This window comes from Abramis brama (genome assembly GCF_963993115.1).
Source record: "Abramis brama genome assembly, chromosome: 24".
Classification (NCBI taxonomy): domain Eukaryota; kingdom Metazoa; phylum Chordata; class Actinopteri; order Cypriniformes; family Leuciscidae; genus Abramis; species Abramis brama.
In genome coordinates this window covers 22,444,658-22,516,746 of record NC_139986.1, presented here as the reverse complement: position 1 = coordinate 22,516,746, position 72,089 = coordinate 22,444,658, and the positions used below count along the sequence as shown (strand labels likewise).

General features: G+C 37.2%; 3 protein-coding genes and 1 long non-coding RNA gene across 6 annotated transcripts in view; 3 read left to right on the top strand and 1 right to left on the bottom strand.

Annotated features, from left to right (window-relative positions):
• plppr4b (phospholipid phosphatase related 4b) overlaps positions 1 to 8,069 on the top strand; it is a 20,090-nt gene extending 12,021 nt beyond the window's left edge. For both annotated transcript variants that reach the window (XM_084102108.1, XM_084102109.1), the window contains exons 5-7: positions 2,396 to 2,453; positions 4,181 to 4,354; positions 4,780 to 8,069. In XM_084102108.1, coding sequence (XP_083958234.1) covers positions 2,396 to 2,453; positions 4,181 to 4,354; positions 4,780 to 6,213 — 1,666 coding nt within the window. In that variant the 3' untranslated portion in view covers positions 6,214 to 8,069. The remainder of the gene's footprint in view (positions 1 to 2,395; positions 2,454 to 4,180; positions 4,355 to 4,779) is intronic.
• A 15,274-nt stretch (positions 8,070 to 23,343) lies between these two features.
• Positions 23,344 to 38,505, bottom strand: LOC311075502 (asparagine synthetase [glutamine-hydrolyzing]-like). 2 transcript variants are annotated; one of them, XM_084102990.1, is made up of 12 exons: positions 38,380 to 38,505; positions 32,154 to 32,409; positions 31,517 to 31,754; positions 29,900 to 30,085; positions 29,183 to 29,284; positions 28,959 to 29,086; positions 27,592 to 27,718; positions 26,142 to 26,248; positions 25,768 to 25,868; positions 25,598 to 25,679; positions 25,212 to 25,367; positions 23,344 to 25,125 (listed from the first exon to the last, which is right to left on the bottom strand). In XM_084102990.1, exons 2-12 carry the CDS (start codon positions 32,400 to 32,402, stop codon positions 24,916 to 24,918), a joined length of 1,686 nt encoding a protein of 561 aa, XP_083959116.1. In that variant the 5' UTR covers positions 32,403 to 32,409; positions 38,380 to 38,505; the 3' UTR covers positions 23,344 to 24,915. The 2 variants fall into 2 exon arrangements, with proteins under 2 accessions (XP_083959116.1, XP_083959117.1); XM_084102991.1 differs by lacking the exon at positions 38,380 to 38,505 and adding an exon at positions 36,592 to 36,676.
• Positions 38,506 to 44,921: 6,416 nt separating this feature from the next.
• Positions 44,922 to 57,184, top strand: LOC311075287 (asparagine synthetase [glutamine-hydrolyzing]-like). Its single transcript, XM_084102569.1, has 12 exons — positions 44,922 to 45,047; positions 47,888 to 48,137; positions 49,483 to 49,720; positions 51,593 to 51,778; positions 52,221 to 52,322; positions 52,419 to 52,546; positions 53,426 to 53,552; positions 54,582 to 54,688; positions 54,958 to 55,058; positions 55,146 to 55,227; positions 55,458 to 55,613; positions 55,700 to 57,184. The coding sequence occupies exons 2-12, from the start codon at positions 47,889 to 47,891 to the stop codon at positions 55,907 to 55,909; spliced, it is 1,686 nt and encodes a 561-aa protein (XP_083958695.1). The 5' UTR covers positions 44,922 to 45,047; position 47,888; the 3' UTR covers positions 55,910 to 57,184.
• Positions 57,185 to 63,658: 6,474 nt separating this feature from the next.
• LOC311075691 lies at positions 63,659 to 64,570 on the top strand. The gene is made up of 3 exons (XR_014604563.1): positions 63,659 to 63,788; positions 64,243 to 64,364; positions 64,445 to 64,570. It is a non-coding gene; the product is annotated as an uncharacterized lncRNA (long non-coding RNA).
• Positions 64,571 to 72,089: the final 7,519 nt, after the last annotated feature.

The following is a 72,089-nucleotide window of genomic DNA, read 5'->3' as shown; positions in this document are numbered from 1 at the left end:
TCTCGTCTAGACTATTGCAATTTAATTTATATAGGTATTAGGCAATCCTATATGAACGTTTGCAAATAGTCCAAAATACAGATGCTAGACTCCTCACTGGCACACGTAAATATAAGCACATGAACCATCTTGCTCTCTCTGCATTGGTTGCTGGTGTGTTTTAGAATAGAGTTTAAGATTTTACTCTTTGTTTTTAAGGTCTTAAATGGGCCGGCATCATCTTATTTATCTGAACTTGTGACTGTTAACATATCTGCTAGATGTTTAAGGTCATCAAATCTGTTCCCAGAAGGTTCCCAGATCACGGTTAAAAAGAATGGGAGACCGGGCTTTTGCCATAGTCGGGCCCAAATTGTGGAATAGCCTACCGTTATCTATTAGGGTAATCGCTACAGAATCTTTGTTTAAAGCTAAACTTAAAACCTACCTTTAAGAGAAGGCTTATATGAGAGTCTTTCTGAGCTTGTTTCTCTGTATTTTATTGTTTTGATTGGTGTTTTTATATTACATTTCCAATTTTTGTACAGCACAATGGTCAGCGACTGCTGTTTTATTGTGATATATAAATAAATAAACTAAACACACACTCGTACACACAAAAAGCCGCTTCAGACAGCGCTTGAACGGACAAAAACACAAAATTATGCCAAAATGCCCTTTTTGTCAAGTATCCTCGCAAGCACAGTCTCAAATGAATTAAACGAAGTCTTAAATGAACGTAAAGAGTTGTGAGAAAATGGGATGCGTGTCAGATCCACGTGATGTGCGTCAGGTTTTAAAGTGACCGCAGCCTAATAAACCTGCTGCTGTCTGTCATTAAAGATAATCAAAGAACAAAAGAAAAAGAGAAAACCACTCACTGCACTTGACTGAATAACCTTTGTAGTTTTAATAAGGATTCATCTATATTTAATTTATAATTTATGCAGTGAAGACTGTGAAGTGTTTGATAACTTTATTCAATTTCTCTATTTATCCTAAAGCACTGTTTAGAAGGTTACATGGGTCAAAAACAACAAAAACAATAACTTTTTGTACATTTTGACAGGGCAAGTAAAAATCTGACTGGGCCAATAGAAAAAAATGAGCCCCGATATTTATTTATTTATAATTACACTGTAATGCTGAATGGCTATAATGGCTAAAATTAAGGGGAAAAAATCTATTTCATAGAGACATCAGTAGCAGTATTGGTATATAGAACACCAATTACATAAATGAGAAGAGAATTGTTGTTAGATTTTCACCTCTTGAAAAAACAAAACATAGATTTACAGGTGCTGGTCATAAAATTAGAATATCATCAAAAAGTTGATTTATTTCAAGAATTCAACTTAACAGGTGAAACTAATATATTATATAGACTCATTACATGCAAAGTGAGATATTTCAAGCCTTTATTTGTTATAATTTTGATGATTATGGCTTACAGCTTATGAAACCCACGAAATCAAAATCCCAGAAAATTAGAATATTACATGAAATCACACAGTAATTACACAGTGATACCATGGTCATTGAACCAGGTTTTGGTTCTTTTGGCAGTGTGGGCAGGTGCAAATCCTGCTGGAAAATGAAGGAAGCATGAAGTGCTCTGAAAATGTCCTGGTAGACGGCTGCGTTGACTCTGGATTTAATAAAGCACAGTGGACCAAAGTCCTCTTTTCTGATGAGAGCAAATTTTGCATCTCATTTGGAAACCAAGGTCCCAGAGTCTGGAGGAAGAATGGAGAGGCACACAATCCAAGATGCTTGAAGTCCAGTGTGAAGTTTCCACAGTCTGTGTTGGTTTGGGGAGCCATGTCATCGGCTGGTGTTGGTCCACTGTGCTGTCCACTCAACGCAGCCGTCTACCAGGACATTTTCAGAGCACTTCATGCTTCCTTCAGCAGACAAGCTTTATGGAGATGCTGACTTCATTTTCCAGCAGGATTTGCACCTGCCCACACTGCCAAAAGAACCAAAACCTGGTTCAATGACCATGGTGTTACTGTGTAATTACTGTGTGATTTCATGTAATATTCTAATTTTCTGGGATTTTGATTTTGTGGGTTTCATAAGCTGTAAGCCATAATCATCAAAATTATAACAAATAAAGGCTTGAAATATCTCACTTTGCATGTAATGAGTCTATATAATATATTAGTTTCACCTGTTAAGTTGAATTCTTGAAATAAATCAACTTTTTGATGATATTCTAATTTTATGACCAGCACCTGTACTTTGGGAAAGAGGATGCACTTAAAATCAATCAAACGCCCAAGCAACTGCATAGCAATACACTAAAAACCACCTCTAACGCAATGTGTAGAAATGTTTCAAATGTGTCTGCTGTATTCTTGTTTCAAACTCTTTTGATGCCAGAACTGATCTGAATTGCTTTCATTTATTTTAGAAAATCCTTCCCGTCACAGCATGCAACACTGGCATCCTTTGCTGCCGTGTATGTCTCGGTGAGTAAAAGTCAGTCATTTAGAAGTATTCAGGCACTTTCAATTCACCGTGCTGCTAGAGACTAACAGATAAAAAAGCTGCACTCATGTCACCTTCTGTGAAAAACTGAACCTGATGTGTGGATAAAAGGACTACAGCTCTCTACTGTAATTTGTGCTGCAACATCCAGAAGCCTTCACGCAGTTTAGTGGACCTTGTCAAAGTAGCAAAATGGAGTGTTGACCCCCTTGAGTCATGTGTTTTTATGTGTTTGTATGTAATTGTCCATTCGAGGGTAGGAATACAACAATTTGCGTCTTTACATGTTCAACAAAATGCTGTTAAATAGCATTCTCATTTTTTTCTGCTCTTGAAAGAAAAAAACAAACCAACATGAACCATGTGCACATAATATGTTGACAGAATGGCAATAAAGGCATTTACATTTGCAAAAAAAAAAAAATTGGCTAATTTAGATGTCAAAGAATGTGTTTACATGCACAATCTTACCCAAATTTGCATAAAGAGCTTAAAATGTGTTTGGCCATGTAAATAGTGTACTTGTCAGTTAAAGGTCATAAAGGTTTTTTGCCCATTGCTATGCATGCAAACACCTTTACTGGTGTTCTGGCAGGTCATTCAGTGTGTTATTCAATTATTCATTATCTCTTTTTAAGTTTTAACATCAAAACCAGAGAAAAACATGATGATTTCAAAGTGTGGTTTTGAAAATAATCCATATAGCTCTCTCAAGCTCAAGGTCATTTGTGACCCTGGACCACAAAACCAGTCTTATGGGTAATTGAGATTTTAAATTGAGATTTATACATCTGAAAGCTGAATAAATAAGCTTTCAATTGATGTATGGTTTGTTAGGATAGGACAATATTTGGTGGAGATGCAACTATTTGAAAATCTGGAATCTGAGGGTGCAAAACAATCTAAATATTGAGAAAATCGCCTTTAAAGTTGTCCATTTCTGTTGCCGATTTTGTTGCATCCACTCACAGAAATACATTTTTGATATATTTAAGGTAGGAAATTTACAAAATATCTTCATGGATCATGATATTTACTGCCATAAAAGAAAAATCGATAATTTTTACCCATACAATGTTTTGTTGCTATTGCCACAAATATACCCGTGCGACTTGTGACTGGTTTTGTGGTCCAGGGTCACATTTGATTCATTACATAAAACAAAAAATCAATTGTTATTTATACTGAGCAGTTTTGCATAAACCCTTATGAATTTCCGTGACAAGAGCACAGTTTAAGCTGTTTGAATTAACTTACACATTGTCGTCTTACATGGATAGTTCACCCAAAAATGAAGGTTCGGAACAACTTGAGGTTGAGTAAATGATGACAGAATTTGTATTTTTGGGTGAACTATCCCTTTAAGGACAGTCAGTCTATTAATCTTGAGTCAGTGGATGCTGACTCGTTTCTCTGGGAATTTGTACCAACCAACCCACAACTCTAGGGTCTTCCCAGTCACAAAATACTCAAATGATTAAAATGCGCTTCATTGGTGTAGCGATAATGTGCTCTATGATACACTCAAATCAGCTGATTCATGTTCCCTGTGGTTAATTAATTTTTTTCTTAAGTGTTTGAAGATTATTATAATTATCAAAGTGTCTTTGAACATTTTCAATGAAAAGCGTATGGTTCTGTCTCACTTCCTGATTCTGCTTCAACTTGGAAACATCACAGCAATTGTGATCATCTCTTTCTTGTGCAGATGTACTTCAACAGCACGTTGACGGACTCATCCAAACTGCTGAAGCCTCTTCTGGTCTTCTCCTTTATTATCAGTGCCATCATATGTGGCCTAACCCGTATTATTCAGCACAAGAACCACGCCATTGACGTTTACCTGGGCTTCCTGCTTGGAGGGGGCATCGCTGTTTACCTAGTGAGATGAATATAGGCATTTTATTATATCTCTCATAGCATTTTAAAGCATCTTCATCTGATAAAAGGTCTTGGTAATCTATTTACTTGCATATACACAACATTAAAACATAAAAACCATGATTTAGCCAACTAGGACTTGTTCCTGGATCAGATCTGTGATGGTTTTGGAACAACATTCCCATCAAACAATCATAAGCCAAGCTCTATAATGTAACTCTTTCTTTCCCCTAAAATTAGTAGGAATCAGATTTGTTTAATTCTCCAAACTCCAGCCTGAGCCTAACCATAAAATCAGACCAGTTAACAGCAAAGTTGTTCCAGGACCAAAAAGGATGTTGATCCAGGAATATGTCCCACTTGGCAAACCCTTATTATTAAGTATGTTGGGAAATTCCAATGAAAAATTGTGTTTTGTCTGTCCAGGGTTTGTTTGCGGTAGGGAACTTTCAACCGAGCAAGGAGAAAAGGACAAGTCAGTTTCACATTCGGGATTCTCATCGAACTATGGCTGACCTGTGCCATCAAGGTCACCACCTCCCTGCCAAGAGCTGCAGTGGCAGTGACGGCCTCTCATCTTCATGCTCCGAGGGCATCCTGCACCGCAATGCCCAACACCACCAGGCAGGACCTCCAAGCAGCCTGAAAAAAACTAGCAGAGATGTGGAGGTCATCAATACTCGCAGCCCTCCACACAAGGAGAACATGGTGACCTTCAACACCTTGCCCAGAGTGCATACGCCCGCCATGGACGAGTCTGCCTTCCGGAACGCCACCATCCACACGTCCTCGGTAGATTCGAGTCGATCCAAGCAGCTGCTGTTGCAATGGAAGAGTAAGAATGAGAACCATAAACATTCCCTGTATGCCATGGAAGGTGGACCAGGACAGTCTCCTCCAAACAGCATGGATGTCCGCTGCAATTCTGAACCCTCAGCTGTGGGGATCAACGGTGAACATCAGGGGCCTGGAACCCCATATCTAAAAATGGCCACTGGAAGTACAACACTTCCAAGCAACCCCAGCGGAATTGCTGGCGGTGCTCGGATATCCATCCAGTCTCGACCTGGTTCCTCGCAGTTGGTCCACATCCCAGAGGAGACACAGGAGAACATGGGCGGCTTGCCAAACAACTCACGTGACAAATGGCTGAAAAGCATGGAGAGGACTGTGGAGAAGGGTGGTGAGGTACCGGTGGTTAGGACTAACTCTAATGGCCAGCCGCGCATCATGCAAGTCATTGCGATGTCCAAGCAGCAAGGTCTCCTGCAGGGAAGCTCTCCCAGTTCTGACAGCAGCAGCCACACCAGCTCCACAGCACCGCTCCAGCGCTACAAGAGCCTAACTGAGGAGTCTGGAGGTCAAGGCAGCACTGGAGCCATCATTCGGGTGGAAGCCCATCCGGAGAACGGCCGACCCCTGGTGCATGCGCACTCCACGGATGGAAGTGGCTCCTGGACGTGGAAGTCCCAAAGCAGCTTAAGACAGTCGTTTGATCTTAACGACTTGAATCGGGACTCGGAGAGCTCTGAATCCGTGAGAGATGGGAACAGTTCTACAGACAAAAAGAGCTCTACGGACAGAAAGAAGAATGGCTCTAATGCACCTAAAGTCGTCGCTGTGCCAACTGTCCCAACTGTCCCTATTGTATCTACAGCAGGCAGTAACCACCATCCCATCCAGACCATTTCCACCATCCGGGTCACTCCCATGGAAATGAATGAATCTGGTTCTGAGAGCCACGACTCCAGCTTGCGTAGAAAAACCAGGATCCTCATCCCTGAAAGAGGAAACAGTCCGGATAATACCAGGAACATTTTTTACAAGGGAACCTCCACCACCCCTGTTTTTAAAGAGTAATCAGTCATTATCTTGACAAAACAAACAAATGAAGAAACCAGAAGAGGTTGGGTGTTTTTACGTAGACACATTTGCTATGTTTTACACAGTTATGCATGAGATGATTCACTGACTATATATACTTATAAATATATACATGACAGAAAGAAAAGCACAACATCCAGGTTTTGGTCGTAATTCTGTTTACTTTTGTGGTAATAACATTGTAAACATATGACAGTTTATCACATGGAAATGGTCTTACCTTTTATGACACTGTGAAGATGAAACTGTGCCAAGTTTGAACTGCAACACTGTATTCAAGTATTTAACATCACATATATCTTAAAAGATTTTTCATATAGTCATACTTTCATATACATCATTCACTTATTCATACAATAACTATGCTAGCTGAAACTCTTATTTTTGTATTCTGTAAATAACTTTTAAACTTGGTGCTGCCCAATTCTAAGAACATTATGTAAAAAAAAAAATTGACAAATTAGAAAAAACATATCTTGAAATAGAAAAAAAAATACTGTTTTCCAATCTGTGCAGTGCACTCTGAAAACTGTCATTCAAACTTTCTAATGACCATAAGTGCTTAGAATATTCTCTGTAGCAAATGATAGTCATAAAATGACATGCACTTCACGTTTACTACTTGCAATACAAATGCTTTACATACTCTACGTATCTGTAGGAATTTGTATGTAAAAAGTACGTTCATGTATATTTCAATAGACACGAAGGATAGTGTCCATGCAAGGATAGTGTATGTAACCGTCAAAGCAAACATAAAAATGAACTGATAAAAAAGAACTACACTTTACGTACAAATACCAAGGAATACTACTGAGATTCATTTATTCCAACTAATGTCCATCTTCCACTCTTTTCTCAACTGTATATTTGCATAACAGAATTAACTGTACTTTTTTTCCAAAAGATCATTCTGATTGTATGTCAGTTATTTTAAGGTTAGCTGCATTAGTAGCAAGACAATATTCCACAATGATTACTTAACTGTGGTTATACCACTGTGAGTTTCAGCTTTTTAGGCCAAACAGTCATATTAATGTTTTATACACTTGAGTAGCCCACTAAGAAAAAAAAATGGCTTTACTATTCACAAAGTGATTTGCAATGAGCAAATGAGCTCATTAAATCTAGTGTCATCTTAGCTGTTAAAAACTACAGCAGAGACATTTAATTCCATGTTAACTGACTGTGTAACTTTTTATAAACTGTAAATTAATGTGCCAAATGGTATTTTAAAGAGAAGATTCTGTTTTGAAACATTTCTATAGAAGTCTGTATTCTTATAAACCACAAAACTCTTCCTGCACAGCTGTAGCCAATGCATGGTAGTTTGATATTTCACATTTATTTTTTGGTTTCCTTTTTGTAAATGATGCATATGTGTAGCAGCTGCAAGTGTGATTATTTATACTGAATATAAACTACTTGTTGACAATCTTTATAGATAAAGTTATTTTAAATTACACCAGAATACACTGTATGTTATATCTAATTTGTCAAGAGATTGTTTGGATACCTGTTAATGTGCACTAATGATTTTAGAAATGCATTAAGCATGCTGGTAGCAGTGTGTGTGTTTTCCGAGAAACGTACTCTGTAGCACTCTGTGTAACTATCATCGACACAGTGACGTGAGATTCAGTTTGGATAGGAATGAATCCAGTCGAACCTGTTACAGTGATGTTACATGTTAATGTTGCGGCGGCCTGACAGAAAAATAATGTCAAATTCTGTTAATACACAAACAGTTTGTTTCTAACGTCCAGTAACATGGTAGATGAATAAAAACTGTGCTGTATCAGTGTTTGAATAAACATTTGCCATTTAAAACTGCTGAGTCTCTTCAATCATGAATTGGCTCCACATTTGCAATGGCACTTTCCACAAATAGGGTAAGAAAAAAAGTGAACAAAAAGATTAACCTTCATTTAAATATTACATGAGGAGTTTTATTTTCTATTTATTTTATTTCAGGTATGCCATTATTTTTTAATTTTATGAATATAATTTAAAACCCAATTTGTGTTTTATGCCAACATTGTTTATGACACTTAATTGCTGGATACAGTCCAAAACATCAAGACTACTGAAGTAGGACAGGACAAAGTCTAAAATTATTTAATGGGACATCAATTTGAACCTTATTCTTGGAAAGTGCCTAATACTTTGTTTCTTTGTCACTACTGTCATAAACATTAATAATGATCCGTCAGTGAAGAACAGTCAACAGACATACACGAATATGTATGTATTGTGTTTGAAAAAAAAGTAACATTTTCAAACGCAAAATTAAGGCATAACAACTGCCTTTGGTCTTTTGTCGATCCTGGAAAATACACTCTGTCAGAAAATTAGCGTGGTCAGATAACTCTCATCCTTTCCCCTACACCATGCTACGTCGATTGCATTAAGCAAACCAAAGCTGGCATGCAACGCTTTATCCATGGCTAGCATTTAATGAGGATGTTTTAAAAGAAATATTAATTTCACACTGGATCAAGAACGTTCCACGCCACACAAACACACACAAAGCTGCCTTAGTGATGTGGAAACGCTGGTCTCGTTGAGACTGCCATGTGTAATTATCATCGTACAGTAAAAAAGTAGGTCAGTGAATTGACCTAAATTGAATGTGAGCGCTGCCAGATACAACTCGTCTCTTATGAACCCTTGAAGTAAACCAAAGGAAAATAAAACTATATAAACAACAACGGCAGCTCTGTCACAGAAACACATTCTGCCACATTCTAGACCAGGGATGTCCAATCCTGCTCCTGGAGGGCCACTGTCCTGCAGAGTTTAACTCCAACCCCAATTAAACACACCTGAACCAGATAATCAAGGTCTTACTAAGCATTCTAGAAACTTCCAGGTAGGGGTGTTGAGGCAGGCTAGAGCTAAACTCTGCAGGACAGTGGCTCTCCAGGACTGAGTTTGGACACCCCTGGTCTAGTCCAAACATTAGTGAAGTAGTAGGCTACTTGTGGTTTTCAGTTCTCAGTTCAACATCACAACAAACAGAATCGCTGATATGTAATATACTTACAGACACTTTCTTTTAGCTTAAAAGATTCCCTAGTGTGAACATGTTTTACTTAAGTCTCTACAGTCTCCATTTGAAAACCCTAGTTTTTTGTAGCAACCGTAATTTAAGTGTACAGGTAGTAATTAGATAGTAACCAGAAAAACTGGATAGCCTTTCATTATTGTGGTTCGGTCAATGTAACTGTAAAACAAACAAACAAAACATAGCTACAACTGCTATAGTTGTAATAAAAAGGCATTAAATCCCCTCATTCCCCTAATAGGCTATTTCATATAAATACCAAAACACTGGGCTAGTTATATGATAAGGAAAATCCATAACATGTTTATTTTCATAAACTCCATAACTTACTTCAATACAGACAAGCTTCTTCAAAAGCAGCCAATATCCTTGGCTAAAATACTAGTCTGTACTACTTGTGTTCAGTTAACATGGGAGTGCTAACCAAAAACCTATTAGGCTGCCAACAAGATCTTGAAATCTGTAAAGCTAACATGCTAATGCTAACGCTGTGGGTTCCCAATGAAATTACAGCTTCTGAATGCAAGCAGCTATTGCCTTTGAATTATTTGGCATTCCTTGTGTCTGAAAGATGAGGAATTTTGTTTTGGATATGTATTGTTGAATAATGTATTAGATATCAATTGATGATTAACGTGAGACATTCAAACTATACAAAAACAGTGGGATAAAATATGCATAACTGATACAGTAGATGGAAATAAGAATGATTGTTCAGGTGATGGCAAAACTTTAGCTAACCTAACAGTGCTTGAAAGAACTCATATAAAATCAGAGGGCATGAAATTCATAAATAGAGATAGCTAAAGTGGTATCATGGATATTTAACACCTTTGCTTACATGTGCACTTTTTTCACAAATCAAAGCTCACACAATTTTGAAGCAATTAAAAACATTATAATTGGTTATCTGTGCATACACAACTATAATATAATATAAAGTATTATTTATAAATAAATAAGATATCAAATGTTTAATATATATTATAAAATATTACTTATAGATAAAATATAATATTATTTATATAGAAATAATATAAATAAATATAAGGCAAATATCAGAATGAGTAACAGAGTTGCAGATTTAGCCTAAATTAAGGTATCATTTAGTAGGGGACATGATTGAAGGTCTAAAATACCTGCAGAAAGCTAGCTGTTAGCCATTAGCACTCGCATTCATCTCAATGGCAACTGGTCGGCTGGTGCAGAACATCGAGAAGATTTGTAACCTGCCATCTGTGCTCATGAATTATCTGTTTGTACACAACAGCATTTTTTTCAGTCATTGTAAATGGAAAACAGATCAATATTCTTCAAAATTTCTCATGAATGACATGATGGTGCTAAATAATGAAAGAGTTTTCATATATTGGTGAATTACTCTTGTTAGGTCAATTGTGAAAGTCACATGGCAACTTGCTGCAACCTTCCAATGCCATTAGAAATTAAAATGCTAATGAATGCCCTTTAAGTGCAGCAGTGACCTTAATGGAACAACCATTTGTCAGCACCACAGTTTATTTATATATCACTGATTTCATATTTAACTCACAGCATATGAGCAGTGAAAGGTCAAAACTTCAAGTCATGTTGTATAGGATATGGACAACAGTGACACAGGAGAAATAAAAAAATAAAACAAAGCCCTGATTGTAAGAGCAAGAAATGCATTGGGGGCTCAGGCCAGGCACTTACACATGATTTCTTCACACTTTGGGTGATAAATGACCTGAAGCCATTTACTGTATGGATCAGTACACAATGTGAAATGCAACTGATTCCAGCATTAAAGATGTTCCCAATATTTACTGCAGTTAGTTGTAGGCATAGAGCAGTGCACAAATATGCAAATTGGGATGCACCTTCAGTTTAAAATGGTAATGAAATCAAAGAAAGTCAGTGATGTCTCAAATTCTGGGCCCAGTGCACACTGTGACGAGTCGGTGTCTCTGGTGCAAACAACAACAACAAAAAAAGCTTGAATGGAAGTTAAAAGGCTTAAAGGGATACTCCACTTTTTTTGGAAATAGGCTCATTTTACAACTCCCCCAGAGTTAAACGCATGCCGCCTGATAATAGGCTACTGAGCTGGGGACTATTTTCAGGCGCTGCGTCATATCATTACGCCTGCTGGACTCATGGTACGGCAGCAAAGTTTCTTGATTATTACGCAGGAATGAGAGTATAGTTCCTAGCCATATCAGCCTAGAAAATCGCAACTTTTCATTTTCCGTTGGTCTTAGCACACGATGTAACTACAGAAGAGTCAAGTTTTAAATAGGAAAAATATCAAAACTCTTTGTTCATTTTTTTGAGAGAGATGCTAATGGTCTTGTCCGGTTCAATTCATTATGCTAAGCTATGCTAAAAGTGGTACCGCCAGACCCGGAGATCGGCTGAATGGATTCGAAAACGGTAAAACTCAACTGTTTAACTCTGGGGAAGTTGTAAAATGAGCCTATTTCCAAAAAAAGTGGAGTATCCTTTTAAATCAGTTTAATTTGCAGTTTCTTCATCCCTAAAGACCATGTGCAATTCTTACTCTAGTTAATGGACTATATTTAGTATGCAGGATAGTGAAGATGCTTTTTTATTTTCATCCTCAGGGAAGTAAACCATTTCAACACATTCAGCTATTATGAGCTGCATTCTCCACAACAAACAAATTCAGCTTTAAAGAGATAAAAGAATTTCATTTCATGGAGTGCCAGCTCTTCAGATGGCCTTCACCTTTACCAGCTCACATTAAAAACATCTCTGGATCTCTTATGCATACCACAGTTCCTTACTGAACTCAAAACACTTGTGACATATTTAGAATTTATAGCATAAGAAAAACATATTGTGATTTAGAAAAACTGACCTTTAGATAATAAAGTATAATGGTAAAATAATTACTATACAATTGAAATTAATATTAAAAACATTATAAAAGTACATTACAATCATTTAATTTAAATTTTTAATAATACTTTTTATGTCTGTATTTTTATCAGATGTAATTGATCATTGTATATAAATTCTGACATTATTAAGATACTGTATACAATACAATCTTTAATGTTATATTTTACAATTATTATTTGAATAATACATACGTTGTGTCTGTACATTTTAATCAGATGTAGTTCTTACATTATAAATTAAATTATTGTAAACAAAATATAAAAAAAAAATATATTTTTATATATTTGATTATTTAACTAAGATATACTTTGTGCATATTTGTGTCCAGATGTATTTGATCACTGAATATTCATTCTGATTCTCTCAGTTCTGTCAAGTGTGCACTGGAAAAAATCATATGATCAATAATTTATGACATGTTTTACATTACTTTAACTCATCAAAATAAGTTTCAAAATAAGCAGTTTTCATCTTTTTTGTATAAGTTATACAAGATTCAACTCATTTTTCAAGTCAGTTTAATGTTCAAGTCAGTTTCATGTAATTTAAGTTGAAATGACAGTTTTTTCTAACTTTAAGGGCTGCTGGCAGATTCATGAGATTTGTGCTGAGGATCATGTCATCCTAAACACCCCTGAATTTTTCATGAACGGCCCTGATGCTCCAGGCAAGCTGGAATTTTATTAATAAAATGCTCACTGGCTTGATGCAGAGGAGGCGGCGACAGGGACATGGTTCAGTTTTGTAATGTATAAGCCATTGGAAATGAGTCAGGTAAAAGTGGAAAATTCAAGAGCCTAAATGATTTGTGTAACTTAAATGATTTCAGAGTTAAAGTCAACATAAAATAGCTTTAGAATTTGGCACAACCCATTTTCAAAATATTTAATGAGATTTTTTTTTCTTTGAGTTACATTCACATTTTGATTTAACATAATCAAATTTGATTTGAAATAATTCGATAATTAATATTTTTACTGCAGAACTGGCACGCATTGTGGAAGAAAATACTGCAAAGTGAGTCTATTCTGATCTACATACAAACAATAATAAAATGTTTCTCAAAAATACACCATTGTCATTTAAAATAAGTTTTAGGACCAAGAAAGGACCTTGTTCAGATGTTGTTTAATACAATATATAATCACTGCAGATCACAAACTGGGTCATGTATGGTGAGAAATGAAATGTGAATTATTTCTGTGAGTGATATTTTACCAGTTTTACCTTCACTGACATTGAATCAAACAGTAACTCGGTGGGTCATTATTGTTGTCATGACAGCGAACTTCCAGAAGAGCCTTCATTGTTCCAGGATCCTGGAAGACATACATAAAACAGCATGAAAGCAGCTTGTGGAAGGATATCAAAAATTAGAACATGTTAAATATTCAAATCGATCAGATTCTTTCGTGTTCTTTCTGTTCTAACAAAAGCTTAAATGTCAGAAACATTAGTAAATCCTGACCTGCATTTGTATTTGGTTGATTATAGATGGATTTCGTTGTATCAAATCTGCATTATTGCTGCTTTCATGCAACCTTGAACTGACTTTGAATTTAATTAATTATGCAATTAAGTATAATTATGCAAAAAAAAAAAGTGTTGCTTTATTTCAATAAACTCCACAAGACCCGTCTATCCTTCTGCTCATCTATGGGTAGATTTGCTTTCAGAGCAGAAACCGAAGGTTTTAGGTGTGATTCAATCGAATCTTTAGAAACAGATGCATTTGTTCACCCTCATCTCTGTGGGTGTTCTGTGACTGTCTGAAACACAAATTGATATCTGAAGAGCTGAGATATGGACTTGTACAATGGAGGAATGTTTCAATGTTTACTCTAGGGGTTCTGAAGAGAACTTGATCTTTCATGTGAACACAGTTATCAAGTTATCAGTTTAGTTATCTAAAGGCACGGCATTCACACCAAGAATGATACATACAAAGTTCTGTCATGAAACTCTAGATGGCGCAGGCTGATAGGTTCTTAAAGGAGAACTCCGGTCAATTTTAACATTGAGCTAATTTTTTTAGTAAATTTGGAGTGCTGTCAATACAGAGAACAACGACAAAAATCGGTGTTGCCTACACCATGTTATCCTCTTTTTAAAATTTGCACCCTGTTGACTTCAATAGGGCAAGTTTTAAACCTGCTTTTAGCCTCTTAACATCCTTGATGTGTCATTACAAGTGCACAGCCATGTGAGTGATTCCTTCAGAGTGAACACGGGTGAATCTGACTGCAGTAGATGTGAAAGATATGAATAAAAGTGATGTTAATTCAGCCAGCGCTCATACCTGTATTTACATTCTGTTTTCGGTCGAAGTCCATAGTAGTTGATTGTCGAGTTCACGCGCGTGATCATAGGTAACTAAACCTATGCGCGTGAACTCGACACATCTTTCACATCTACTGCAGTCAGATTCACCCGTGTTCACTCTAATGTTAAATGTTTAATGTCAATGTTAAAATTGACCGGAGTTCTCCTTTAACTCAATCCTCTGCAATCACATCGTTCTCAATAGGGCACAGCTGATTGGTTCCTGCTGTATCAGTAGCCAATGAGCTTGCATGCTCAACCTTCAAATACTTGGTCAGTGCGCATTCAGAAACCCTTCACCTTCCCCAGCTCCACCTGTAGAGATCTGCTATGGATAATTCCTGTATGCTATATTGTACAGGAGCAGCATGTCTTGCTTGCTCACAGTGTATGTATTTGCAGTAGAAAGTCCTGTACTTGCTCTGCAGAAGCAATAACAGCAGCAGCGGTGTAGCAAGACCAAGACCAAACATATCAACATTGTCATATCCATTACCATGCCAAACACTCCGAGAGTTGTCCTGACAGAACTATGTTAGCGTCCAAAACGCACATTAACAATATGTATATTATAAGCACGAACTGCAGTTATATCGTCTGTCGCATTAAATGCTCAGGCTCATTAAACTCAGAAAAAAAATTCTGAAAGTGATTTCAGTTCTGTGCTGTTATTGCTATAGTTGTGGCGTGGGCCTAAAACTGTGTTTTTTTCCCCCCAAGATTGTCAGCATCAGTTAGCCTACATTTATTTTTTGTCACACTTGCTGTTTAGATCTAGGAAACTGTTAAGCCCTAAAACTGTGCTGTACAAACTAGAGAAAGACTCCAGTAATATCACGTGTCTCCTTTAGAGTTAAGAACAGATCTCAAACATAGAAAAAAAAAATGTACGACATGTCTCCACTTCCACTGTAGAAAAATAAAGCCCAAATAGTGGCAAAATATAGAGAGTGCGGGGTTTATGACCTATATTGCAGCCAGCCTCCAGGGGGCGATCAAAATATTTTGGCTTCACTTTTTAGGACGTGTGCGGCACACTTGGGCTGTGTTAGAAATCTCCCCCTATGCCCTTATTCAATATTCCCTACTTTAGTCCACTAATATAGTCCACTTGAAGGAGTGAAAGAAAACGAGTGAGTGAATTCGGACCATGAGTGTGTCGGAAGGGCTGCCGCTTTCGCATGGTCTGTGCTTACTGTTTAAGAGTCATTTGAAAGTTGCAAACTCGAAAACTGGCAGCTCCAGTAGTAAGATAACTCTGTAGTATATACACTATCTATAAACCTTAATGAAACAATTTAATAATCAAGTAAAAATGAATTTATACCTGTATGATATTATGCTGTAGCCACATTGGACCAGCAGTTGGATGAAAATGGATGGATGGATGATTCAGCTGCGAGCGCCATCTTCTGGTAGGTTGCGATAATTCATTCGCCGCGACCGTCACAGTGCATTATGGGTATTCTCTAGCCATTGAGCAAAAATCGGCTGTACACTCGTTATTGCAGTGCATTGTGGGACTGAATTAGCGTACTAGATAAAGTCCACAATGGTTTCAGACACCACTACAAATGGCTGTCCCCTCAAATAGTGCCTTATTTAAGGGCATAGAGGGTGATTTCAGACACAGCCTTGGTCTCAATTAAGTCACAAACTGTGTATACTTAGACGCCCATGTAACAACTGTATGAGAAATAAAAGAGTAACATCTGAACAATAAAAAATTAATCTGGGAACGGATGGCTCACCTGGGACTCTGCATAAAAGGAGGTTGAATCCTCACACTAGCATAAAAGAAGGGTGTTTTTCCCCCCCAAGATTGTCAACATCAGTTAGCCTACATTTATTTTTGTCACACTTGCTGTTTAGATCTAGGAAAATGTTAAGCCCTAGAGTAGACTCACCTTTACACCTGAATACTCACATATACTGTATACACAGACACATCATAAAGAGTTGGCCTCATTTATGATAAATGACATATGGCGCTTTTTCACACGCAGCGTCGCACGATTAGCAGCGCGGTGAGCCGTGAAGCTAATTGCCACAATGGTGTTCTCTCACGGACTGTGCTGACATTTAGCAAGCGAGGCCAGACATATATTTCAATCCAGTTTATGAGGATGAAAGTGGATTCTGATTTAAAGTAGCACACTAGCTTGAACAATCTTTCTGTCACAGGTTATTAACTACAAACATTTATTATTACAGCATTAAATCTGCAAGTGTTTTGTTTCATAAAAATAACAACAACAAAAAAATATATATGGCACCACAACCTTCACAAGAGACTATCCTGAGCTTTTGAAGGCAGATATATCAATTTTAAAACTTTTAAAGCTACACTGTGTAGGATTTTCTCCCATCTAGCGGTGAAATTGTTTATGACTACCAACTGAATATTACTTTCTAGCCCCTCCCATTCCGAGGGCGTTTTAACTCCTACGGTGGTCGTATTAATTCAAATCTGCCAGCAGTCGCGAGTAATCTCCCCCTCGCATTCGTCACGGTGCCACAGTGTAAAACCGCGAAAGGCGAAGCTTGAATTTCCAGGTATGTCCCTCTTTGGCTAATGTATTTTTAAGATGAGGGCGCAACATGGCTGCCGCCATTCGAGCGACTTGCTCGTATGTATTCTAAATGGCAGATTCTACGCTTACGAGAATACTTGATTAGTTGATTACACATTAATGAGCACATATCATTTTGAAAGAACAAAGTGTTTTTTGCTAAGAATCAACTTAAAAAATTACACAGTGTAGCTTTAAGGAAAAAATAAACAGGCCTACTACAATTAAAAGGTTTGGGGTCAGTAAGATTTTTTTTTATTTTTGCATGAAAGTATGCAATCAATTGATCAAAAGTGACAGTAAAGCAATTAAAATGTAAAAAATATTTATATTCCAAATAAATGTTCTATTCATCAAAGAATCCTGAAAAACATTAAACAGCACAACTGCTTTCAACATTGATAATAATATAAAAAATACAGCAAATTAGCATATTAAAATTATTTCTGAAGGATCATATGACACTAAAGACTGGAGTAATAATGCTGAAAATTCAGCTTGGCCATCACAGGATAAAATGACTAAACCTTGACTTCTTGGGCTGGCCTCATACACTCAAAAATAAAAAAAATAAAAAAATTCTGCTTGTTCAAATTACTGTTAAAATGTGCTAAAGCAACTTAATTGTTTAACTTTTGTCACAGATTAATATGATTATGTTAAATCAATTTAAATCTGTCAAATTGAAGTCAACATAAATACTTTGTATTTGAAATACATGAATAATTTTTGTTGACAACTAACTGGACAGTGGATCTGTAGTTCCCAGCATGCTTTGCATGTGACTGCATTAGGAGAGTACATTTTGAAATGAACTGTTATTTTATGTTTTTCAGTAAAGAAAAAGACTTTGTTAGTGCTTAAAGTTCATTTACATTGGAGATATAGAAATTTTGTATGTTTTTGAGTTGTGGTTACCTTTGTGATCTTTAGGCTGTGAGCGGTTACGTGAAAACAGTTTGTTGCTTCACTCAAAGGGCAAAAAGACTGCTGAGACCAGTCTCTTCTACTTGCTCATTATATACATTGTATACAGTAACAAATAAAATTGTCTTTAGCATATTAACATGCGCTGTTGTTTGTTTGTTTTAGTTCTGCTCCTCACAATCTGATGGATACTGAAGACTGGTTGAGTTTTCCTGTCATCTGCTGGTGGCTGGGTCTCACTACAGAAACAGAGCAAAATATCAGCTTTCCAAAAGAATATTTGAATTTATGAATATGAATTTAATAAAAATATTTTTAATTATTGATTTATTAATAAATGTTGCTGTCTGATAAAAAAATTATTAGTTTATTGCACTGAGAACTATAACCTTACCTTTTCTATTAATTTTTTATAATTTTTCTTAAAAGGATATAATTCATGATATTGCAAATGTGAAAATTTTAAACCGTTGAAAATTACACTATAACAACATAGATAGATTTAATTTGGATATTATTAATATAAGAATAGAGAAGATCTGATTGCTGGCCACCTGATTTCACACAGGTGGAATGCTACCCTCATATCAGACTGGAGAATGATAGAACCCCTTTCACTTCCCTCTACAAACCATTGATCCACCCATTACATGCAGATTTTTGGTCCAAAACCCACCACACACAGAGTAAATCCAGCACAGGTGGGATATTGTTTTGGTTATTTACTGATGAGATACATGTATTTACATGTGCATGTAATACATGTATTTAAGCATGCAATGATATGAAATGGTAAATTGTAAATTGTTAATAGTTTCAGCTAGAAACTTTTGTAAAACAAACAAAGCTGATCAACAGTTAAAATATAAGTGAAAACCAGATACATAAATGCGGGAAAGGGGAATAAAAATGTAGAATGTAGTAGTAAAATTATTTAAACAAAGCCAGCTGTAGCCTAATCGTAAAAATGCACAAACATATGGATATCTATTTTATATAAGCAATATTAACATAATTATTAATGCAATTCTTTATAAATATTGGCAGAAAGGTTATTTGACAGAATAAAACCTACTGCTTGTTTTCATATCTTTCTATCATCCTGTTGTTTTATGCAGAGGTGGACAGTAACAAAGTACATTTACTTGAGTATACTGTACTTAAGTACACTTTTTGAGTATCTGTACTTTAGAATTATTTTTTTCAGGAAACTTTTTACTTTAACTTCATTTGAAAGACAAATATCATACTTTTTACTCCACTACATTTCTGTCAAGGTCCTTGAGTAGAAAGTATGTCAGTCAGGGGATGATTTTGGTTGGAAATGAAAGTTGGGTTGACGTCAACTGGACTGATGTTGGTTTCTGACGTCAACCCTTTTTTCATTTTCAACCATACAGTGTCTGTCCAACGTTGAAGATTAACGTCAATCTGACATTAGATTCTGACATCAACCTGATTTTCATTTTCAACGTTGGGTTTAGTCTTCTAAATGCAAATTGTGTCATTGTTTTGGAGCACACTATAGATAACAGTAAGCTTAACATAACAGTAAGGTTATCTAGCTTATAGATAACAGTAACAGGGTTCTCAAGTTTGATCAAAAGCTTGGAGTGAGATCACATGCCGTTAGGGGAGGAGCCCTAATGGAGCCCCGCCCCCACCTGTCCCCGCCCCCCAATTTTACCCATTGTTCATAATTAACCAGCACAAATTGAAATTATAACAATTGGTAAATCTGATAAATGACAGAGCAATTCATCACATCAAATATACTATTTAATGTTATATTTCAAATTACAAATATACAAAAATATAACAAATTGCTCCAAACAGTTTGGAAAAACAAATCTTTTTGCATTTTGAATGTGTCTAGTCGAAATGGTATAATGATTTATTGTGTGGTGGGACATTGTGAACAAATGACATATTAGAGTATTAAGGTGTGTGTTTGTGTGTGTGTGTGTGTGTGTGTGTGTGTGTACACAAGAGCAGGGCTGGACTGGGACAAAAAATCGGCCCTGGCATTTTGGCCCAGACTGGCCCACTATATGATCATAAACACCACCCATCTTTGCACGCCCTTAAATATATGCATACCAACTCCTATTCCTTAAAACCACTAATGCCATGTAACGAGTGAGTATATGAACGAGTGAGAGTTAACAGATGAAATAAGTAAAAATTTGACATTTATTAATACAGTTGAACTATACTCCACAGTGATGAATCCTAAAACAAGCTATAAGCGGCTCTGGCATAGCAATACCCGTGTTTCTTACATGATTTTTGGTAAAACTGTGGTGGGTGGACCTCTGTCCTTTTGTGCATTTTAATGTTAAATTCATCAATCTGGTGCACTTTGAAAGTTCAAAATTAAAAGCTCCAACCCATATTCAGTGTGCAAATTAAACAAAAATTCAAACCTCTTTTAGTTACAGTGTCTATTTACATTACACCTACTACATAATAATAGTTATAATATTAATCCAATGACAGTAATATCCATATTTTGTAAAAACAAATGCACTAAAAAATAAAGGAAACTTTCACAATTAGATTTGTACCTATTTCTGTACTTGAAAGAGATAAGCACATGATCTTTTATTTTGACGCAAACTGCATCAAGCTTTTATTTTGGCGGAAAACATGGTTTACAAACCCCTCTCATTAAATTTCTAGTGAATTGCTGTAATCGTCAACTATGCAGATGTGGAAATAATCTGTAACTGGGTTATGGGTTCCTACACTCATGACATGGCCTAAGTGTTTTGAAAGTAGTTCTGCTTACCGCGGACTCTACACTTTCTCATCTCTCTCCTGATCCTGATCCTCCTCACTATCATCATCATCACAGGAGCTGATGAAGGAGCTGATGAAGGGCAGAAAACATACTGTATATTTTGACACAGTTTACAGTGTCTGCTTTAAGGGCCTGTTTCTATTGTTTCACGCTATTTCTCTGCACATTCCTTGCGTTTCTTCTCCATCTCGCTGACTATTTTGACAGATACACACTGACACTGCTGCACGCTCGCTCACTCGTTTAAAGTTGTGATTGGGCTGGTCTGTCAGAAAAAGGAAAAAAAAACGAACGCTGACTTTTTTTGACCAATGCATTACACCGGTACAAACCCAGCGCGTTCGCGCGATGTTGTTGGTTACCTAGTAACGAACGTATGGTGCGTGTGCGTGCGCCTCGTACACAACGTTATATATAAAGCTTGCAGGACAACTTGGTTGGCATTGCCTTTTCAGCGTGAGAAATACATGGTGTGGCGTGTGAGCGTGTGAACTGGTTGAATTGCGTGTGTCTCACGGCCAATGCGTGAGACTTGAGAACCCTGCAGTAAGGCTAACATATTCATACTAAAATCAAAAAACTTTAACTAGGGCACTATTTGAGGGAACAGCCATGTGGGTGTCCGAAATTATTATTAATTATTATTAAATTATTTCTCACATTCAGTCCCACTACTGGAACTGTATTATATACAACAATAATAAACCAATGCCTACTTCTGTACTTTTACTTAAGTAAAAAATCGGTCTTTACCACTTTTACTTGTAACGACGCAATATTTGACCAGTAGTAGCCTAGCCTATCTGTAGCTACTTTTACTCAAGGAAGTTGTGTACTTTGTCCACCTCTGGTTTTATGTCATTCACAAAGAGTTTACTGATCTGTCTTCCCCCCTCTCCTCTCCATTGCTCTCCTGCAGGGTTGTGAAAGAGAGACTATCACTATCTATCTCCAACAAACAAACATTGACTGGTGCTTCATAGACGTCAAGCTGTCATTCGGGGGTTCAGCCGAATTGAATCCTTAAAGGGATAGTTCACCCAAAAATGAAAATTCTATCATCATTTACTCACCCTCAAGTTGTTCCAAACCTGTATGAGTTTCTTTGTTCTGCTGAACACAAAGGAAGATATTTGGAAGAATGTTTGTAATCAAACAGATCTCGGTCCCCATTGACTACCATATATATTTTTTCCTACTATGGAAGTCAATGGGGACCGAGATCTGTTTGATTACAAACATTCTTCCAAATATCTTCCTTTGTGTTCAGCAGAACAAAGAAACTCATACAGGTTTGGAACAACTTGAGGGTGAGTAAATGATGACAGAATTTTCATTTTTGGGTGAACTATCCCTTTTAACATCACAACTGCATCTGGAACTGGCAGATTCATAAAAGGTCTGCATTTCTCAGATGTTCAAATGGATGTACAGTTTTCTTTTACACAGTTTGATGTTCTCTCTTGTATGACAGACTGTGTGTAGGCAGCTTGGCTCCATATTTTACAGGCGCGGGACAGCATTCTGACCGTTCTGATCCGCCCTGGGTTTCCGTTCGAGCCAGCGGGAATGTGACAGTATCTGAAATCCTTGTGGGGGACCATGTTGGTCCCCATGAGGTTTACAGCTCATTTGACATTGCAGGTTTTCAAGACAGTGGCAGTCATTTTGTCAAGTAATGCATCAGGTAAGTGGCACCGAGTAAAATAAACTGAATTCTGAATATAATTCCTGTGTACAATTTTTTGTGTGTGTGAAATTAATGCTTTTATTCAGCAAGGAGGCATTAATTCGATTAGTTTATTGCACGCTTATTTCTCTAGTGCATAATATCCCTCCAAACTCTTTGGATCTACTACATGATTTTCATAAATTACTGATTGAAAAATGGCAAATTTTACCAGAAAGCAGCTATTTGCTAGTTTGATTATTTCAAATGTATTTCAGATTTCAAAGCCTACCAGTTCAGGTGTGATCTCATCCCAATAATAACCAACTGCAGAACCGCAGAACCATACGTCATAGCAGTGTGAGGACGACAGCGCCAGCCTAACAGTCTGATGCCGGAAGTGGGCGGGGTAAAAGCATCTAAGGGGTGGAGATGGGTAGGTTTAGGGATCAGGGGGTGGAGATGGGTAGGTTTAGGTATGGTATATGTAAGGTGGATATGTATGGTATCCACTTCCGGCACCAGACTGTTGGGCTGGCGCTGTCGTCCTCACACTGCTATGACGTATGGTTCTGCAGTCAGACCTATCTCTCTCATCCTCGTGAACTCTGCATGTCCTGTCGCTGCTATGAACAAGACTTTGCTCATTTGATATTGTGATTGTAGCTTGATATTAAAAATACTTTTTAAAATTTCTTTTTGCATCATTGGTCTAATCGTGTATTTACAGTGGGTGCACTCTCTCCACCTACAGGCGAACAGAGGAATACTCAATCATCGAAGTACCGTTTCACACAACGCATACTGAAATAGAAATAAGTCAAAACACACGTCAAGATACAGACGCAAAGCTTTATCAATACCATGACCAGATCTTACAGACCGATAACAGCACGCATATCAGGGTCTCAATGTAACTAAAACATCTTTGATTATTCAGTGAAGGTGGAAGATGCTTCGTCACACACACACACACACGTCCATTTCATTAATGTCATCCCAAATTCATTCTCTACCATTCAATTCATTCTCTAAATTTATTTGGTGCACCAAATAAAACAAACATTAAATCAAATGTTAAAAAGAGCCACATTAACTCCCCATAAGGCTAAATGGTTAAACCATGTCTGGTGCTTTACTTTGAGAGACTCACATTAACAGCCATGCTGCTCTTAGGAATACATTTATCTCCATTCAATGGTCCCCAAAACAATTTGGCTGCCAACAATTGTAAATTTCATCTTTGTGTTTCGCAATAGAAATGCATTCAGGTTTCGAACAACGTAAGGGTTAGTAAATATACCTTTTTTTTGGTCGACCATCCCTATAATTTCAATGGTTAAAAGCAGTTTAACTAGCCAACCAATTGCTAATCTATCAAATAAATAACTCTACACATAAAAATACACTCAAAGGGACAGTCCCACTGAAGGAACATGAGTAAGTGCTTACCTCAAGTGCAACATGGAAGTAGTTCATGGCCTGCAATACAGCTGTGCAACGATTAATCGCATCCAAAATAAAAAAGTTTGTTTACATGTGTACTGTGTATAATTATTTTGTGTGTACACACGGATGTATACATTTAAGAAAAAATTTGTATTTATATATAAGGTTATATATAAATATATATACACATGCAAATATTTCTTATATATATACATGCATGTGTGTATTTATATATACAAAATTATACACAGTGCACACACTTTATGTAAAGTTTATTTTTAATCGCTGCACAGCTCTAATCAAACCAACAACTTTTCCAGTCCAGGGGTGCATTTCCCAAAAGCATCGTTAGTCAACTTTGTTTGCAAGTTCATTGAGCTCTATTGGTAACGACAGAAATTGTGACCATAGTTGGCTTTGGGAAATGCACCCCTGATCTTAAAATCTTATGGATCCCCTTCAAGCTTTCTGAATCTTTGTATCTTTGTAACTTTTGTTGACAATGTTGGCTAATGTTAGTTAAGCCGTAACAAAAATTGTATTTATAGGTTTCTGTACACATTTTTGTAGTGGAGTCCTTTAACCAACAAGCTATACCTCGCTTCGGTTCCCAAATCTTTTTAGATTCGGTTTAATAAAATAAATCTTAATGAAGAAATCTGAAGAGAAAAAATAAAATGGATGAGAATGGCACTCAGTATATTGTATATAAATACACTGAATTTCAGAAAGGCAGCTTGAAAGCTTGACGAGTGGACAGGGCTTCATTTCTGTGAAGAACTGGCCTGCACTCTTACAAATTCAGTTCTCTTTAGAAAAGTCTAAACAAACCACCCAAAGAAAGCTTGAATTTAGCTCATTTAACAGGAAGGTAGCATCATACATTTTGAACCAGCTCCATAAGCAGATGTGTGTGCTGTAAAGAATGTAATCTTTAGCCAAGGTCTGAAGAATGATGCGATTACTCGTCTTTATCAGGCTTGTAGATGGACAGGGTTCTGGCTGAGGGGTCGGTGGCCTTGATCCAGCGGGGCATCCAGTAATGCGGCGTCCATTCGCTGCGGCCGGGGTACTTCTTCTCAAAGACCTGCCTTATGTAGAAGCCTTCTTTGGTTTTGGGGGGGTTGAAAGGGAACAGCTTTTCAGCCTTCTCCAACTGTGAGTCGTTCACCTGAAGGAGAAAAGATAGATTAAAGGATACACACCGTGTATTGTGCACATCCATGACATCATAGTCTGTGTGTACATGTGTAGTACCTCAGACTCGATGTGCTCCTGCAGGCTTGCATACCAGGATTTCTTCAAGGATGTCATACCATCACTGAAGGCCTCTTTCCTTCTCCAGAGAATCTCATCTGGGATAAGATTCATCCCTTTAAACGATTCCCTCAGGAGATGCTTCTCCACACCATTCTGCTCCAATCAAACAAGTTATTCAGTCGGATTACAAAAAACACTAATATGATATTTGAAAAACAAAAGCAATACCAATAAATTAAGCATCACTATCATTATTGCTCATATTTGGGGTTTTGGTTTTTGTATTACACTTCAGACCGGGAACCGTAACTGATGTGGGAACAGACACATTTTAGACTGACATGAGGAACTAAATCACTGAATTGTGAGGTGTCAGGACTCACCTTCGGTGCTCTCATCTCTGCAGGCAGAGAGAGGTAGTATGCGGTGAATCTGTGGTCCAGGAAAGGCACTCTCAGCTCCAGTCTAGTGGAAAAGGTTTGACGTCACAAACAGTGGAAATCACCAAGTTACTGTGGGAAGGGAAGAGAAGGAAGGGGTATTTTTGTCTTACCCGTGTGCAGCCGTGGTTCTGTCCGCTCTCAGCGCATCAAACAGATAAAGCTCTTTCAGCAGACGTACACTCTCCTCAGCGCCCGCTTCAGGGGTCGGCGCCTAATTCAAATCAGGTCACAAATTCAGCTGAATCCAAGTCTGAAGATACAGCTAACAATGCATGACAAGGCACTAATTTCTCACATAGTGACCATAGTGAAGTCCCACTTAAAATGTCTTAATTGTCATTGAATTACATTATAAAACTACACAAATGTTGCTACACCCTACATCTCAGAACCTGTTTTATTTGAGCATTTTTAAGTGTAGCTTTTTTTTTATACATTTGGAGTTGACAGTAAATGTAAACTTAAGAACATAAATGACATGTACCTTATGAAAATAGATGTATCCTTGTGTCAGCTCATCAGAACCTTCACCTGAGAAAATCACAACGCTGTCTGTCTTCTCACGGATGTACTTTGATATCAGGTACATCCCTGCATAGAAAAAACAAAAATCACTGAATACAAATCTTTTTCTGAAAAGCACTGTTGCCACCTAGTGGCTATAAGCTGAGCTAGGAAATTAATATTACTTAAGTAAATGATGCAAAATTATATATATATATATATATATATATATATATATATATATATATATATATATATATATATATTTTTTTTTTTTTTTTTTTTTGGCATATATATTTAATTGTCTACTTTTAAATGAACCAATTCAAATGGATAGCAAATATTCTCAGATTATGTAATCAACAGACAACCACTACTGAGATGAGTCAGCATCGTTGACAAATCTGTGTATCCGAAAACAAAATTTAATCAATAAATTATTAAAATGTTCAGACAGTCTCCTTGCTGTTTATTATAACACAGTCATAATCGGTGTGCTACGGCAAGCACGAGTGTGTGCATGATTGCTGATTACACTTATATATAGACAATTAAAGGATCATTATTGATTACGGTTTAATTTATTTAAAGATGCATTATGTAACTTCTGGCACTCTAGTGGATAATAAACAAAACTGCATCTTGTGGAAGAACATCGTAGTCAGAGCGACTGCCAGCCACTGAAGACGAGGTGGATTCATTTTGTTTTCAAAGAAAATGATCTCTCAACTCTACAGAAATTTATGTAAGTTACTTATGCACTTCTTATACTGTTTACTCAGCTCTAACAGTGATTTTCTGAAGAAAAACTGATGCTTCATCTTTTGTGTGACATACAGTAAACTTTATTAAACTCATCAGTATATTTAGTGTCATCATTCAGACAATTCAGATCGTCAGACGGAGTCCTACAGCAGGCTTGCATTAATAGTGTATACAAGCAATGCCAAATAGGTTATAATCGTAATTAAACTAAACTATACTATACCTGTTCCAACTCCATACAGCATATATTCTCTGACTCTGTAGGCATTTTTATGGTCGAAATGAACACCATTACTGTGACTGTCTGTTTTATTATTATCATCTTCCCTGTTCTGGCTCTGATCGCGGCTGCTTAGGCTCCGCCCCCTGTGCCGAACCAGCAGCTCATTAGCATTAAAGGAGAAGCACTAAAACAGTGCGTTTTTCACAGACCCCAAAAAATGATGATTTAAACGTGCTGTAAATAAAATTCTGTTGGGTATTTTGAGCTAAAACTTCACATACACACTCTGGGGACATCAGAGACTTTTTTACATCTTGTGAAAAGGGGCATAATAGGTCCCCTTTAAATGAACTACTAGTCAACTAGAAAAAAACTAAATCATTACTGGTGAGTAGCCCTAGTTCCTTCTACTCCTATAATTAGTCTGAGCTCCTGTACTCACCAACAGAGGCACGTACAGTGGTGATGTCAAAACTCTCCAAGTGAAAGATGACTTCGTCCACCGCACGGATACCCTCCTCAGGCGTGAAGTTCACCTCATGGTGTTCGCTGCCAATGTAGGCTGCCACCTGCCACACAACACCAGTTAAAACCAACGTGACCTGCTACTAAATACTCAAACACATATGATTTTTATCACATATGATCAACTGATGTTTAAACTGGAAGAACAAAACAATCCAAAAAATCTATAACCTCTTTTGCCTCTATAATAAAAATAAGACCATTGATGTGCAAACGGTTCATATCTGTTACTGGAAGCATCTCAAAAATGTGTTTTAGACTTTCATGGCCCTTTAAACCATGGAGCTTTTATTTTGGTGGTTTTATCCAAACATAAACCAGTACTGTATATGCACACATATTTCATCGTGTCTTCTTCAAATCAAATGTCCAAATAAGCACACTGATTCAGCGGTACATCTAAAGATGAACAATGACACAGTGAATTATAACACAAAAGACAATGACGTTGACCAAAAATTTGAAGAATGGACAAACAAATTTATGCCTTTAAAATGACATTGAGATTGTAGTGCACAATGAATTAGACATTTTAAATGTTCTTCCTCATTTTTCATTTAGACCAATAGCTCTAGAAAGTTATAATGCTGATTGTTTTGATATTTCTAAAACCCTATTTTGATTTGTTAATAATAGTTGATAGTAGTCTCTAAATGATACAATACAAACCCTGAGTTTGTTGTCATAGGGTTATAATTAAAAAAAAACAATGATGCCCCCTACTCTTTTTTTTTCTCTCTGCTCATTAATATTAATTTCTTTGTATAATGAGCATCTTGTAGATCTGTGTATTATTGGTTGTTGTTTCCCGTCTTCTCACCCACTACACTCCCACTTTTCCACAGCTTTACAAACCATTTCTTGAGTTTTTTTTCAAATCTGAGGTGTGAACCATCAGTAATAAAACAGGGGGGTTTGAGTCCACGTTAAAGTACAGGCATAAAGTTTTAAAGCCATTGCAAAGCCAGGCATAAGCCATTGCAAAGTTTAAAAAGGTAAAAGTAAAAGGTTAATGCTTTTACTTTTGCTCTTAAAATGCACCAGATTGAAAACTGGACAATTTTCTTCAGAAACTCAATTTTTCCCTGTAGAATCCAAGAATGGTATTAAACCTTCGATATTTTGAATGTATTATATTAGAAATTCAACAATCATGACAACACTAGCATCTTTTAAGTCAACACAAAGTGTATAGAAATGCACTATCCATAGAAAGTGCAACACATGTTCAGGCTATAGAAGCATAAAGTGCATATGACATGCTGAATGTACAGTGTCACTTACCTTGCGGGCAGCAAGAAGATCTGGGCTGTCATCTGTACCAATGGCAAACGTCTGAATGGGATACTTAAGCTCTTCTTCTTTGGCCAGTTTCACGAGTGTCGCGGCAACCAGACTGGAATCGAGACCACCTGGAAATAAAACCATCATGGATAGGGTGAATGTAATAAAAAAGTCAGAGTAACAAACCCACTTGAAGCAAATAACAGAAAGAGAGGCACAGGCACCTGAGAGGAGGCAGCCGATTCTTCTGTGAGCCATCAAGCGTTTCTTTACAGCATTTTCAAACAGGATCCTAATGTTGCTCTTGACCGTCTCCAATTCAAAGCCTGATGACAAGGGTGAAAAAAGTATTTATTTTTAGTTTAGATGACGTACAGTGCTGCTTGAAAGTTTGTGAACCTTTTAGAACTTTCTATATTTTTGAATAAATATGATCCAAAACATCAGATACTCACACAAGTCCTAAATGTAGACAAAGAGAACCCGATCAAACAAACAATTTGATTGGGTTCTCTTTTGGCTCGTTTCCACCGAGTGGTACGTTTCAGTTCAGTGCGAATCGGCATGGTAAAAAAAAAATAGTGGTACAAGTACAGAATTTTGGTACGATTCACAACTTCTGGCAATGGAAATGGAAATAATTGCATACCATACTGTAATACGGTATACTTTTAGTACTTTTGTGAACATCTGATGATGTTTTGGGTCATATTAGTGCAGAAATATAGAAAATTCTAAAAGGTTCATAAACGTTCAAGCACCACTGTATATGTACCACTACAATGATTGGAAAGTTCCAGAAATATTTTTCCCATTCATGTGTTCCATAGACATTTAAATGCAAAGAAAAACAAGGTGACAACACTGTTGTGTGTGCCTACCCCTGAAACACAGAGAATGTAAAAATTGCTTGTACATTTATATCACTATATGACATCTACCTGTGCCAAGGCCCTGAAGGTTGTTATAGGAGGCATGTTTAGGTTCCTCTGTGCAGCAGTGGAAGCGCTCCATCTGAACAGACTTGACTTTTCCAGTGAGCTTCAACTCAAACTCCTCAAAGTGTCCTGGGGGGAAGGGGGTGATCTTTGCAGGGGTGGACATGGAGTGTGTGATCTCTGTCAAACCTGTTTGGATTAAATCACAGAGTGAAAATGTGATGCTGTAATCATTCGGCAATAAATGCATGCTCAAAGTATTGCACCAGCAGATTTGAATGAAACTAATTGAAAATGTAATTAAAAAAAAAAATAAAATAAAATAAAAATCAGTGGTTTGCAGTGGTTCTATGTAGGGCTTCACAATTTGGCCCAACATTTTTTGATTTTATATCAGTATGACTAAGATTAAAATAAAAATATTACAAATGTAATTGTAAAATAAAATAAAAATAATATTTAAGTTTTTTTGAAACTGAAATTACAATGCTAATATTTATGGCTGTCTTAATTTCTTTATTTTCAGACTTTAAACCATCATGCATTTTTTTTGGCAGAAAATGGCAGGGAGACCAACCCTTAACCGTCATCCCCCTTTTTGAGAATGGACATGAAAATACACTATCCAAACTTAAACTGTTGTTATTCAAGAATGCTTTGGAATATAGACCCAAGTTAGTTCTTGTTTTAAAGTCTGAAAGCACTTCAAAACTAGCCTAGAAATCTAGACGCACCCTAGCGGCAGCAAAATGTATTTTGCAGCCAGGGCAGTCTAGCAACTTTCTATTGACTTTCGAGCTGCAAAAGCCTAAATTGGGTCAGGCCAATCACGTCGTGTATAGAGTAGGCGGGGCAGGCTTAACATATGACGACAGAGTTGCGACAGTTACCTGCCACTTGAAAACAAAGAATGGCAGCTGCTGGTGAACATCTTTCGAATCGGCTTTGGCCGCGACTCTGGAGGAGTTGGAGTTAGGTTTTTCTTTGAGAAAAGAGCTTAGGAACAGCACTTAAGTCATTCTTTAAAAAAGGAAGATGTGTTCGTAGTTTTGCCGGGCAGATATGGCAAAAGTTGAATCTATCAACTAGCTCCGCTGTTGGGAAAACGCTCTGGTTGGTTGAAGCGCTGTCCTATTGCGTGCAGAGGGAATTTGAAAGACAGCCGTTTATCCCGCCCCTCGGATTGAGCCGTGTCTATGGTGAGTTGCCAGACCCAACATCTTGATGTAGGTCTGGCTTGCCAGGCTACTTCAAAACATTAAAGTATGAAAAAGTTATGGAACTTTAAATTGACTGTAAATCAAGAGTACTGTACTAAACATTTGATGTAAAATATATTTTACAAAATAATTTTAACTCAAATTACTTCAAATTTGGAACACAACTTTGTAGACATATAGCTTTGATTTAAAGTTATCGATTTTGTTCAGGCAAAAATAGCCACCTACGTGTTCTCCTGTAACAAAATACATTTCTGTTCAAATTTCACTTCTATCACAAAACAGTCACCAAATATGGAACCTTGAGGCCTTGCCAAAGATACAGTGACTGTATCGGGACTACGGTTTTAGTTAAATTAACCAGGAGAGGACAATTATGACTTGGTTTTATTCATTATACCTTTGGCCTCAGAACTGACAGCTAGAAAGCCATCGTCGGTGAGCAGTCTGAACAGTGGTCTCACACCGTAGGTGTCCCTCCCCAAGAAAACCTTTCTGTTAGCAGTGTCCAACAGGATGAATGCGAACACGCCATCCAGCAGAGATGCCATCTTCTCGATTCCAAAGCGATCGTACAGGTGCAGAAGGATCTCTCCATCCACTTTGGTCTGATACTCAAATTCAAAGTGCTCCTTCAGCTATAAGGGAAAAGACAAATCATTAGATGTTAAGTTAAACCATCTACGATCATTCCAACTATGATCACATGACTCAATCACACAAAGGCCTGAAAGAGGTCATGACATGAGAAATCAAATTTTCCTTGATCTTTTGGCATATAACAGGTCTTTGTATCATTAATACATCCTGCAAGTTCCATAACTTAAAACATCCTTGTCATCAATAAAAAAGCATTCATATAATCAAGCTGTAAAAATACTTTGTTTGAATCTGAGGCGGCATGTGACGTCACGGCGCACAATCTCTATCTATCTATCTATCTATCTATCTATCTATATATTTTAAAATGGACACATACATGAAATTATCACTGTGATAAAATTATATTTTTGTATGAACAACGTTCATCTACTTACCCTGATGTGGTTGTAGATCTCACCGTTGTAACACAACCAGAGGTAGGGAAACTTCTTGACACGTAGAGGCTGCATGCCATACAGCTGGTCCACAATAGCAAGGCGGTGAAACCCAAAGCAGCAGTTGGTGAATCCATTGACATTCTCGAAGCGGAAAGCATCTGGACCACGATGCGCGATCTTCATGGCATTGGTGCACTGAGTCGAGAGGCACTCATCACTACCGAACAAGGCCCATATACCACACATTCTGATGCTGGAAAAAACAATGCATAAATATGTCATTAAAATTAGAAGGGAGCATGTCCTAATGTTTGTCCTAATGTTTTAACAGACCTACTGAATCTGACTTCAGGTGCATTGCCAGTTTGAAATTTTTTCTGCACTTCAGATGGCACCAATGCCACATGACTGAGCTGCATGCCATTAAAGTACAGAGAGCATGATTAGATAGCAGCCAGTTGGCTCACTTTGCGCAGAATCTCTTTTCTTTTTAATTTAACAGAACAAAATATACAACAGTATAGAGGAAAAAAAGCCAAAATGTAAAGATCACCCATTAATTAAATTCCTTTTTTTTTTTTTGCTGCTGACGTAATTTAGCAAACTGAATGCAGAAATAAATGTGTGTGCGTTGGGTAGTTTTACCTACAGCTATCAAACTCAATGTTGATGAACATGAAGAGAAGCGTTAAGAGGATAATGTGTCAAACCTGAATATTCTTTTCAGGTGTTTTTGGGTGTTACAGGTGTCACTTAACTTGCTTAGAATTTAATGAAACTCAACACAGATCAGCATTAATGATAGTTAGACACTGGCAAAAGCTCAGAAATGGACGTTGAGGCAGTGTTCTATAGCGCCACCTTTTGAGAAAGGTGGGGGGTTGGTTTTTCCTGCAGTCACCAAGGTCAGTACATTTATTGTTCTCATCAAGCCGGACAACTTTCTAATTTACAATCATTTCAGACCAACTTGATATTAACTAAGATTGTTAAGATTAATTAAGATTTAAGAATTAAGATTGCATTGACCAAACTCCTCCAAACTTTTTACATATGGAGAACAAGTCAGTGTGAGTAAACATGCTTAGTTTCATGAATTTATGAAGCTCTGGGGTGTAACAGCAATTTTTTTTTTTTTTTTAAGATTATCAGATATTTCAGCTGACCGATAAAGGATGTAACACTAAAGTTGTCCACTATAATGGATTCATCGGATAAGAATTCCTTTAAGCCTAATCCTCTTTGTGGCCAGACTCTAGCAGTTAGAATCACAAATCACTACATAGAATAAATTAATATATACTGTTCTGGTAAGAGTTTTATAAAATAATTTTTTACAAATGCTCAGATCATTAATATATATTTTTTTAAAAGGCTTATAGATAAAAGGGTCATGAAACTAAATTTTCTGAAATTTTAACAGAGGTGTGTGTTGAACATCATTGAAGACAATGTTAGCATCTGTTATATATAATTGTAAGAGAAAACTGGTTAATTGAGTTTTCCACTATTTTCATCTTCTGGGTTGAAAATCTACATCGTGTCTTACATAATACTTCGATGACACATCGGCGTCTCAATTATTATTATTTTTATCCCATGTGAAGACACGGTTTCTTAAAGCTCCAGTCCGTAACTTTTTTGGGTTAAAAATTTTCCGAAATAATTTTTTTAGCAAATACATAACCATCATACATAATCTGCTTGCCTTAGCTTAATTCAAAACAGTACGCTTGTAATAATGTTTTTTATTCCAGTGGTAGTGGTGGATTTCCGCAGGAAATTCGAGCATGACTTTGCATCATTACGTCACATCTGTACACATAAAGAAGAGTCCTGGCTAGTAGTCTAATAAGGCTATGAGTGTGAGGATGTTGGAGGTGGAGATTTATAGCCTTTTCTCACAGCACTTGATATAACTAAACTTATCAATTTGATGGCGGATTTATAAAGGTTCAAACGACAATCACCAATAACAACTGGAGATTCACCCGTTGTAAAATGAAAAAGACTTCGGAGTGGCTACAGAAAAAAAAGAGACTGCAACTGGCCCATGCGAAAACAAGAATGAATATTGGAAGGGCATTAAATGTAGTCACGCAATGCTGATGTTGTTAACATTAACAATTTAACAACAAAGTATAATTTGCACGGTTTGACATGATATGATAAGCGATCGTTAGATTTAATCAGCGCAATTTACTGCAATGCTTTTTTTCCCTTAGTTGGTGAGAACAAAAGTGGATGTTATTGTTCAGACGACATTTTCCAGTGAAAATTATGTTGGTCATACTTCCAAAAAGTATAATCTATGATTTTGAATGACAGTATCCACACTGGCGCAGTGACTGACAGCCGCACAATCTCCTCAAAACATTGTATTCAATTGCGCTGTGCCATGCCGAGACACCCAACTTAAAGCTGATAATTCTGCGAATAACTGCAATAGCAGATTTCTAACAGAGATGGCGACAAAGGAAAAACTAGAGACTGCAGCTTTAATTATTGATGACACCACGTCTGCTTTCCAATGACAATGTCAAACTGTGATATATGGCAGGTGCTGAGCTCGCCCGTCTCTGGCTCAACACCAGCCAAAGCACAAAAGCTCATTTGAATTTAGATCACCTGATGCTGCACTCAATGTTCTATTCACATCGGTGTGATTGTATGGGTCAAAGGGTTAATCTAATATATAAAGCAGAGCATTCAGCTACTTTAAAAAGGACAAACAGACGTTTGTCAGTGCATTTCATTTGACTTTAACTTTGCCAGCTATAAAAATCTTGCATTTCCACACGTTTTACCCGTTTTTAGTGTGAGTCGGCATGGGCCACTGACAGTTGCTCTTCCTCTCCTGCCTTGCCACATCACACCCACTTCCCTCCCTTCTTCTCACAGCCAAACATGCCCATTTAAGCTGCATTTTTTTTAAAGATTGTGAGGTAGACTTGAGCTGAAAGAGCGGGGTTTCATTACCCTTAAAGGTTTTAGTAACAATTTACAATAAGGTATCATTTGTTAACATTAGTTTCAGTCCCCAGTGCCCAAGCAAACACATTTTTGCGCATGCGAAGGATGATATTTTGTGTGGATATCGGAATAGTATAAAGCCTTGTTTACATAATGAACAATATTTTCAAATACGTAGTTACATAGTGAATATGGATTCTTGCCGAATGAAAGAGGTATGAGAGTCAAATTGCGAGTTTTTCTTTAAATAAATTCATTTTGGCTTGCTTGTACGTGGTTTATAATGAATTCCACTATAGCCTAACTTAGTTTAATATATAATTTTAGAGCCCATTTTGACCCCCAAAGAACATGAATGTGACTTTACATACCTTAAGAACAGCCCAGTTCATGTACAAAAAATAAAAAAGTTACAAAATTGTATGCCACTGAGATGAAGGAAAACAGATGGAAAATTTAGATGGGGTTGACCCCAAACACAGTATTAGGGTTAATGATTTTCCTAATTCAACTAGATAAACATAAAATTAACATGATGATATGTTTGTAATGTCCTGTACACATTTTGTAGCATCTATGTTCTTAGGTCGATTTGACACCAGGCTCGTATAGCTGTTAAGTTATATTTCATCTTAACATGACTATAATTATATTAAAATTAGGGCTGTGAAAAGATTAATCGCATCCAAAATAAAAGTTTGTGTTTACATAATATGTGTGTGTACTGTGTATAATTATTTTGTATATATAAATACACAAACATGCATGTATTTAAGAAATATTTGCATGTATATATATATATAATGTAAACACACATTTTTATTTTGGATGCGATTAATCACGATTAATCTTTTCACAGCCCTAATTAAAATGTTTACTAATTAATTGTATTATATCATCCATATATAAAAAATTACATATACAATTTAACTGAATCTTAAATAGGCTACATTTCAACATATACAGTGATATAGTAAGAAAAGCTGCATTATGTTCAGCTGCAAGGTTTACAGGTTTACAGCTGTCTCATGAGAGGCCTGTAATCTGGGTCTGTATGAAAGGTGTTTAATCTGAGAACTGGTGAGAATGGGAGACTTGGCATTGCTCAAGGTATGGGCGAGAGCGCGTCTGCAAACAGTTGCATGTTTGACAAGAGTGACGAAAGGCTGTAAGGAAAACGTGTGCGGAAAGCCCTTATATGGAGATGGCTTGGGAGTAGTTTATGCAAATGACTAACCTCTTCCACATGGCAATCTTTTAGACTCCTTCAAATTCACTAAGATAAGAACGAGGTTAAGAAATTCATGTGCGTACGCACAAGTGAATTAGGTGGTTTTTTCATGAGAATTTCTCCTGTGCAAATACGGAATAATCCACAAAATTAGAGAATGAAACTTTTTTTTTTTTTGAATGAGACTGAGCTCATTATAACATCTAGCAATATAATCTTCCAAACACTTACCTCTGCTTTAGGGCTCTGACCTAAGGGGGGTGGTAATTTATTCACAGAGCTATTTACACAGTCAACAAGGAAATATAAAATCCCTGAAACAACACTTTGTAAAAATAAAAATAAAATCATGTTCTAGAAGTTTAAACTGCTAGGGGTCCAATTGACCCCAGTGGGGAAAAAAGTGGGGTAAATCTGAGGGTGATTGGAGGGTTAATGTTTGTAAAGGTTTTATTTAGTAGTATTTAGGTCATTTATTAATTTATTAATGAATGTAACTGTTTGCAAAAACGAGGCTATGGTGTGTTTTTGGAGTAAGAGCAATTTCTTTTTTGTGATATTACTTCTTGGCCGGGTTACATTTATCTCGTGTCATAAACTACAGGGCGAGGCTTCTAAAATTTGGGGCGTGATATTTAATGACACTTGTTTTCAGCTGCCACATTTATCAATGTACAATCAGACATATGATATGTGATTAATGAAACATTTGTATGCTGCCAATCCCACCATGTGAACCCCGTCACAAGACGATTTCTGTGCTTTGTTTCTACGTTAGATTGGTAAATGAGGCACTGTGTCATTTGGCTCTGAAGTGAGAACCACTTATACATGACTGACAGCAGAGTACCTGGAGACAGACACACCAGTAATGCAAGTCTGTCATTTTGCAAATATTATAAAAACACAGCTTTGACAGTGAACTTCAGTTTAGTGGTAGTTTAAAATGTAATGTTTAGGAGCAACACTGGAGAAACAAAAATAAATTAACCCTCTATGGCGTTTCCTCATTTATAAACGATGCAGAGAAAATACAATTATAATATTCAGCCGAAACAAATTACATTTTAGCATTATCATATGATATCCTTCAGTCAATAAAATTAAAATTTGTCTCATGTGCTTGACATTTGGCAACAAGGACGTGAAAGAAACATGAGCACATGTTAGGTCACATGCTATCAAGGCTCCTTTGTAAGTTCATTTTTGACTAGGAAATTCAATTAAAGAAAATTGAACATCCAGATGTGTTTTCTAAAGTTTCTGGTCACTTTAGATGCACATTTTGTAAATTCAATAACTTAAATGAATTTAAGAAAAACTAATGAAGTGCATGGATACATTTTTTATATTAAATACTACAATATTCCATGAAGAAATAAGAGTTGTCAATTTTGATTTCATGATGACTTTAATATCGTCATCTAAAACGTGGCATCCTCGTGGCTGGCTTGAACAGGAAAATTGTGTAGTAATGTATATCAGCATATTATTATTAATAGGAGAAATCTTACACAAGTGTTTGACAGATTTGTGGTTAATATATGTCTAAGCTGCTTGTTTATCCCATATGCTCAACATATCTTGTATACTTTTTGTATACGACAGGAAAGCTGAAAAACTGCTTTGGTTTAAGGCTAGCTGCTAACATTTGAAGCAATCTACATTCCAACTCCCATTATAATAGTCATCTAAAACGTCATCTAAAACGTGGCATCCTCGTGGCTGGCTTAAACAGGAAAACTGTGTAGTAATGTATATCAGCATGTTATTATTAATAGGAAGACATCTTACATAATTGTTTGACAGATTTAAGGTTAATTTATGTTTAAGATGTTCGTCTATCCCATATGCTCAACATCTCTTGTATACGACAAGAAAGCTGAAAAACTGCTGTGGTTTAGGCTAACATTTGAAGCAATCTGCATTCAAACTCCCATATAATCACCTTTTAACATTTTAAAAACACATATAGTGAGATAAATTCGTAATAAATCAATCAGATACAACGTGTACTACCTTTAAAAGATGCTTGATTTGGTGTATCTCGGATGAAGCGTGAGAAAAACCCGTTCTTCTTCAATGTCGGCCCGGCTGATGAAACACACGTGCTGCATTTCGGTATAGAGCATCACAGTCCCGCCCACAGCCAGTGCCGGAAGTAAAAATTCAATACAATTTCTCCATTGACAGTTGGGGTATAAGCCATAAAAACGTAACCATACATGGTAGACTTAAAACCAACTACGGCTGTACAAAGCGATTGTATATGCTCATATAACCGCCAAAATTTCATGTGGCACTAACCTTGTTTTGAGATAAATGCCTTTTATTCGCGATGTCTTGGAGAAGTACTTCATTACCCACAATCCTGAACAATCCCACAATCCCACAGTGATGCATCTGATTGGTGGAGCTCGTGTAACTGTCTGGTTACCGAAGATCATTAAAAAAAAAGAAAAAACCTGTGTTGCGTTTTTTGCACGGTAGATTTATCAGTGCAATCATGATCTCCTTGGCTGCCATGATGGCTTTTTTCAAGGAGGAAAACAAAAGTGTTAAAAGGGGTGAAAACCACTTCAAATCGGGTCATGTAGTTGAGTGTAGCGTGTCCGAGGGTCAGCTTGTGGGTTTTGTAAGGGCCAGCATGAGGGACAAGACCTACAAAGTTGTGGTGAGTTTTGCAGGGAGATGGCAACGTTAGTTAGCATTATCGTTCACTTTAGCTAGGCTACTGTAGCCTTCATATGGTATGTCATATCAAGCATTTTATGATGCCACTGTCAAAATAGTTTATTTAGCAATATTTAGCTTAGGCATACCTCTTCGTGCATTTACTGAACATTTGTGTAATAATTCATGGCAAGTTAATAAACTGAATATGATGCACTTTCTGGTTTGCTGACCGTCACTTTTTAATTTTCACTTGTTGTTATTAAGAAAATACATTAAATGTTATTAAACTGCACAAGAAAAAGTTCGCGTGGCTGTCGTCAGATTTGAAAGGTTCGCGGTTGTGGCTTCAGTCGACTTCAGTGAGGCGCGGTGGTTTATGGGATGAGTAGTTCCTTCGCTCGGAAATGAAAATATGTACACAGTCTTGTACCTTTGACTTTTTTGGGGATTTTCTCGTCGTTTTTTCACTCGAAATGATATGTTGTATGCCTATGAGTTCAGCCGTAGCTGGTTATTCTCAGACATGCTCTAAACTCTTTAGATACGGATTTTCCAAAACGTCAATGGGAGAAATGAATGGGAAATTTACTTCCGGCACCTAAGCGCTCTCGGGCTTCTTCTTCTTGGTTTCTTCTTCTTCAACGGCGGCTGACAACCAGCGTATTATGTACATTTCCGGCTCTGGAGTCTGGAACAGAGTTTTATATTCTATGTTGCAGCCATGGTTTCAGCCCTGTTTCCCTAATAATACAACCAAAAAATGCTTTACTATTTATTTCACTTGACCATTTTAATAAAACCGTAACATTTAATTTTTGAATTCCATTTTTCTTCATTTCTCCTATCATATTGTTCCCTTCTTGGTCATAATTGATACATTCAAGAATCGCATGAAGTGTAGTTTCTTCAATATGGCATGCATGTTCACACAACCAATTTGGATGTTTCCCTATTATTTTGAGTGTGCTATTTAAATTGGAATGCCCTAACATTATTCTATTATAATTAACCTCTTATTTCCTTGATTCTACCTATCTTTTATTAATTAAGCTATAAAGAAATCTACCCTTTTTTTCCATTGTTCCAATTTACTTGCCATTCTTATATCGGTTTATTCCAGATTAAAGCCTTCATTTCTGACTTGCTTAAGGGAGCTTGTATATTGTTTCTCTCTGTATTTTGTTAATTTATTCACATCGTCATTTCGCTTTACTCCTATGCTGGAACCCATATAAAACTGACTATATCATTTTGAACAATTCCTGAATGTATTTGTAATATACTAAAGAGAATTTCTTGGCGACTAGACACAGTTGGGTTATTTTGAACCCAACATTATTAAGTGAGTGGTTCTAGCATGTCAAACTTTTTTTTTTAACTTTAAAAAATAAACTATTATTATAGATTTGCTTAAACTGATACGTGCCTTGCTTGATACTTATTTGCATTTATGCATGTCATTGTATTTTGCTCATTATGTGAAATAGAGAAAGAAAACATGCACTACGCTGAATAGTCATGACCAAGAGAACGTCATGGAAACTTTGCATATTCAACCATTCAGCAGCGATTCCTGTTCTCAGGAGGAACCAAGGTCAAATATGCAGAAATGTAGCATGTTTTATCAGCCAGGCCTGTACTTCTCACACCTCCCTTAGTATACTGATACTGTACATGTGTTTTCATACTGTTTACATTCACAAAGACATTACCGACTATGTTCATGTTCTCAGCGCATCGTTAGAATTCATAAAAATGTTACCGGCCAACTGGTGAATCCTATTGAGAGGACTATGCTGCTTTACACTACAAACAGTTTTAAACCAGCCATGAGAGGACAGGTTTTACTAGTCAGATGACTTTATCAAACACACAGGCTGATGCAATGAATTCACTGCAAACTGCAAAGCATATTAAAGGGATAGTTCACCCAAAAATTAAAATTCTGTGATCATTTACTCTCCCTCAAGTTTTTCCAAACCTGTATGACTTTCTTTCTTCTGCTGAACACAAAAGAAGATATTTTGAAGAAAGTCGGTAACCAAATGTCTGATGGACCCCATTGACTTCCATAGTAGGAAAAAAAAAATACTATGGAAGTCAATGGGGTCCATCAACTGTTTGGTTACAGACATTTTTCAAAATATCTTTTGTGTTCAGCAGAAAAAAGAAATTCATACAGGTTTGAAACAACTTGAGGGTGAGTAAATGATGACAGAATTTTCATTTTTGGGTGAGCTATCCCTTTAATGCCACTTATCAATGGCAAAACTGAATGCAAGTTACAGTGAGGAAAATAAGTATTTGAACACCCTGCTATTTTGCAAGTTCTCCCACTTAGAAATCATGGAGGGGTCTGAAATTGTCATCGTAGGTGCATGTCCACTGTGAGAGACATAATCTAAAAAAATAATCCAGAAATCACAATGTATGATTTTTTAACTATTTATTTGTATGATACAGCTGCAAATTGAACACCTGAGAAAATCAATGTTAATATTTGGTACAGTAGCCTTTGTTTGCAATTACAGAGGTCAAACGTTTCCTGTAGTTTTTCACCAGGTTTGCACACACTGCAGGAGGGATTTTGGCCCACTCCTCCACACAGATCTTCTCTAGATCAGTCAGGTTTCTGGGCTGTCGCTGAGAAACACAGAGTTTGAGCTCCCTCCAAAGATTCTCTATTGGGTTTAGGTCTGGAGACTGGCTAGGCCACGCCAGAACCTTGATATGCTTCTTACAGAGCCACTCCTTGGTTATCCTGGCTGTGTGCTTCGGGTCATTGTCATGTTGGAAGACCCAGCCTCGACCCATCTTCAATGCTCTAACTGAGGGAAGGAGGTTGTTCCCCAAAATCTCGCAATACATGGCCCCGGTCATCCTCTCCTTAATACAGTGCAGTCGCCCTGTCCCATGTGCAGAAAAACACCCCCAAAGCATGATGCTACCACCCCCATGCTTCACAGTAGGGATGGTGTTCTTGGTACTCATCATTCTTCTTCCTCCAAACACGTTTAGTGGAATTATGACCAAAAAGTTCTATTTTGGTCTCATCTGACCACATGACTTTCTCCCATGACTCCTCTGGATCATCCAAATGGTCATTGGCAAACTTAAGACGGGCCTTGACATGTGCTGGTTTAAGCAGGGGAACCTTCCGTGCCATGCATGATTTCAAACCATGACGTCTTAAGCCCAATTTATACTTCTGCGTCGAACTTACGCCGTAGCTACGTCGTAGGCTGTGTGTAGCGCGCGTACCCTTCGGCGTACCCTGACGTGCACCTCTCCAAAAATGTAACAACGCGTCAACTCTACGCGGACGCAAGCGCTGTGATTGGTCTGCTAGGACCGCTCCCTAGGGTTTCACATGCTCCCTCTGCGCGCGTGAACGCGTACAACGACGCAGAAGTATAAATGAAAACCAACGCGTTGCCTACAGCGTAGAGGCTCCGGCGTAGGTCCGACGCAGAAGTATAAATCAGCCTTTAGTGTATTACCAACAGTAACCTTGGAAACGGTGGTCCCAGCTCTTTTCAGGTCATTGACCAGCTCCTCCCGTGTAGTTCTGGGCTGATTTCTCACCTTTCTTAGGATCATTGAGACCCCACGAGGTGAGATCTTGCATGGAGCCCCAGTCCGAGGGAGATTGACAGTCATGTTTAGCTTCTTCCATTTTCTAATGATTGCTCCAACAGTGGACCTTCCATTTTTTTGTGTGTGTCTGCAATGCTACTCCTAAAAGCCGCTTTTCATGCTACCATTAAAGGAGAAGTTCACTTTCAAAAAAACTTTTGCTGATAATTTACTCACCCCCATGTCATCCAAGATGTCCATGTCTTTCTTTCTTCAGTCGCAAAGAAATTAAGGTTTTTGATGAAAACATTCCAGGATTTCCCCCCATGTAATGGATTCTATTGGGACCCAAACGGTAGAAGGTCCAAATGACAGTTTAAGTGCAGCTTCAAAGGGCTTTAAACGATACCAGACGATGAATAAGGGTCTTATCTAGCGAAACGATCGGTCATTTCCAAAATAAATAAAAAAGTTTAAGTTTTATAAGCACAAACGCTCGCCTTGCTCTGTTCTGTGATGCGCGTTCGTGACGTCACGTAATACGCAATTACGTTGAAAAGGTCACGCTTGAAAAATTTCTGTCCTGAAGAAAATGTTCTTTTTGGCTTTTTAATATTAAAACACCCAGGATACGCACACGAAATGGGCATTTTAAACGATAAACTGACACAAATACATTTGAAAATGTGTATATGGTCCTCCTTCCGCACATTTGTAAACGCGTCAAGCGTGACCTTTTCAACGTAATTGCGTATTACGTGACGTCACGAACGCGCATCACAGAACAGAGCAAGGCGAGCGTTTGTGCTTATAAAACTTAAACTTTTTTATTTATTTTGGAAATGACCGATCGTTTCGCTAGATAAGACCCTTATTCATCGTCTGGTATCGTTTAAAGCCCTTTGAAGCTGCATTTAAACTGTCATTTGGACCTTCTACCGTTTGGGTCCCAATAGAATCCATTACATGGGGGGAAATCCTGGAATGTTTTCATCAAAAACCTTAATTTCTTTGCGACTGAAGAAAGAAAGACATGGACATCTTGGATGACATGGGGGTGAGTAAATTATCAGCAAAAGTTTTTTTGAAAGTGAACTTCTCCTTTAAACTGTCAAATTAACTGAAAATAATTGTCAAAGCTCAACTGTATTTTTATAATATTGCAAAATATTTATTCAAACAACTAACATCAAATGGAATGATGTGTCTATCAATGTCAATCATTTCCATCATTACTAAAATTTGGTATTCCAATTCCTCAATGAGAATATAGTATTGTATTTGATGCAATACCAGCAGGTTTTTTGAACATTTTGCTGGGCTTTATTGAATTTTATAAGCAATTAACGTTTAATAAATATATCTTTCCCTGAAACATTTCGATATAAGTATTTCTGGAATAACCATTTTGAGAATATTAATTGGAAATTAAATTGGACTTATAATAACAAATGTGTTAATAATAAATTTAGTGAAATTTAAATCCTACATATAATTTATCCAACTAACCTGTTCCTAAAGAGATATAAAACTGATCTCTCTGAAAATTGTGTATTTTGTAAAAAGGATGTTGAGACTGTATTACATTTTTTTTTCGAATGCCTGTATGTTAAAGAAAATTGGGATTGATTTTGAATGTTCATTTAATATGCTAAATTGATCTAAAATGTATATAGAGAAAAGGGTTGTTATTTTTTATTATGATAAAAAAAGACTATGGACAAGATAAGAATCTCATTTTCATGTTAACCTTTTAATATTATTAGGCAAGTTTTACATACACAACTGTTAAATGGTTTGAAAGAATCACATACAAAATTATTCTGAAACCTTACAAATACTTTCAAAAACAGGTGTTGTGCCGAATTTCGACCCCCACCAAATGATTACACCCCTAGCATTGGTAGGTTTAGGATTAGTTGTGTGGGAGGGGTTAGGATTAAGGGCGGGGTTAGGATTAGGCAATCAGGTAGGCTATTGACTTCAACTAGGGGGGCAGGGGGTCGAAATTCGGCACAACACCTGTTAGCAACCGGAACCATGAACACATTTAAAGAACTGCACTTCTCTTTTACTTCGATTATAAATATATAGGCTACCCTTCTTGTTCTCAGTTTGCCTATTTATATAAGTTATGTAGGCATACATGGTATGTTTCCTATTTATCTTGTTCATATTTTTTGATATGTTTAATGTTCAACATGTAGCCTATAAAAAAAATAAAAAAAAATCCTGAACGTCATTACGTCATGGCAACGTTCAGCAGCGCCTGGTTCTTGGGCGGCACTGACTGACTGAGGTCAAATATACCAGGCTATGCTGAAATGCAGCAACAGGTGTTTTATTTCATCAGCCGGACTGCACTGAAGAAGAACTGGTTCTTCTCACAGACTCACAGCTCTTTGGAGATACACCAAATCAAGCATATTTTACAGGTATAGCTACACGTTGTATCTGACTGAATGATTTTTAAAGAATTGATTACACTTAATATGCTAAAAATGTGATTATAACATGTTGGCATTCTCCAGCTTGGTACATTTTTGTAATGTTAAACCACAGCTTTTCCTGTCATAGGCCCTACCTGTAAAAGTTTTTTTTTTTCCAGCCACATTATAAATTAAATGAATGATAATTGAGAATAGTCTAGCTATATTTTGCAGTTTCCACAACTGCGAGTTTTATCCTCACAATTGCCAGATCAAACTCAATTGCGAGAAGTAATGTCATAATTGCGAGAAAACTGTGCAATTGTGAGGAAAAAAAGCCAACATTGCGAGATTATATCACGCAATTCCGACTTCTTTTCACACTTCCACCACGCTATGAGAGATAGAAGGCGAATGAAGAGACTCACCCTTGAACTTTTTTAAACATTTTATTTATTTATATAAACTGATACGTACATTGCTTGATACTTGTTTATTTGCATTTATGAATGCCATTGTATAAATGTACATTTTGCTTATATGTAAAAAAAAAAAAAAAAAAGTAATCACACACTACCACTTATATTACATGCCAGGGAGCAATAAAATATATAGCCTACCTTTTGAAAAGATTCAGTTTTTTTTATAGCTTTCTTATTGGAAGAGTTAGATATCATATACAGTTTTAAATCAGGTGAGAAACAAAATAAGATTGAGTAAATTAAAATAAAAAACATCTCACTGTTCTCTTTCTCATTGCCACACACTACCACTGATATCAGTGCACATTACACTGAATAGTCATGGCATCATCTTTGCACATTCAACCAACTGGTGCATAGCATACTAGTGAGATGATTATGTTGATATAAACTACTAAACTGTATACAGTTCAACCATAAGAGGACAGGTTTTACTTGCTCAGTTGGTATTCTCCAGCTTTGTACATTTTCACATGTTTAACCACAGCAGTCTTTCCTGTCAAACCTATAAAAGATGTATGGAAGCTCGTTTCCGCCACAGAAAAAAATTCGCAGAATTCCGCCACTTTTTATTTTATTTTTTTAATCTCACAGTTTTTGACTTTATAACATGGAATTGTGAGTTTATCATGCAGTTCTGTGAAAAAAAAGTCAGAATTGTGACTTGTGAGGTGTAAATTCGCAGTTACTTTACAATTCCAAACCTCTAGTAGTTGGTGCTGATACCACAAAAAGTACACAATGTCAGTTCAACAGTAAAAAAAAGAACAATAATCAGGGCCTGAATTTCATTTTGGAAAATGCAAACACTTTTTTGAGCTTTTACAATTATGTTCAATCGTGTGTCTATCACAATCATGTCAATTTGGCAGTTTGTTGCAAGGTCCTGCCCATTTGAGAGATCGCCCAGTCATGGAGGGATAAAAATATTGATTGAAAATCCAACGTCCGATGGGCGGGCAATAAGATATTTTTTTCTGACACAATAAGAGTGCTGCAGGGATGACTTTACAAATTGTTTTTTTAAAAACTTTCCCTGACAGCTTGAGTTGGAATAGTTTGCAATATAGTGAGTATAAACACAAGGCTGTAAAAGTGGACTACTGAGTAGTAGTCATGTGACCATATCATGTTCTATATCACAATAAATGCTTTTTTTTTTCATTGTGTACGGTATTATTGTTATAGTATATATACTGTAAGTTGCAACAACTTCTTAACACTATATCCTCCTGAGACCCAGGCATAGCATTTTGTCCACTATAGTGGACAACTGGACTGTTTCAGTGAATTTGTCACAGTTTCAAGTTTTTCAGAGATACCAAATGTTTGGAGGTTTCAACATGACAACTCCGTCTCCTTGGTCTTTAAATATGACTGGCACTGACTGAATGATCAAATTTTGCACAATCTCAGGAAATATTTACGAAACAGGACATCTATTTCAAATGTCCACTGTGGACATCAGGACTTACAGCATGTAAATCAGTCAAGTGAATAGGGAAAGAAATTATATATAAATATTCCTATGAAATATTAGATATTCTAATGAAAATGATTTACTACTTATTACACTTTTTTTCGTTACATGTTGCCCCAAGAACACATTAATATATGCAAATTAGATACATTGCATAGAATGGGACTACCCGCCATTGTACACATATATTGCATAAAGTAAAATATCAAATCATCCTGTTGTATCTTTCACAACATAGTTAAGAATCATCTTTATACAATATTTGGTTAAAGAAAATCCTACAAATTGATTGGTGAATGAAAAATAAATCCATATTTATGCCTATAAATGTCTCATTTCATTTAATTTTTTAACAACTGAGTCCTGATGATCACTCTGTGGACATAGCATAACATATAAATAAAATATTATTTCCAAATGAGGACTTTTATCAAATGAGGAATTTTATCATTTCCTCTTTTTCCCATTTGTTCTATTGCTCCAAACAAAGTAATGACAATTAAAAAAACCTAATTTCACAAAACTTCTCAGGAGAATAAAGCTCTGGCGTGTGAGCCTAATTTTCTCACTGTATCATACTATATGAGCCATAAAAGCCTGATGTATCAAATATGACAGAAAACGTAAAACTAAACGCAAAAAAATAAATAAATGGAATTCCTTTCTTTTGTCATAACACTGTCAGAAACAGAAAATAGTGCAACCTCCTTTGTCCTTTATGTTTCTGTTGAAACCACTGTATTAAGTGCGAGCTTCTGAATTTGCATTTTAATTCAGTCTGTCTTGTCCACTTTTGCATTGGGGTTGTTTACTCTTGTTTATTCTTTTGTTAAAATGTTCGGATAGCATTACTAATTTGACTTCCTTCAATTTTTTTCCATCAGAATGTGTGGTATATGGGCCTTGTTCGGTAGTGATGAGTGCCTCGCGGCTCAATGCACCAATGCCATGAAGATCGCCCATCGTGGTCCAGATGCTTTCCGCTTCGAGAATGTCAATGGATTCACCAACTGCTGCTTTGGGTTTCACCGCCTTGCTATTGTGGACCAGCTGTATGGCATGCAGCCTCTACGTGTCAAGAAGTTTCCCTACCTCTGGTTGTGTTACAATGGTGAGATCTACAACCACATCAGGGTAAGTAACATTCTTGGCCTATTTCACTTTCACTTTATTTCACAAAAAAAAGCACAATTTCAAATGATATTATTATATATATATTATAAAATATATATTATGACTGTCATTAAAAACTTTTCTTCCACTAACAAAAGTAATTTTTTACTTTGTACTGATTTTCTTCTTCCTCTTCCTCCTTCTCCCCCTCCTCCTCCTTTTTCTGCCTTAAAAGTGTATGGGTTTCATAGAAAATAAATCATAGAGACCCCCAAATTAGCAGAATGAACCCAAATTTGTATACCGCTACTCAGGCACACAGACACACCCGTTCTACAGTAGGTGGCGCTATAAGGCAATTTGTGTTTTGAATCATAACTTTAGAACCTTAAGGACTAGAAACAAAATAGTTTTTTCCTCCTTTATTTTATTTTTTTATCTAAGCATTGCAAAGTTATAAGATGAAGTGCCATATTATGCTACGGACTCTGTCTGAGACACAACCGTCTGTGTGTGTGCACGCATGTGTGTGTGTGTGTGTGCAATAGCTTGTAAGATTTTCACGGTATAATAAGTTTCAGAAAGTCTCACATTATACAGTATTAAACAATATTTAATAATAATAATAACATATAAATTGTCTATACTAATAATAAATATAGCTGCAAGCAGCAATTATCGAGGCCAAGCAAGAAGCAAAAAAGAAGTTAGCATCAGTAAAATATAGCATTTTATATACTTTATTGTAGTTAGTGGCAATTTCATGTTTTGTTCAGTTATAGCGCCACCAAGAGGTGCAATCCTATCAGTTTTTCCTCAGATTGTGCCCATACATAGGTGTCTCAAATTTGGTGAAAATATCTCAATTTGTTTTGGAGTTAAAGACGTATGTATGAGCACATGAAAAATGACCCCCATTGAACTTTGATTGCATTTATTTTTTACACTTACAAAAGTGAAAGTTTTTCAACTTTCTATGTTTCTAAATTTCCTAGCGTGGTTTCGTCTCAGTCAGCCTAAGGGTTTCAAATATATTCGCAAAAGTTGTTTTAACTCTAAATTACAAGTGTTAAAAAACAACAAAGCAAAACCCATCATGTTTGGTATCGCTGGACTCAGCAAGGATTCAGGAATCTAAGTAGAAGATCCTTGTGAAAATAAATCAACCACAACCAAAGTTATAAGCATGTAAATATCCGAAACTTCTCAGACTCCTTCAGGGCATCGTGCCGATGACCCATACTGAGTTTCTTTATAATACTAAATGAAAACATTTATTGTGCCAGTATGACTCTCCACCTCGCATCATCTCTCCAATTCCTTCATGGTTTAACATGCATCTAATGATCTGTCTTTTTTCTTATAGCTGAAGAAGCAGTTTGAGTTTGATTATCAGACCAAAGTGGATGGAGAGATCCTTCTGCACCTGTACGATCGCTTTGGAATCGAGAAGATGCCAACTCTGCTTGATGGAGTGTTCGCATTCATCCTGTTGGACACTGCTAACAAAAAGGTTTTCTTAGGCAGGGACACCTACGGTGTGAGACCACTGTTCAGACTGCTTACCGACGATGGCTTTCTAGCAGTCTGTTCTGAGGCCAAAGGTATAATGAATAATGTAAAGCACCTTCTCTGGTAGGGCTGCACGAATAATTGAAAGTAAATGAAATCCCACTAATGCCGAGTTCACACTGCACGATTTTATTCCCGATTTTCAATCACTGACAGATTTTGCGAAATCGCCAACAAATGCCTGAAATCGGAGGCAAATTGTTACTCGTTCATGCGAGTGACAATCACGCAGTGTGATTATCAAAGACGCGATCTGAGAGAATCATCGATGCGCCTGTGAGATATTTGGCATGCTAAATATTTGGACCTGTCTGCAGTTCAAAATCCTGCTGTGTGAAAGTGTTCTGACTGGCAATTACATTGGCGATGACCTACAGCCAATAGAAGAGCAGGATACAGGGCAGCGGGAAGTTTGAGGAGGAGTTATATCAGAATATCAGCAAGCAAAGGCTACTGCATCTATTTGATCCCAAGAAATGGAGGAAAGTTTATTTTTCTAATTGCTTAAAATGAACGACTACAGGTCGATCAGAAAAACCTTTAGTCGAGAGCAGCCCTAATGTTTGTGCTGCACGTTTCAGAGTGAAGCACGGCACTGTTCTTTTACATACCTCGAGCTCATCATCTGGTGTTTTCAGTGTCTCAGAGTGGCTTGGTTCACAGTAAATGCTGCTCCACTCAAACTCATCTCTACATCTGCTCTGAGTTTGGGTTGCATTTAGGAACACAACATGTGGCAACCATCTTCCCAAACTTCCCAAACCATCTTCCCTAAAAATAGCTAAAATCACTGATCTATGTTATATTTTTTAGTTGTGTACTTACATTATCCCGACTGTTTCCAACAACTTTCAAACCAGGAGAAATTTGTAATTTAATTCGAAGACACGGACCGTTTCTTTATTTCCGTTTTGTCGCCTTCAATGGCGTCATATCCGCGTTGTCCCTGGTTTCCACTCATGCTGCCATAGCAACCAGAGCCCTCTGATTGTAACCAAGGCGACAGACGTGGACAATGACGTTCGCAATGTCTATCTGCACGCTGTTGTTGTTTCGTTCAAACATTATGGACCATGGCAAGCAGACTTTGGATAAAAAAAGGAGGAGAACTAAAACGAGAATCAATATCAGCGCGGTGTTTTCGAGATGCCGAGAGCTCCCATAGACAGTATATAAACGAGAGCTTCACGTCCGAGACTTCGACCGCTCCTACATGTACTTTATTAAACAGGTGAGCACATTTACATAAAACTAATCAATGTTATATAGTTCAACAATGATAAAATGTTAGAATATGCTCTGTATGTTATTGTAATGTTGATCTAGTTTACTGCTAGTCTCATACAGACAAACTAACACATAACGTTACATTTCAACACATTCAAATGCAGTTTAGTGTGATAGTGTAATGTTAGACCAAGTGAAACAGCGCTGCGTTACCTCACAAGTTTAATTTGTCTAATAAACTGACCTGTGAGTTGTAACTCTGCACTCGCGTGTAGTTCGGTAGAATGAAATGTCCATATTCCTTTTATATCTGTGGGACTCGCGTCGCGTGTGGAGCTGATAGCTGTCTCTTAGCAATCCCGACCTGCTTCATATCACAGTCATGATAAAAACATCGATGTATTATTTACTCATCCATAAACATTATTAGATCGGTCAGCTTGACGTTGACGACAAGATCCATAATTCTTAGCAAATGTTGCGTCATCAAACTACGCCTTTGTTATTGTAAGAGGTTAGCGACCCCTAGTGGCTAAAAAATTACATACTGTACGTTTAATCACATTTTCATTTAAAATCGTGCAGCCCTATCTCCTGATGCAATACCTTGAGCACACCTTTATTCCAGAATTTAATTTTAACAACAACATATTTTCACTGTGATTTAATCCAAACAGGTTTGACAGAGATCACACACTCCATGTCCACCCCTGCAGAGATCACCCCCTTCCCCCCAGGATACTTTGAGGAGTTTGACTTGAAGCTCACTGGAAAAGTCAAGTCTGTTCAGATGGAGCGCTTCCACTGCTGCACAGATGAACCTAAACATGCCTCCTATAACAACCTTCAGGGCCTTGGCACAGGTAGATGTCATATAGTGACGTAAAAGTAGTCCAAATTACTTGTGCATGTCTATTTCACATGTTCTGAAGCCATTTTATATCTTTGTGTGACACTGAAACTGAGTTTTTGTGTGACCCTCTTTCCAAGTATCATCAAAAATCACCCCAGCCTCTTGTTCTGTATAATCCCCCTTTGCCATGCTTTTTTTTGTTTCTTTTCTTTTCTTCTGCAATCCAAAGCTCCCTAACCTGCCATACTCTTGTGTCTCTCCATTCAAATCCTTCCTTCTCGCTTTCCCAGAAAGCTGCTGTCATTTGCTGATGGAAATGACTGTAATGAGCCATATGTTGCCTAAAAGCGCATGTTGTGTACTGTCAAGTGCAATTTGAATGATTTTGATGGTGCTAACAGTTGAAGAGTTACGGTAACGTTTTCTCCTTTTAATTTCTCCTTTGTCATCAGGCTTTGAATTGGAGACGGTCAAGAGCAACATTAGGATCCTGTTTGAAAATGCTGTAAAGAAACGCTTGATGGCTCACAGAAGAATCGGCTGCCTCCTCTCAGGTGCCTGTGTCGCTCTTTCTGTTATTTGCTTCAAGTGGGTTTGTTACTCTGACTTTTTTATTACATTCACCCTATCCATGATGGTTTTATTTCCAGGTGGTCTCGATTCCAGTCTGGTTGCCGCGACACTCGTGAAACTGGCCAAAGAAGAAGAGCTTAAGTATCCCATTCAGACGTTTGCCATTGGTGCAGATGACAGCCCAGATCTTCTTGCTGCCCGCAAGGTAAGTGACACTGTACATTCAGCATGTAATATGCACTTTATGCTTCTATAGCCTGAACATGTGTTGCACTTTCTATGGATAGTGCATTTCTATACACTTTGTGTTGACTTAAAAGATGCTAGTGTTGTCATGATTGTGGAATTTCTAACCTCGAAAAAAATACCTTCAAAATATCAAAGGTTTAAAACCATTCTTGGATTCTACAGGGAGAAACTGAGTTTCTGAAGAAAAGTATTGACATTTTTCAATCTGGTGCATTTTAAGAGCAAAAGTAAAAGCATTAACCTTTTACTTTTACCTTTTTAATCTTTGCAATGGCTTTATGCTTGTACTTTAACGTGGACTCAAACCCCCCTGTTTTATTACTGATGGTTCACACCTCAGATTTGAAAAAAGCTCAAGAAATGGTTTGTAAAGCTGTGGAAAAGTGGGAGTGTAGTGGGTGAGAAGAGGGGAAACAACAACCAATAATACACAGATCTACAAGACGCTCATTACACAAACAAATGAATATTAATAAGCAGAGAAAAAAAAGAGTAGGGCGCATCATTATGTATTTTAAAAATATATCCCTATGACAACAAACTCATAGGGTTTGTATTGTATCATTAGAGACTACTATCAACTATTATTAACAAATCAAAATAGGGTTTTAGAAATATCAACAGATCAGCTGCATAACTTTCTTAACTTTTTCAGTAACAGATATGAACCGTTTGCACATCAATGGTCTTATTTTTATTATAGAGGCAAAAGAGGATCATCATTTTTTGGATTGTTTTGTTCTTCCAGTTTAAAGATCAGTTGAATCACATGCCATATGTGTTTTTGAGTATTTAGTAGCAGATCACGTTGGTTTTAACTGGTGTTGTGTGGCAGGTGGCAGCCTACATTGGCAGCGAACACCATGAGGTGAACTTCACGCCTGAGGAGGGTATCCGCGCGGTGGACGAAGTCATCTTTCACTTGGAGAGTTATGACATCACCACTGTACGTGCCTCTGTTGGTGAGTACAGGAGCTCAGACTAATTATAGGAGTAGAAGGAACTAGGGCTACTCACCAGTAATGATTTAGTTTTTTTCTACTCGACCAGTAGTTCATTTAATCAATTAGTTGACTGATCGCATGTTTAAAGCTGCACTATGTAACATTTGTGTTCAAAAATATACAAAATGTATATATTGAGTGAGTACATCATGAATCCATTTCCAAACCGTGTTTTTGTCTTATCCTGAATAATAAATGTTTATATTTGGACTATTGTAGCCCAGTACCTGCGTGACTCATCATAGACATAAACGGAGAGAAGTCCCTCTGACTACGATGTTCTTCCACAAGATGCAGTTTTGTTTATTATCCACTAGAGTGCCAGAAGTTACATGAATTAAACCATAATGATTATTTGTATGGTATAAATCGATAATGATCCTTTAATTGCCTATATATAATAGTGTAATCAGCAATCGTGCACACACACTCGTGCTTGCCGTAAAAAAACAGCAAGGAGACTGTCTGAACATTTTAATAATTTATTGATAAAATTGTGTTTTTGGATGCAGAGATTTAAGTCAACGATGCTGACTCATGTCAGTAATGGCTACATCTCAGTAGTGGTAATATGCCTTTTTCATATGGATTACATAATCTGAGAATATTTGCTTTCCATTTGAATTGGTTAATTTAAAAGTAGACATTTTAAGCTTTCTATAGATGCATTTCTCATGTCTGTGAGGTAAGTATACACAGTTTCGGTTTATTTCAACAAGCTGAGACTGAGATGGCAGAAAGAGCATCCTGTTTGTTTTCATTATTTTACAAAAGTTTGACGTTTTATTGTTATTGCGAGTGCACACAAAAATGTATGACTCTTTTGAATAATGTATTATCTGTATGACCAAAAATATATTTATATTTTTTGCATCATTTACTTCAGTAATATGAATTTCCTAGCTCAGCTTATAGCCACTAGGTGGCAACAGTGCTTTTCAGAAAAAGATTTGTATTCAGTGATTTGTTTTTGTTTTTTCTATGCAGGGATGTACCTGATATCAAAGTACATCCGTGAGAAGACAGACAGCGTTGTGATTTTCTCAGGTGAAGGTTCTGATGAGCTGACACAAGGATACATCTATTTTCATAAGGTACATGTCATTTATGTTCTTAAGTTTACATTTACTGTCAACTCCAAATGTATAAAAAAAAGCTACTTAAAAATGCTCAAATAAAACAGGTTCTGAGATGTAGGGTGTAGCAACATTTGTGTAGTTTTATAATGTAATTCAATGACATTCAGACATTTTAAGTGGGACTTCACTATGGTCACTATGTGAGAAATTAGTGCCTTGTAATGCATTGTTAGCTGTATCTTCAGACTTGATTTCAGCTGAATTTGTGACCTGATTTGAATTAGGCGCCGACCCCTGAAGCGGGCGCTGAGGAGAGTGTACGTCTGCTGAAAGAGCTTTATCTGTTTGATGCGCTGAGAGCGGACAGAACCACGGCTGCACACGGGTAAGACAAAATACCCCTTCCTTCTCTTCCCTTCCCACAGTAACTTGGTGATTTCCACTGTTTGTGACGTCAAACCTTTTCCACTAGACTGGAGCTGAGAGTGCCTTTCCTGGACCACAGATTCACCGCATACTACCTCTCTCTGCCTGCAGAGATGAGAGCACCGAAGGTGAGTCCTGACACCTCACAATTCAGTGATTTAGTTCCTCATGTCAGTCTAAAATGTGTCTGTTCCCACATCAGTTACGGTTCCCGGTCTGAAGTGTAATACAAAAACCAAAACACCAAATATGAGCAATAATGATAGTGATGCTTAATTTATTGGTATTGCTTTTGTTTTTCAAATATCATATTAGTGTTTTTTGTAATCCGACTGAATAACTTGTTTGATTGGAGCAGAATGGTGTGGAGAAGCATCTCCTGAGGGAATCGTTTAAAGGGATGAATCTTATCCCAGATGAGATTCTCTGGAGAAGGAAAGAGGCCTTCAGTGATGGTATGACATCCTTGAAGAAATCCTGGTATGCAAGCCTGCAGGAGCACATCGAGTCTGAGGTACTACACATGTACACACAGACTATGATGTCATGAATGTGCACAGTACACGGTGTGTATCCTTTAATCTATCTTTTCTCCTTCAGGTGAACGACTCTCAGTTGGAGAAGGCTGATAAGCTGTTCCCTTTCAACCCCCCCAAAACCAAAGAAGGCTTCTACATAAGGCAGGTCTTTGAGAAGAAGTACCCCGGCCGCAGCGAATGGACGCCGCATTACTGGATGCCCCGCTGGATCAAGGCCACCGACCCCTCAGCCAGAACCCTGTCCATCTACAAGCCTGATAAAGACGAGTAATCACATCATTCTTCAGACCTTGGCTAAAGATTACATTATTTATGTATGCTATGGAGCTGGTTCAAAATTGATCATGCTACCTTCCTCTATTAAATGAGATAAATTATTATTTTTTTAGGTGGTTTGATTAGTCTTTTCTAAAGAGAACTGAATTTATAATACTGCAGGCCAGTTCTTCACAGAAGTATCTTTTAAAAATGAAGCCCTGTCCACTGCCTTGCTTAAGTTCAGCGTATTTATGTACAATATACTTAGTGCCATTCTAATCCATTATATTTTATAATAATCAGCTTTATTTTATTAAACAGAATCTAAAAAGATTTGGGAGCCATATTGGTTGAAGGACTCCACTACAAAAATGTGTACAGAAAGCCATAAATACTATTTTTGTTACTGCTTTAAAACTCAGAACTTAACATTAGCCAACATTGTCAACAAAAGAGGTTTATACAAAGATTCAGAAAGCTTGAAGGGGATCCATAAGATTTTAAGATCAGGGGTGCATTTCCCAAAGCCAACTATGGTCACAATTTCTGTCGTTACCAATAGAGCTCAATGGAACTTGCAAAGAAAGTTGACTAACGATAATTTTGGGAAATGCACCCCTGGACTGGAAAAGTTGTTGGTTTGATTCTTACAGGCCATGAACTACTTCCATTTTGCACTTGAGCTAAGCACTTGTGTTCCTTCAGTGGGACTGTCCCTTTGAGTGTTTTTGTATGTGTAAAATTAAGTGAAATTAAAGGGATGATCCACTAAAAAAACCTGTTCTAAACCGGTTAAATGTTGGTAACCAAACTGTTTTGGCGACCAGTGACTTCCATTGAATGGACAAAAACAGACTTTTTTCAAAATATTTTTTGTGTTCCACAGAAGAAAGTTCTGAAAGCACCCTCACATGAGGGTAAGTAAATGGCAAATAAAATAAAAATATAATATCATAAAATATCCCTTTAAAATGTATTTCTAAAACGGTTTGTACATTTCTCAAAGTGAAATGCCTCACACAAGTAAGATTAACCATTTAGCCTTATGGGGAGTTCATTTTTTAAATGTTTTTATTTGGTGCACCAACACTATAATCTGGCAAAATGAATAATAATTTTGGATTTCATTAATGAGATGGATGTGTATGTAACATGAGTGTATAAAGCATCTTCAGCCTCCTTCACTGACTAATCAAAGACTTCAGTTACTTTCTAGACCTTGATGTGCGCATACGTTATTGATTTGAAAGATCTGGTCATGGTGTTAATAAAACTTTTCTTCAATATATCTTGATGTGTTTTAATTAATGTCAGTAAATAAAATAATATAAGCTATAACTACATAAATATACAAAGAAAGTAGATATCAAGGTCCAGAGTTGAGGACCCCTGATGTAGATGATAGAGTTCAAATAAGGTAGATAACTTTAATAACATAAAACAAACAAAAAGCAGTATTCCAGCATGAAGTGGTAGATTTTCCCCTATGCACCTGACTTAAGTTTTGCAGGTGTCCCAGACACCCAATAGTTTTACTCTACTAAGCATAGGCCTACTTCAATACCTGTTCTAGTCAGACGACGTCTCATCCTTTTTTTTTAACCCTAGCACTCTGGAATAAGATCAAAAGTGCTTCACTACAACACTATCACTTCTGAATAGAAGTAAGGCCGGCGACACACTGGCTGTGTGGCGTGAGCGTGGTGTTTTCTATGTCTTTGCACACCAGAAACGTGTCTGACGCGGCGCTGCTGCTGACATATGATTTCTCATTGGTGATATATTCGACATATGGGGGAGAGAGTTGTGGAAGGCCTACTTAATGTTAAATATAAATATAGCAGCAAAGACAATGTCGGCAGTATTGACTGCAAAATAGGCTACAGAATATTTCGTTCTGTATTGACAGGTGCAAATTTGAAAATCGATTATATTTTTTTAATTACATTTATATCTGCATTTATGTACAAACCTTACTTTTCAAACCTCAAAGTGTCATTTATTAATGTTAGCCGCTAACGTAAATTTACATACATTTACATAGGCCTAGCCTACTTGTAATAATCACTTCTAACGTCCCCATGGCAACAGGGGAAATGGCTGCTCTTGTGTGAAGTAAGAGATTGCACTTTGTGCATTGGAAGCACTTATTTTAACAGAAGATGTCTGTTTTGTATAGCTAGACTACCTCTGTAAAAAATTGGGTCTTTCCTGGAAATCGGGTAACCATCAACTTCCAGTTAGCCTATAATTATTATCCCTACATATGAACGATTAATTTAAAATGCGTATGGCTTACTATTTAATAATAAAGAGAGTAGGAGCCGGGACAGTTGAAACACTTTTCAGATAAATGTTGTTTTCTAAGATAAGGTTACAGATAAAGGTTACTGGATTTGCTGGTGGACCAGCTTGGACCAGCTGGTGGGGACCTAGATGAGCTGGTGGACCAGCTTGGACCAGCTGAGCTGGTGGGGACCATATGAGCTGGTGGACCAGCTTGGCTAACCTGGTGGGGACCTGGATGAGCTGGTGGAACCATTTCTGATAGCACACGTACATCTCTGTGATGTCTATTTGATGTGCGTGTTACATCTGGGAGTATTTTTTAGTTAGTGTTTGCTCATCTGCAATACGTCTATGAATTGTGAGTATTTGCAGTGTGTTGTCAAACTGATGAAGAAGTTTTCTTAATTTTCTGGTGTTTTTCTAATTTGCATGTGTTTTCTTCAGTTGCAGCGCGTTGAGCTCTCGCCACCATACATTTAATGTAAAATATGCTTTGAGTAATTTGTGAAATTGCTATATTAAAGACAATGAAACAGTTGAATGATGAAAAATGATCATACTTCATACACAAGTAAGATGAAAATAAATACAGATCAAATGCCTAGTGAATATGCAATTTGTAATACTAAGTTAAATATGTAAACAGATATTTAAAAAATTAAACATAAAATGAAACAAATGTAAAAAATAATTATAATTCATACTAGGTAAGAATAGAAAGCAAAAGCAATACAGCGTAAATATGCCATTTTAAATATTAAGTTAAATAGGTAAACAGATATTTAAAAAATATAATTCATACATAGTTAAGACAAAAAATAGAGTATATATGCACCTTTAAATGCTAAATACCATAGGTAAAATGCAATAAAATACTGTAGTTGAAATAAAATGCTAACATACTATAAATATTTAAAATAATTGTTTTTGCACCTAGCTACTGTTTAGTAAAGTTTTACTGTTTAAAAAATATAACACATGTGACACATTATCATATGTGTAAGCTAACTTTTTACAGTAATTTTGTGGTGCTGTTATAGAGCGTCTTATTTATATTTTCAATTAGATTAAATGTCCCGTTCAATAGTGTTTGGAAACATGCAGATGTATTTTTCGTTGGTGAAGTTAATGTGCAAGCATTTGTTCACTATTTCGGTTGGTGAAACTGCCCGTAACTGACCAAAATTAGAAGAGCATACTAAAATGTGAGGAAGAAAAACCCTTGATCTTCCATTCTGCAAAAGGGGCACATCAACAGGACATATTTCTTTTATCAGCACAATGCATCTCTCTGACTCTTCAATTCTCAAAGTTAAGATCTTGCTGACAATGCCAAATGTTCCATCCTTCAAGACCACTACATTGTCATTTGACCTGACTGGTTTTAGGTAATCTGTGGAGTGAATGACCTCAGTGTCCACTATTAGTCGGCAGTAAACATTACACTCTATACCGATAGGCATGTTTTGAACAATTTGCCTCACAGCAACTTCCTCCTCAAAACTGAGTGTCAAAACTACAGCAGAGCCAAGTAAACAGACATCACCAACTGAGTCAGAATGCTTAAGTCTGTTTGTTTCAGTCACATCTTTACAAAACTCGAGTACGCTCTCGCTGATTGTGTCTGTGCTAGCTAAAATGGGAAGAGTTTTACTCATTATAAACTTGTTAACAATTTGAAGTGGTGCTCCCCTGGCATTTTTAACAAGTCTTACAAGCTTTCCATTGCCATTTTCAAAATTAAAGGCTGAATGCACCCAAAGAGGTCCCCAATTTTTCACACTCGCTGACAAATGATGTAGTAAGTGGACATTAAATGTCATAGACTTTTCTCCATACAGCATCTGAAAGCGAAATGCAAACTCAAGGAGTAGTAGGTCTGCTGCATTTACATCATCTTTTGAAATGCTGTCACTCAGAAGCGGATATACAGCTTGCACTAATAGCGCAAAATGGCAAAGATATTTTGATGGGAGAATATCCTTCAAGCAAGCCAAGCTCTCCACTCAGCAGCCTTCCAGTACTTTCTTTCACTGAGATCCCTGGGGAGTCTGCGAATATACTGAGGGGGTTTTATTTTAGACAAGCGTCCATTTATAACACGTTGATTGTCCGGAGAGCCAATGTAGAACTCGCTACCATATTCCTCCAGCCACAACTTTGACAATTGTTTAGTCACACCAAGTAAAACACAATGCATATAATCTGGCACAAATCCATGAACCACATCAAAATATGGTAAATTGACCAATGGTGATAGGCCCTTAACCCCTCTGATAGGATGTCCACCTCTAACAGCGTCCTCCGTGTCATGGATCATTTCTGATGCATTTCTGTCAGCATGTTGCTCTTCACTAACAGGGTACCTGACTGCTCCGCAGATATATTTTCCTGGATGGTAACAGAACCCACAACCATAGTAGCCATTAAACTGAGTGAGGTTTTGCATCAAGGGTCTAGCAACAGAGTCCACACAACAGCATAACCCTACCAGTTTACTTTTTATCCATGAATTTGTGATTTTGTTCCACCACATTACCCCATCTACAACCAATTTTTTTGCGTGCTTACAAATTTGTCAAGAAATATATCCATCCTTGGTTCCCCTTTCCCATGCCACAAACCAGCAAGTATCATGTTTTTTCTACGTTCGGCAGGTGGAATTTCATTAATAGCCAGCTGTATTGGCCAGATTGATGTACCTGAGGCTTTGTACAAGGGACTTCCGTCTGAATTGAACACATATGAAAGGTTATCCTTATTGTGCAGAATTCCACCTGGGCACGAGAGCTCTTTGTACATATCGCCATCATAAATGTCCCTGAGTACGTTCTCTGATGTTGCTCTTGTAAATCTCAAATTGAGTGAATTTCTGAAGTTGTCATTTTCAAGGAATGACTTAACCTGTAAATCAACTGATAAAGTTACAAAGTAACTCTGGCTTTTCAGATCTTGGGTACTGTTTGTCTTGTTACAGTGTGAACACACATAGTGTTTCTTCTGATTATTGTTTTTATGACTTGCAAGATATGACTGACAGAATGTACAAAGGAAATGAAGTTCTGTTCTCTGACTGAAGTGTGTGAACACCTTACTAAGCTTGTGCTTACTGGCTGGCAGTACTGTTTTAGAGAAAACAAAATTAATCAGTTTCAAAAGGTCAAGCAGTGCAGCAAATGATAAATTGTGCCTTAGTGTGAATGTTATGAGCAGCAGGAGGAGTTCAGCCTTTGTAATTGAGAGAAATCTGCATACTGGAACATAGATTTTCATCAAATTTTGGACCAGTATCATGTGCAAATGACTGGCTTTCTTCTCCATCATGTTCCTCAACATCACTGCCTTCATCACTTTCATCGGCTTCAGTGACTTCCCCATCACTTGCCGTTTCACTGTCACCATCTACACAGTTTCCTTCCTCCAATTCAATTGCTTCTCCGTCGCTTGCTTCGTTTGTCTCACTTTCTTCCTCATTATGTACTTCAGTGCCATTTACACTATTTCTGTCCTCTAGTTCAGGGTGCTCATTGTTAGATGGTCCAGGTGCGTCATTGTTGGAGCTATAAGTGTTTGATCTAAATTTTGTTGTCCTTGGCAACAGATAAGTAGTATCTGGCTCCAGGTACTGCTTATACCTCTTCATTTTAGTCCCTCTGTTGTTGTCTGGTTCTTAAACTCTGTTAAACAATGTAACGTGTTAAGGTTGCAACGAGCCATACATAGGCCTTATTTGTGCTGAACAAATTGTTATTTTTATTTATTTGATATCCTACAATATTAAACAGAATAGCTAGTAGACTTTTCACTCACCACCATGAGTCTCTGTAAATAGTGAGAATCATAAGCCGTTTCTCAATACCAAGTACGCAAAGTTCGGACTTGAGTCCTTGGTAGTTCGGACTTGACAAGTTCGACTCAGGAGAACGAACTCCCGAGGACGGGAGGACACAAGTCCGGTAATTCTGAAATGGAACAGCGGCGTACTTGTTAGCGTCACTCAGCTCGCTCTGGCTACTCCGGTTATCTCTTTATGTATATCTAGGCTACAAATAAAACAAAATATGTTATAAACCACCACTCTGCCTCTTTTCATTTTCATTTAGAAAAATCTTAAACATAATGGCCACACAAATGTGGTTCAGGCAACGCAATTGATTATCTTCACTGCATATTTATAACACGAAATATAAAGCACAACCCTGACTATTTTTGTTTTCATTTTAAAAAATATGATAAATAAAAAACATTATAATATTGATCATTAAAACTAACATTTAGCAAAAAGAGACAGGGTTGTGTCATTTTATTTTATTATATATGTACATACAGTGAAGAGAATGTAGGCAACATGTATAATAAAATATTTTGTATGTTTTAAATATATAAAATAAAATGACATAACCTTTTTTGTTAAATGTCAGTTTTAATGATCAATAATAGCCATTATAAAAGTATAAGTAGCCTAAAAGGTATAAGAAGCTATACAATAATAAAGCAAACGATTCAATCAAACATAAGTCAGCTCTCCAGGCTACAACGTTAAAGTTAAATAGACTAAATAAAGCTATAAAACTTCACTTTGCCCTCAGCTTAATGTTTTGCCAGGGAACAAATTATAGATTAATGAGACAAATAAAATAAATTGCCAGTGGCAAGTCAGCAGCACTAGCCGAGGAAAGGCTGTTCTCGGCGGGGTACATGAGCACCGAGCGTCCGATTGCCTGGTTCTTACAACTCCGAAAACGTCAGATCAAATTTTCAAATAGGCGCTATCTTTATAAATAAACCAAAGATTTGAGCTTTAAACAACTACATTCTCGCCTGAAATACTCTTAAAACTACATTTCGTGACACAATTACAGCAGTATTTTTAAATTACGCGGGGTTTCTCCTCCGCTATTGACGCTTGCTGGTTGGTGTGAGATGCATTCTGGGATACCTTGCTGTCTCAAGTCTGCACAAGTCACCTCTTGATGCATCCTCGGTAAAAGGGGCGGATCAAGAACACATCCGGGGATTTGAAGTGGACTTGGCTAGATGTGAACTTTGAATTGGAACAGTACTTGGGCAGCGACTGATGACGTTTCACAAGTCCACAAGAACACAAGTACAGACAAGAACGCATATTGAGAAACGGCTATAGCCTTTGTGGACCTCTAGTATCTGTCAGAAATAGCTGGTAGCGCCATCTAACGGTCAACTAAATTTGTCCAAAAATATTAATTAATAAAAGTTAATTAAATACAATTAGAAAAATTTGGGAGGAATATAAGAGTAACAGATTGTTTTTGTCACTTACATTGGTGGAGCTTTAATTCACTTGAAAAAAACCCCCCTGAATGTGTGGCGCGCACATATGCACGTCACGTATTTAACGGTAACTTTTCGAATCGGCTTCTATCAGACACGGAGAAGGCTTCAGATATTTGCGTTTTTAATACAAAATGTTCGCGTACATTATTTAGACGATGGAGTTAAAGACGTTGTTAATGTTAAAGACATTAAACACTTTGACCCAAAAAATACGACGGATTTCTTGTCTCACACTTACTGGATCCTGCAGAAAGGACGCTTCATAAAAGGACAGATTCTGTTGATGAAAGGTAGGCCTAAATCTTTCAATTTACAGTACTATGTCTATAAATATGCTTAATAAACAGCTTACAAAACTGAGGACGTTTTTGTGACATCTGTGAACCAGATAACTTAATGAAAAGCGCTGCTATTAAAAACATAAGGTTAACCTGTAGCTGCTAGTTGTTACCTAGCTCATTGTATCTTTAACCTAATTTATTCATTTTTAAAGATCCTAATTGTTTAAACAATATGATTTGATATCAAATTAGTTAATTTAAATGCTTTTTCAATTTTATTTTCTGCCAGTATAATACCAGGTGACCATTCCAGTAAGTTAGATATTAAAGTAAAAGAAAAAAAGGTAATTTTAATTTATGAATCAAACTAAATCTAGAGTAAAAATGGATGTTTTCATTAGTGTAATTCTAGACTGAAAATAAACAAGTACTTCGTAAGAAGAAAGCTATTCCCATTTTTCAGAAACTTGTGAGGAAATTGAAAATGTGCTGGCAACTGGGAAAAGGATTCGAGTGCCAAAGCTGCTTGATAAAAGTCCACCAGAGAACAAAACGTCAGAAAGGAAGGAAGCTAAGGATAATGCTGTAAGTAATATGAAAAGACTGCACGATGAACTCAGTTCATTGAATAATTTAAATACCTCTTACTTGTGTTGTATTTTCAGGCAGCCCAAAAGGCAAGCATTGAGGAAGGAAAGCAGACATTTCTGATGGACATTTTAAAAAAGAGACAAGCCTTGAAAAGGAAGCAACCACTATTTCCTCCTCATTCTACACCTAAAAGAGGAAAACATATTGTAATATGAGTTTTGAACTAGTTGTTTGAAACAACATACAAACAAACATATTTGTAACGTGTGTAATTCAGACTTTGAGTCAAAAACGCAGTTTGTGATTGAGACAACTTTCCATTGTGATTGCCAACCTCAGTCTCTCTTATGCAAGATGGATATGGCCCTCTACTTAACAAAACAGCAAAAAGTCAAGAGAGAAATGTTGATTACAAATTTATAAGAATGGAGACTGCAGTAGTGTTATGTTTCTTAATAAATGTTTAATTTTAAAATTTTATTTCTTATAGGTTAATATCGGTGAAGGTGTAGTTATACACCGGGAAAAATGGAGGAAGATACAGCTCAATGTAAAGGACAGCTTGTTTGTGAAAGAGCTGGCAGTGTGCATTTGGGGAACAAGCACACTGGCCAACCGAAGCCTGGAAGGAAAAAGTTGCCCCACCACAAAATCAGATCCTAGGCCACCTCTGACACCTCACAAAGTCAGAACACTAAAAAGTAAGTGATGTGTCAACTTTAGAGAATTATGTTCAGGGCTCGACATATGAAGGGTTAACACTTAAGACACAGTTAAGACTATTGACATGGGACTATATTGGGGGGAAGCACAGGCGAAGCACTGCTACTTGGGCACAGAGATATCACGCATGCACCCAAGTAGCAGTGCTTCGCCTGTTCTAACGATCAACAGTAATAATGCTCATACTGTCAAATTTAGCCTTATTCAAGAACAGCATCTATAGATATTTGTGGTAGTCAAGGCTTAAAGGATTTCTCTTGTATATGTATTTTTTTCCTAGGTTGCTTTCAAAAGTGGCTGGAAGGCAAAAATTTGGAGGAAGCAGAGCTGAAGGCCAGAACAGTGAAGCTTGGCCGCTACTTGACAGAAAAAATTCAAGACATCAACAAAAAAGTCAAAAAAGCCAAATAAGTAGATTGCTTGCTTCACTTCATAAACTATTTATTATTTATTATTTATTAGTAGTTACAATGAAATGAAATGTAGTTGATTTAAAGGTGCCTTATGTAAAAATAAATAAATTCATACTCCACATTCCATACCAGATGGGGGCAGTATACCTCCAGAAAGTGAGTTGGTCTACTCTAGAGTATGAATATCTTCAAGCTACTCCCCTTCACCTTTACCAGTGAATATGTTCATATTCGTTTTGTTCATATTACATTTTTATTGTTAGTTTGAATTACATTAATTTGACAGACAGCATTCGCTGATGTTGACCAAGCTAGCGCCAACGTAACCAGAGCTTCCAACTCTCACGCATTAACCGTGAGACACACGCAAACACTTTTCACACGCTCTCACCCCACACATCAATTTTCTCACGCACAGAAAAATCGCGAAGCAAAGAGGACACGGAGACCGACAGACTAGACAGAGCAGGTTAGTTATGATATAAAAAAATCTCAGCTCTCAGATTCTGTCAATTAAATACCGTTTTGGCGCTTGTAAATGTTACACGACAGATCCCTAGCGCATGTGAACCGATCATCTCTACTAGCTAATAGTAAAAAAATCACGAACACTGAAAGATACAGTAACGTTAGGCTACAACTTACCAAAATGTATTCCTCATACATAATATCGACCAATCAGTGTTTTTTATCATCGTGAAGAGGTCAATAACACAGCTGGAGAACAATTATGTCAGATTTACCTCAGGAAAGCCATTTAATATACATAATATAGGTCACGTAGTTGGCAAGAAAAAAAGAGCAATAGAGATTGTGCTATGTGTACTATATTACAATACTGTATTTATGAACGTTATATACGTTTATCGAACAGCCTTCGATACATTTCTATGTTATAACTTCCCGAAAATCTACACAAACATATAAAACAAACTTCTAACGAAATACTAACAGCATCTTACTTACCAATCCAAAAGAAATGTTGCAAGTTCGAAGTCAAACCTCATTTTTTTCATGTCCATTAGTTGTCTCCAGCGATGGAAAGCAGTGCCAATGTTTACTCTGGTTCTGTTCCTTTTTTATCATATTTTATTTGAATGTAGTAGTGGGCTGTAGGCTACTTTCCACACGATTGACATCAGGTTCAAGTACGCCCACAAGCCGTGCGAGTTATTCGTGTATTGCATGTTTGGCTGGTGGTTATGTTGCCGGCATACCGCCTCCCATGGCCGAAACTGGTATTACGACACCTGTCGGGCCGTGGCTATTAATGCTAATGCTAATTCAGGTTGATATCTCTGCAGCACTATAACTTGACATTTTTTTAATGACATCATCGCCCTTATTTCTTCTCATTCTTTTGATGCATGTAGCTCATTTTTTGGATATTTTTACCTCAATTATTACATAAGGCACCTTTAAGCTTACAAATAATTAAAAATGGAAAAACAAGTCGTTTTTCATCTTTTTATTTTTGGTTTTAATTTGAAAAAAGCGATTGAACGAATGATCCACGGACGGTGACGGACCCATCATATTCCGCGATTATAGGCCTACAGTATATAAGAGTATTTAATTTGTATCCATAGGCCTACTCTGTGTAGCTGGCCCGTCATCTACTGGCTAAAAAAAAATATTGGCCCGCGGCCAAAGTTACTTGACGACCCCTGATTTAGAATGTATGTTAAACTGACATCTTAAAGATGTCTATCAGATGTTATTAAACAGCAGATGCTTTCCAGATGAAGTGATTTTTAACAGACATCTTGCATACGTAGGCCTTACGTGTGCTATCTAGTTGAATAACCTGTTATTATGAAGAAAACAAGGTCAACTAGAAGACGATAAATTACATTTATTGAAGATTGAAGATAGGACAATCGATGATTATTAAAGAGATAACGTGTTGCGTAATTTAAAATGAATTTGCATTAAAAGAAACACAAGTCTATGAACAGTATGAATCTATGAACAGAATAGGCTATGACCAGGTTAAACTGGCAGGAGGCGCGGTCGGGATAGTTGAAACCTGTTTCAACCGCCCAGACCGCGCCTCCTGTCATTTAAACCTCTTTTGCCCTTAAACTAAAAAACTCACACTTATTGCACACTTAAGGGTGTGTTGCAGTACTAATACACCCTGCCGTATTACCATTATAATGGCACATGAAACAATAAATACAACTTGCCAGTCAAAAAAAAGTACCACACGAAAGAATTCACTTACCACACTCAAAAACAGTTTTGCGGCTTTAACTCCAGAACGGCACGACGTAAAGAAGAAATGTTTTCGCGGGTATGGTAGGCATTGCGTGCTGTACGTGCTAACGAAATTTGACGTACATGACGTGAGTGGTTTTCAAGGAAATCTCAGTGTTTCATCCTATTCCGTCCCTACTAGTCCGGTGGCGTAGTGAAAATACCGTTACCAAGGTGATAAAAGCACCAAATTTTGCATGGTGTTTCCTTAGGGTCTATAGTGTAATTTTGGCCTAGGAGCCCTCGTAAATAAATGTTGTAACGTCATTTTAGAAGTATATCATTATCAATGAAATATGCTTAAAAACACAGAGATTTTCAAGGCCCTGTAATTGATAATTAGGAGTCGTTACAGTTGCATTTGCAAAGAGGTGAGAAGTCTAGACTTGCTTTGCCACATTTGCAGGTGGAACAATCCCCCTTACAGCAACATTTGATACGTTTTCTGCAGGCTGTGGGGACTTCTGGAAGTGTCATCCAAACTGGTTCCCAAGACCCTGATTCCAAGTCCCTTGGAGAAGGAATACCTTGCTGTGAGAGTGTGCTGGTTGCCCAGATTCCAGTCTGATAAACTGCCCGTCTGATGTGCTGCTGTAGAGTATCTTGGGTGGGTGGCAGTTTCTCCATTGTCCTACTCCCATAGCAGAAGAGTTCTTTCCTCTTCTGGACAATGGAGCTTGAAGGACTGGACTTGTCATACAAGATGACAGTCAGTCTCTCAAGCTTTTGGAACTGCGATGAAGCAGCATCTAATTTTTGGAATGGATTTCTGGCAAGGGAAGCAAATACTTCAGTGACTTTATCATAGGCTTGCCAGGCCCGCCAAACTGACTTCTTACCCTTCCCAGTGAAAGGTGTTGTATCACACCCTGAATAGGCATGGAACATCAACAGTGCTTGAAACTTGTCCTTACCCAGACTTTTACATATGCTATTGTTATGGTACAATCTGTACTTTTTGCCCATGCCAAAAGCCACCCAGATGTCAGTCAAAGATTGAATCACAAGTAAATCATGGAATAGCCCTTCAAGAATCACAATGACATCAGTGTCCACAGTACGCACATGGACAGTTTTTGCTCCTTGCTCCAGGGTATGCTGTATATGAACCACAGTCCAGGTGTCTGCCTCTTCATGATTGCAACTGCTCATGGTGCTGCTGGAACCAAAGGAAGATACAGCTTGCCCTGATGTGATATATAGCCTGTGTCTTCTAAGATGAACTCTGTTTTAGCTACAGATTCATCTGTACAGTTATGGCTGTCAATAGTGACTAGATCTTTAAAATCATCCAAGAAAGGGTTTGTTGTGTTGAGAAGCATACGATATTTGATGTTCAATTAATTCATAGTAATGGATAACACATTAATGTGGAACTGCACCACTAGGGGCTCTAGTGAGGAATTGTGTTTAGTAAAAGTGATGAAGAAGAATAAAGTTGGGTATGTGAGTTGTACACCGCATGGAGTGTGTTCTGTTAAAGTGTGAAAACACCACAGGGTTGTCCATTCTTTTAATAGTTTCAGACAGGTTGGCTACATGTCTTTGAAATGTCTTCTGTGTGGAAAGACACTGTTCATGATAGTGGAAGTTCTTAGGATTATCTATGTCATTTTCAGGAAGAAAGTCCTCTTCAAATTCTTTCAGCAATCTTCCCAACTCTGGTCCAGAGATCATCCATCGTCTGAAAGCATTTGGGTTTTCTGTGAGACCAACTGCACCACCGCAACCTTTCACAATCTTATTCTCTTGTTCATGAGCTTGGTCGAAAGGTATTGCAGAGAACTTGTTGTATGTCTTTGAGAGAACCCAGTGTGAATGCTTTTCAAACTCATCCTTGATGGTGCTGGCAAAGGCTTCATGTCCCTGATGTGGACAGACACCCAACTTGCATAGTTTGTATGGTCCAAGGCAAAAAAATAGAGGGATGAGTTCTTCTAAAACTTCTACATATAGAAGGAAGTTCTTCTCTCTGTGAGCTCTGACAAAAATGAGAATGAGGGTTTCATCTTAGTATTAGATCCCAATACATGAAAGTTGGACTCTTCTTCAGCATGTCATTTCTCCAAGTGATAAAGGTATCTTCATCTTTGGGGCCAGCAATAAGCCTAAAAGCTTCCTGCTGTAGATTGTGGAGTGACAGTAGAGTGACTTGGTCTCCATGACTCGCACCATGTCTGGTTACTGCTGTAAAGCCGCTTTGAAACAATCTACATTGTTAAAAGCGCTATATAAATGAAGATGACTTGACTTGGTGCGAGTTAGGTGTGCTGCTTTCAGAAATGAGTCAGCCTTTCCAAGATGCTATTAACTTCTGCTTCAGTGAGTGCTGTCGTCCAACCAGAGCATCGTCCAACCAGAGCACTCTAAGAGGTCGCCAAGTGTATTCCAAGTGTATTCCTTAGTTGGACATTAAAGGTATAGCGGAGGATTTTTTACTTCCGGGTGGATCACCTATACTATTGGTCCTCCTAATTGTCAATCATTCTGGTGAATCAATCAAACTTATTCAAAAAGTGGAGAGGGAGGGTCTTATCTAAATTTCGGAAAGATCCTCCACTATACCTTTAAGCATAAAAGAACGAACAAATTCTGACCTGCAACACATCTACAATAGGCAACCAAAATAACTGAAAGTACATCTAGCTATGTACTGTCACACACAAATAGGATTTAATGTGATGTGATGCAGCCTAACATAAAACTAATGACCAAACTATGAACTCAGTAGATAGCTATATGAATGACCTAGTTGAAAAATAAAAGAGAAAACCAAGATTTCTTAACATTTAAGCATTTTTGCTGCCTTTTTAAAATAATTCCGCCTATATTATACAGGGCTTTTTGAGATTTTTTTTGAGTATAAGGAGTCTTGGCACTCTGTTTTACACTTATAATTTGGAAGATCTACTGGTCTGGCAACAAATGAACAAAATGAAGCTTATTCAGTAGTCTTAAAAGGCAATTAACCTGAAAGTTTTACTTGAGAGAGAAAAAAAAAACGTTTTTCATGAATATTGTTTTTTAAGTAATTTGACACTAAATTTCAATATTTCAGCTGGGCTCCTAGGCTGAAATCATTTAGGAGGTCCTAAAGAAGTTTCATGTAAAATGTGGTGCTTTTATCACCTCGGTAATGGTATTATTTAATATGTGCACTACCCAACTGGACTATAGCCTGGACTATGCATCTCGCAGTGATCACCGGTGTCTGCGCACATTTTAATATCCTCAAAAAAACAACAACAACAAAATCAAAACAATCGCATGCAACTGAAGCAAGTCTAAATGCTGCCAGGAACCAAAACTATTCAGTCATTACGTCATGGCAACGTTAAAATCGACCAATCAGCAGCGCCTGGTTCTTGGGCGGCACTGACTGACTGAGGTCAAATATACCAGGCTATGCTGAAATGCAGCAGCAAGTGTTTTATTTCATCAGCCGGACTGCACTGAAGAAGAGCTGGTTCTTCTCTCAGACTTCCGAGATACAACAAATCAAGCATATTTACAGGTAGTATAGCTACACGTTGTATCTAACTGATTGATTTATTAAGAATTGATTACACGGTTTAATCTGCTAAAAATGTGATTATAACATGTTGCCATTCTCCAGCTTGGTACATTTTTGTAATGTTAAACCACAGCTTTTCCTGTCATACCTGTAAAATATTTTTTTTTTTCTGCCACGGAATTATAAATTAAATAGGCCTAAATAAATGAATGATAATTGAGAATAGCTTATATATCTCACAATTCAGACTTATTGTTTCCACAACTGCGAGTTTTATCACAATTGTCAGATCTAAACTCAATTGCGAGAAATAATATCAGAATTGCGAGGCTGAGAGAGCGATGCAATTGTCAGGAAAAAAGCCCGTATTGCGAGATTAAATCACGCAATTCCAACTTCTTTTCACACTTCCACCAGGCTATGAGAGTTATTATAAGGCGAATGAAGAGGTATTATTGTTATAGCCTAGTAATTTGCAAACACTTTTTAACACTGTAATATCCCCCTGAGACCCTGGCCTCCTGTGTCACAGTTTCAAGTTTTTCAGAGATGCTAAATGTTTGGAGGTTTCAACATGACAACTCCGTCTCCTTTAAATATGACTGGCACTGACTGAATGATCTAATTTTGCACAAATTTTAATCAATATCTCAGGAATTTTTTACGAAACAGGACATCTATTTCAAATGTCCACTGTGGAAATTAGGACTTACATAAATCAGTCAAGTTAATAGGGAAAGATCAATATTCTTGTGACAATGACATATTAGATATTCTAATGAAAACGATTTACTACTCCCATTATTACAC

Coding starts and splice junctions, on each gene's coding strand:
- LOC311075287 (XM_084102569.1), top strand. CDS start 47,889: ATGTGTGGTATATGGGCCTTGTTCGGTAGTGATGAGTGCCTCGCGGCT. Junction 54,689..54,957: donor GATACATCTATTTTCATAAG/GTACATGTCATT, acceptor GATTTGAATTAG/GCGCCGACCCCTGAAGCGGG. Junction 55,059..55,145: donor AGAACCACGGCTGCACACGG/GTAAGACAAAAT, acceptor CTTTTCCACTAG/ACTGGAGCTGAGAGTGCCTT.
- LOC311075502 (XM_084102990.1), bottom strand. CDS start 32,402: ATGTGTGGTATATGGGCCTTGTTCGGTAGTGATGAGTGCCTCTCGACT. Junction 29,285..29,899: donor CCTTCAGGGCCTTGGCACAG/GTAGATGTCATA, acceptor CCTTGTCATCAG/GCTTTGAATTGGAGACGGTC. Junction 29,087..29,182: donor AATCGGCTGCCTCCTCTCAG/GTGCCTGTGCCT, acceptor TTTTATTTCCAG/GTGGTCTCGATTCCAGTCTG.